This window comes from Glossina fuscipes, unplaced genomic scaffold, assembly GCF_014805625.2.
Source record: "Glossina fuscipes isolate IAEA_lab_2018 unplaced genomic scaffold, Yale_Gfus_2 150, whole genome shotgun sequence".
Taxonomy (NCBI): Eukaryota; Metazoa; Arthropoda; class Insecta; order Diptera; family Glossinidae; genus Glossina; species Glossina fuscipes.
In genome coordinates this window covers 188060-249007 of record NW_023998493.1, presented here as the reverse complement: position 1 = coordinate 249007, position 60948 = coordinate 188060, and the positions used below count along the sequence as shown (strand labels likewise).

The 60948-nt window shown below is 33.6% G+C and overlaps 3 protein-coding genes across 3 annotated transcripts in view; 2 read left to right on the top strand and 1 right to left on the bottom strand.

Moving 5' to 3' along the window:
- Positions 1–303: 303 nt before the first annotated feature.
- On the top strand, positions 304–49179 carry LOC119641431 (organic cation transporter protein). Its single transcript, XM_038040120.1, has 8 exons — positions 304–927; positions 18107–18306; positions 43567–43969; positions 47502–47769; positions 47941–48304; positions 48384–48564; positions 48633–48778; positions 48841–49179. The coding sequence occupies exons 1-8, from the start codon at positions 552–554 to the stop codon at positions 48934–48936; spliced, it is 2034 nt and encodes a 677-aa protein (XP_037896048.1). The 5' UTR covers positions 304–551; the 3' UTR covers positions 48937–49179.
- LOC119641507 (protein DJ-1alpha-like) lies at positions 25569–26328 on the bottom strand. Its single transcript, XM_038040228.1, has 2 exons — positions 26046–26328; positions 25569–25985 (listed from the first exon to the last, which is right to left on the bottom strand). Exons 1-2 carry the CDS (start codon positions 26286–26288, stop codon positions 25665–25667), a joined length of 564 nt encoding a protein of 187 aa, XP_037896156.1. The 5' UTR covers positions 26289–26328; the 3' UTR covers positions 25569–25664.
- Positions 49180–58768: 9589 nt separating the features above from the next.
- LOC119641468 overlaps positions 58769–60948 on the top strand; it is a 20174-nt gene continuing 17994 nt past the window's right edge. The window contains exon 1 of the mRNA XM_038040175.1: positions 58769–58809. Within this exon, the coding sequence (XP_037896103.1) occupies positions 58789–58809 (21 nt within the window). The 5' untranslated portion in view covers positions 58769–58788. The remainder of the gene's footprint in view (positions 58810–60948) is intronic.

Genomic DNA, 60948 nt, shown 5'->3' with positions numbered 1-60948 from the left:
TGAACTTAATGGCAAACAATACCTTATTGAATGAAAAGCTTTTTCTAATGTTAGAAAAATCCACCAACTTTAAAAGCTTTAAATGAAAAAGCTTTCCTTATCTAGTGCAAGCGAAAAGTTAAAATATGTTGCCGTTGGTAACACCGCCCAGCGTAGCAAAGGCAGTTCCAGTAGATAGATAATCATTGTTTTACTTGCAGTTTCAATAAGTTGAAGCACTAACACACAAACAAATAAAAACATCTACACACACACAATATCGTACACAATAGCAACACATAATTCCTTTATAAATATAACAGTAAACGGAGTTAGTCCATAATAATCATACAAAACGTTATCTGAATTAGATCGTTGTTAGCCAAAGTGTAGTGAACATATAAAAACGAAAATCAAAATCAAATAAAAATAAAAAACAAATAAACACAAAAATATTTTTAAAGTGCGATAGAAGTTCACAAAAAAAAAAAAAAACCAAATAAAAAAATTGCCTTTTTTTTAAGCAAACGTTAAACTTAATTATTGTGAAACCTATATGATCTGCAAGCAAAATGAGCGGTGTTTTACGACGTGGATCTTTAAGTTTCGATGCCAATCTTAATGGTCGTTCGAAACGCGGTTGTAATGATTCAAATCTTTATGGCGGTTATCACGAACACAAACGAGTTCGCACTCCTGAAATTAGTGTTATTTCCTTCGATTTTCGCCGTCATTCGCAAGATTTGAAAAAAGACACCCTAACTTTATCAACTGCACCCGATTTAAGCGATGACATTGACAGCGATATTATTTCCAATTATGTGGGTCATTATGGTAAATGGAATTTTCTATGGACACTGCTGTTGAGTTTATTTCAAATAATGCCAACCTTTCAAATATTTATGTTTGTCTTTCAGGTAAGTGTTACACATATGCATTATATATGCATAAATTTATACATATAGTTAAGCAAATTTTTAATTGACATTGTTTACGCCAACAAACAATGGTTTGTTGTGATCTTTATCGTGGTAACAATAAAATAATTTAATTTTTTGTTTTGTATATTATATAAATAACAATAAGCACCACCTGCGCTCTATAAACCATATTTTCTTAATGTTTATCTTAGCACCAAATAAAAAATATATTATAACAATAATAATAAGAAAAACAAAAATAAAATTTATGTATATATATATATATGTATTTTATTTTAAGGTGTTGTTTATATGTTATTTTTTTTATTAATTCTACTAGCATTCCAAAACTCAGAAACACATAACCAATGAATGCATAATAATAAGATTGCTGCCTACATACATTGTGGCCTACATCCTCAGAACATGTAAGCCTAGCTATAACTTATGAATGAAAGGATAAGGCATCTTAATTTTTAAGCCAAATACAAAACAAAACAAATATAAAAGACTATCGTAGCTAAATACTCCGCGCCATTCTACAGTTATTCATATAACGACTTTTTAAAAGTAAGGCTTTACATAAGAAGTGGCCGAAAAACGGGAAGGTTATCATAATACGAGAGGGACAGACGGGCATTACTTCCTGACTCGCAGGAGGACCTCAGATAGAGTCAGCTTTTATCATAGCGAAGGCGAGCAGACAGACAGACAAGCTTAGATAAATTTAGAAAATGATTCTGAATCGATCGATATAATAAAAGCTAGGTTTTCCTTGAGCCCTTCTGAGTGTTACATATGCACCCTTACACTGAATATGTCCTTACATTATAATTGGTGTGTGGCATAACAAATCAATGTTTTGCATTCGATCGGAGCTAATTTTTATATTCAAGCAAGCATTCTTTATTTATGTTTATTGAAACGTGCACACCTTCCTTCGCTTTAGGGAAAATTTTTGCTTGAAACTTATGGTTAATGAATACAACGCCTATTAGTGCAATTAAACAACCGTTATAAATTAAACTGTTTACAATAACTGTGTTCAAAAGTGGAAGCATTTCTGTGTTTTTTTATTTATTTATTTTTTTTTTTTTTGTAATAAGAAGGAAGTAATCTATTTCATTTTAACGCGTTTAAAGAAAACAGGTTACTCTCACATATTAAGGCAAACGAGTGATAGCAAATATATTGAGATATCGACAAGAAAACACTTTTTTCATGCAAACTGATTCCATTGAATTCTTCATCAATCAGAACATTTTTATAAATGATTTTTGCGTTTAACTAAGTCGGCACCTATACCGCGTGTACATCCAAAGTATATAAGTGGATATAAAATATCTTTTATAAAACATTGAGATAGAGAAATTTGTAAGCAAAAATAGTTTTCGCAATTGAAAGGGAAAACACCATAAATGGTTTAATACGCCAGGTTAGCAGATATCTGTGCCAAAACAAGCTGCTCAATTAAGCGAAAGGAGTTTGAGCTCAACCCAAACAGTATTTTCACTTAAATAAACAGATGACGCACTTAAATGGAAATCGCGCGTGTATCGTGTGAAAATATCTGAGGAAAATAATTGCATTTTATAAGCAGATGGTGAAGCAAAAACAAAGGACTAAATATAGACAAAACGGTTTAATCTATATGAGAAAAAGCTTGTAACCCAGTTAAGCCGTCAATTTGATGGATTTTTGATTTAAAAAATTCTGCACAAGTACGTAGATGTCTTCAAATGTTACCCATTGATTTTAAACGATGTAATATAGAATATATATATATGTATAATATTTTTTTTCTTTAACGCGCTCACTTTGCTACACGTTGTATATTGCTATAACGGATATATTTTGCCAATCGCCACAGTCGCAAAAATGAAGATAGTAAGGTAATGTTTGGCGCAAACATTCTTTGATCGATGAAGAATAGGAGTTTAACAAGCACGCCTGTTGACACAAGCCAGAAAATATTAAAGAAATCCCAAAAAACGCAAATAATTTTTTCAAACTTTCAATTGCTTACAAGAACCACGTCCTTGTTGAACGCAAAAATTATTCCAATCGTCAATAGTTAACGACAAACTTTTAATTCTAAATTATTCTCGAGTTATTTTCCATTTATTCGAACGCTTTTTGCATTGAGTTTTAACCTTAATTGTGGATGTGTTAGCAAACCGATTGAAATTATTTTTGGATTGAACATGAAAGTGATCGTAATGACTGTGACAATTCACAAAATGTAACCTTCAAATTGATGGGCTTGCGAAAATCTAGGACTAAAGGCAAATATGAAACCATATTTTATCCAAATAATGGTTAGTTTTAAGTAAGCGCATGAATAACGAACTTAATCCAGGAAGCTATCTTTACACTAAGTGAGCAGACGTGCCGGGAAAAGCAGAGAACCTAATTAGAAGTATATCGTCTACATTTCGCGTAAACTATTTATTCAATTAAATAAACCTGAATATAAGAGAAAGTTAGCGGCTCACTTAAGTAAAGAAAATGTTTGCATTTTATACAAACAGTGTTTTCCTTTAAGAAAACATGCATAAGAAAAAATTGGTCGTTGACTTGAAATGAAATACTTCAGAGCAATATTCTGATTTGATTTTAATAGCTTCAACAATTAGTTAAAGGAGGATATCACAAAAACGTCTTATTTAACTATAATGAAGGGAGAGCCGTATTCTTATTCCCTTCAAACGGATTTTACACTTACGTGCAAGTAATGCAATTTTTGCATCTAACAATGACACTTACTTTTATATGAAGTAAACGCCATCTTCAGCGAAAAGAAATTTCTTTCTTTTTATTGCATGTATAAAAATTCAACCAACTGAGAGAATACGTTTGTTTACAATTCTCGATAAGTTTGCATGTATTGTACCACTTTAGAGAATAAGCGTATAAAATTCAACAATCCTTCGATGACACACAGTTGAGAGAAAAGCTCATTCAAAATCCCAATAAACTGCGACTCCTATAGGTGCCTTTCCATGTAATGAACTAGCAGACCTCGCAACTAAAGGAGCCTGTAATTCCGCACCTTTGCCAAATACTCATTCAATACTACAAAATAATTATTCCTTTGGATAGTAAAACGATCTTTCCAGAACACAGAAGCATAAAAGATTTGAAGCCTTTCTTAAAACTTTCATTACTAAACACACTCACACTCATCTATTACGTAACTTCACCTTTGCAACTCTAAACAATCTACTAAGTGACTAGATGCAGTATGCTAACCTCAAAAACAAGGCGCACTTTGGGCATGAATCCGTTAAATCATCAAGGAAAATTCTAACATCTATGTGTTCCCACACAATTAATCCACAATAATTCTTATAATATATACACTTTATTAAAACATATTTATGTTTTTATTAGGTAGTCCCGAAATTTGCCGCGGATTTTCACCACGAAATTACATAATTTTTTTTTTATATAAGGAATGAGTTTTTTAGGTTATATGTTTGGCATTTTGTTCAATAGCAAGTAGCCACTTTTGAAGCAAGTTCATTGTCCCCTCATCATTTAATCTTTTGCAAAAACCGTCCTCTGACTTGACAGTTTTGTTAGATAAAAAGTTTTGCAGAGAACAAAAAAGATGGTTCAATATCAAGACTCTGCGGCGGATGTGGAAATACTTCCCAGCCAAGTTCAATAATTTTTGAAGAAAGAAATATGAATTCTCGTCATGATGAAAAACAATATTTTCCAGTTGATCAATCCTGGACGTTAGTGTTGCAACGTTTCCTTTAATTTTACAGCATACTTCAGAATTAATTGTTTTGTTACGCGACAGAAGCTTGTAATATAATATTCCTTTATGATCTCACCATATGCAAAAACTAAATCTATTGTTCGCGGATAGCGGGTTTTGGTGTTGTTTGAGATGGTTCGCCGTGTTTTGACTACGGTCTCTTGCGTTGCCTACTTTGGTATAGAATGCTTTTTCCATCACAAGTTAAAATTCTTTTCAGAAATGGATCGTTTTGGTTTCGCTCCGATAGCATATCGCGCTGTGTTAAATAAAATCCTTTTACAAGATTTGGCTCCCAAATATCCAGTTTTTTTACCGGTCCCATTCCACTAACATTTGTTTCGGATAAATTAAGTTTCTGTCTAATCTCGCTCACTCACTCGCTCACTCACTCACATCAGTTTACATCACAACCTTGCATTTAACCTACCACAACGGTGTAAAGCTTTTATTGAAAAATTTCCATAAAGAAATTTCGCAAACCAATTTTGGCAAGCCCGTTCAGCTACATCGTTAGTTCCATACGCGTCTCATATTTCTGTATACGCTTCTGCAGCGCTTTTAACCTTTTTTTAAACAAAAAAAGTAAAATGTGTCTTAAAAATTACCGCTCGCTACCATAACATAATCGATCACTTTGAAAGTCTTTACAAAGTGAACATAAACCTGCTCTACATAAAAATATATACCTTCAACCGCAATTATATGTCTAGCTACGTGAAAAAAGTTATTTTAATCCGGTGTCGGAAAAAACCGCCAGAAAATTCCGGTCTACCTAATACATATGTTATTATAAAACACATAAGTTTTACTTTCAGCGAAGCGATAGTCTTCGCTGTTGTGCTCCTCTTCGTGAGTTGCATAAAAGTTAATGTTTTGCGCAATTTTATTAAATTAAATAACTCCAAGGAAACACAAAATGCTTAATTAAAGCAAAAGTCTGTATATTTTGCATAAAATATTTACACAATTCAAGAAACATATCTGCAAGAAAAACTGACTCACTCTAGTAAATAAAAAGAATTCATATTTGTTACGGCTCAACTCAGACAAAAATGTTTATATTTTCTTTTGCGCTTGGAGTAAATCAGCAGATATACTACTAAGTCTGGTTAAGTGAAACGTATCTATATTTTGTGCAATTCATTTATTCGGTTAAGTAAATAAATATTTATGAAAAAGCTTACACATTGAATAAGAAAAGTCTCTGCTGCATTTTGTCTAAATATTTCGTTCGGTTAATTAAAAAAATATGGATGTAAAAATGCAAAGCACTACATTAAACTTAAGTAAGCAGGTGGTAGGTAAAAAAAAAAATTACTGGCTTACTTAAGAAAAAACTGTTTGGACTCTTAGCTAAGTAAACATGAGTCATTTATCTGCTTTAAAACTATCTAATAAACATGTGAATATTTTCGATTAAAGAAGGAATTCGCGAAAAAACTGCTTACACGAAGCAGCAGAAATGTGATGAGCTCAATTTATCGAATATCGACGTACCTCCCTTTGTGAATAGTTTGCGTAATGCTCTGAGATAACGTGGACGTAAGTTGCGAGCTTGATGTTTTGAGAAACCTCTCTACGATTTGCTCTATGTAAACCTTTCCAATTTTCTTGAGCGGAAGAGCGCATATGCTCAAGGCATAAATCCAAGCAATCGCAACATACTTGATTCCCATATCATGTCGAGGGAATTAATGAAATCATTCTCATCAGTCATGCAATGACTTTATTAGCAAGCAAGCTACCAAAGCGAGTCCTTTCTATGGAATGCATTTACACTCCTTAGATGGTCATGCCCAAAAATACCCATCAGAGTCATATAAAGTGTAAACATACTGGATCACCATAAGACTATCAGTTGATTTACCTTTGTCCGTCTGTCCATCCGTTTATTACCATTTGCGAGAACAGTCATAATCGCAAGACAATCAATTTCTTAATTAAGGACCTTTTCGTCAAACGTTTTCGAACTTCATTGAAATGCTCGCCTACAACCACCGTCACGTCAAAATGCTGTAACTGATTACCTCCGAGAAATACGCATATGAATTGAAAAAATACAACACAAAAATAAATTTAAAATTTTTTACTTTTACTTTTAGATTATACAGGGGCGTCCAAAAAAACACTTATTTGATGGCAGATTGCAAAACAGTCAGAAGATGTAGATTAGGGCAGTTAGATTTACATAATTTAACTACAAGATGCTCAAGTAATTGTACGACACAAAAATTAAAAAAATGCAAAAAGTTGCCGTTCTTAAGAAGAAACGCATTTTCTACTAATTCCAAGAAATTGGGAAAAGTATATTGATTCCTTGATTGACCCAGGTGTTTTATGTGACCAAGGGCTACGTTTGAATCTAAACATAAAATTTTTCTTAAATTAGGCTACGCCACGAGTAGTCTCCATGAATTGGTGGACGAGAGTCTTCCTATTACTATCAGTTCAGGAGCAATTCTTATCTTCACCGTTAAAAATTTTGAAAAGAATCTATTACTATCTTTTTTCAACTTATGAAAACAGCTTACTACTGTTAGCCCATTCTTCATAACAAAACCTTAGTTATCTCCTCCTTATTTAAGTTAGTAAGCGATGTTATTGATTCTTCGTAAATTTCAATGCTCCAATCGTTCTTTAACCAATGTGGACATAACTATGAGCTTTTCAACCTGTTTATTGTTCTTTGCGAAAACCTCAATTATATCCATAATATGCTTCAATTTGGGACTCCATTAATACTATGAAAACATTTAATATTAATATGTGTGTCTTACATGTGTCGCATCTAAGCAATCTTTCTTCGTACGATTGGAGGAGATACATGTTTACAGGTTCACTCTCAGCTTCGAATTATACCGGATACGAATCCGGTCTTCTATGTTAAAGGTGTATCGGCCTTATTTTTTTCCTTTGTTTTGTTCTTTTTAGTTTTTCTATATTTTTCGAACTTTAAAAATTAAATCCTAACGTTAAGTGACAGATTTATTTTTAAGAGTTTACTTAAGTAGAAAGGCAACTGCAACAGTTTTGGAAAAAGGGGGTTTCCACGCTATTAAAAAAACGAAAGAACGAAAGATAAGAAGAAAGGTGATAGAAAAATAATAATTGGCGAAATCGTTAGGCATATTATTATTATTTTTATTCTAATTAGTTTAGCCAGAGAAATAGATTCAAAGATTCATCTATTAAAGCACTAGTGTCTGAGATTATCAGCTTCATTGAAAATTCTACCGCACTCGAGATATGAACCCACGATTATTGAGTTTTTAGTCGGGATCCTAAGCCTACTCGGCCACTCACGCGTATTGTTAGAAATATATTGAAGTATCAAACAAAAAAGCAAAACTTATTTCCGAAAGGTGTTAAGAAGTGGCAACATTGAAGCCGTTTTCGCAAGACACTGCCAATTTACGAGGCTTTGTGGTACACAATGCAACTGATCAAAATTTGAACAACAACCCAGGCTATCAAAAGAAATGATCCAAATATAGGAAACATAATTTATGTCCGAAAAATGTTATTATTTTGCATTTTACGTCATAAAAAACTACAAATTAGATTTTTGCTATGTAAAAGGGCTTGCTTTTCATGATAAACCCTATTAGTGTTGGGATCTAAAAAATAGATATATGTGATCCAAATTCTGTATTATTATTTTCTTTTGCTCAATTTCCATTATGGACTAATTTTCATCGTAATAGATTAAAAATTTAACCTATTACTTATTATTCATAGGAAATCGTATATAGAGTGGTGTCCAAGAAGTAGACCTACTTGGTCAAATTACTGTCATGAGCAAATTTTCAATGTGAAACATTAACAAATAGGCCTTGTTGGCATATAAGGATTTACATTTTGTAAGAATCCTTATAAGTGCTATAACGGACCAACTTCACCATTAAATATTGAAAATTAGACCTTTTTTCCATATAAAGTTTCAGTTTTCGTTGAAACGGTTACATGAGAGAGGGTTGAAAAAGTTGTCGTAACCGAATGAAATTTTCGTACCGATTTAGAACAACGAAATGCTATAATCCAGCAAATTTTTTTCATTATATGAGGAGTGGTTGAAAAAGTGGACCGATCCGAGCCATTTTTAATAGAATTCTTCCTTGGACCAAAGCACGTCAGTGTACTAAATTGGAAATTAATAACTACAGAATGAGCACAAATTTACATGGACAGACATCGGCCGGACAGAAGGACAAAAAGACAGGCAGGCTTAGATTGGCATAATAAAACGTGCCTCTGAGTGTTAGATACGTCCGAACAGACTTAATATACCCTGCGCCACAAGTGTATGGAAATGACAATTGGTTGAGTTACATTTCGTGCCGTTTTCAAAATTCGTTTACAGTTCAAGTGCTCGTTTACTGCCATATGATTATATTCAAAATATCAATTTTTTTGAGCATTTAAAATGTTACCATGCCCACAATTCTCTTTTGGTATCATTCTTGAGTGTTAGAAGAGATAATTTAAGCGAATGAAAAAAAATTGACTTTTAGAGAAGCTTCCTGTGGCTCTATCACTTAATTCGCTTGTTATATTGTACCTGAGCCTCACATGTGACTAAATAAACAAATTTCAAAAATGTATTAAAGAAGATCACAAAACAATATTCGTAGCTGCTCAATATAGCGTAGTTATCTGTAGATCTATATACTCATAACATATTACGGATGAAAATAGAAAGCAAAGCAATTACTGATATAGCCGGTGTGTGCCATGAGGGTCAAGTATCGATTGCTTATTTGCCGTAATTGATCGACAAATATTACTATTATAGAGTTAGTCATAGAAATCGTATGCGGCATTAATTTTATAATGACGATAACGAAAGCCTAAGTCTTATAATTCGTTTTCATATCAAGGGTACTGCAGTAATTAGCAGAGGGAGACCTATTTTTATATAATCAATTTTTCTTTTCTTTGTTTATTTATTTAATTTTATTTAAAACAAATACATAATACATGAATAAGTATTTACGTTCCGTCCATAACCTTAGAACATTTATCAAATTACAAACAAAATAATAGACAAAAATGCTTTGCGAGTCAATAAGTGGGCTGATGAAACCGCAATAATTCAGCTATTACTTGACATTAATAAAAATTTATTGAAAATAATATGTTATGAACGACTATGCAGTGAATAAATAACAATCAAAGGCACGCACTTAACTTTTGTAAGAAAAAAAAAAAAAAAACAAAAAAACAAAAGAGTTATAAACTAATGTACACGATAATAAGTTTTAAAGTTGAACAATATGAATGAAATAAGTGTTTTAATAATAAATCAACTTAAGGATATTAAAAACAAATCAAATGCAAAAAACAATATAGAATTATTGCAAACCATGATTAGAAAGAATTTTTTATGCTTGAATAGTAATGAACTAAAAGTTTACTCACGACTCAAATGTCTCCACCTTCCATTTATATAAACGACTTGTTGTCATTTACTATCAATAAGATTTCTTAAATTATTATGTCAGAAAAATTATCTTAAATTTATCGGTTAGTTTGCAAACGTTTGAAATTCCCTTCAGCAACCTTAGGCTGCAGTTTATTTGCTTCACATGTCAAGCGGAAGTAACTTAATCGTACAACAAGAATATCTTGTTATATCTAAGATAACAGAAATTGCTGAAGAAATCAATTTTCTTTTTATTGTTAATATAACTGGTCAGGCAGAAGAGGTGCCCCATACTAGTAACTCAGTAAGGGTTAAAAAGAAATAAGCAAAGAGAAAGGGAAAGAGGGTGGCCATGGCCTAATGGGTTTACCGAACGAGCATTCACATTAGCATGCTCCACGTCATTGAACCAGATTTGACCTTGACTTGACCCAGGCACTATTCTGGAGAAGAGTTTTTATGACTGTTGGTTTTCGGTTTTTCCTTCAGCTCAACAATACCGTTCAAGTAAAGTTACGGCTTCTTTTTTTTGTGATTTTTGCGAAAGCAAGCTTTCTAACAAGAAACAGCATACACATAGACGAACGGGCTTGCACACTTCGCAGGTTTAATTCATTCAATATCTTACTTCATAGGGTCTTTGAAGCGTGCCACTTTGATTTACAAAAGAAACCATAAAGTTAGTATGCAGTACAATGTCATCGTTCGTTTTTGAGTAAAGAGAAATTATTCCCGAAATCAGTCTTAACTCAAAGTTAAGCTCTACAGCCCGAACACTTTCTTTCTTTGGGACTTGGAATAAGATCTTGCCAGGTTTTGAATGAAAGCCAATTGAGCCCCATAGGACGTAGTAAAGCTGCGATTTCTCCATTTGAGAGTAATATCTACAAGCTTTGCGTAACAGTATAATTAATTCTACAGTGGTAAAAAAAGGAGACAAAAGAGGCATTTGCATCAAACATGACAAGCGATAAAACTCTTATGACATTTAAAACTCGAGTGACTATGATGAATATCATTGGCGCCTAAACTTGAGGTCTATTGGAGGTTGCTTCTATCAACTGCAACCGCTACGAAGAATACCTCCAAAGAGTCCAAAAACAGGCCCAATATGCCAAAAGCGATTGTCTCGTAGTTTTTTAGTATAATGACGTTGAGCGTATACAATGAAATATGCAGTGTTTAGCGTTAGACAGTACTTCGAGCAAAAATCATTGTTTAATTCTTTTTTAACTTGGAATTTTATTTTAAAAGGATTCTCACTCTTTACAAGATTTATAAGAAGAAATGCACAAGAGAGAAAATATAGAGTCAAAAGAGAATTTCATAAAAAAATATTATGCAATAAGAGCCCGATGTGTCCAACCAACAAGACATATTTATTTTTGATAACCCATCGTTTTCTTAGGTGATGGGTGTCAAAGAATCGTGTGCGAACCTCTAGGATTTTTTCTACATTTTATAGTTTAATAAAACTTATACTAATCTTACTATTGTTTTCAGTTAGCTTTCTAGTCATGAAAGCACGTTTTTGTTTACAACATCGATATCTTTACACTTCTTAGCTAAGGGTTGTGTACATCACGGGAAATATATTAAATTTTGCCAATGTTCCCAAAAAAAAAAATGCGATAGCAATTGCATAAAATTATTTCGCAAAGAATGAATTTCATTTGTTATTGTAGGTCTCTCTGTTAGTCTTTCTACGCAATTCGTAATGTGATATGTGATTTTTGTCTTTTAAACTGGTTCGAACAAATTCATAAAGAAAAAAAAAATACTATTCTTAAATTTGCCCACAATTAAGATGTAAGCATCACCTGCACCCTTAGTGTTCTTTATGTAAGAAATCAGACGCTTTGCATTAAGTATTTAGATATGTTGCGTTATGAGTAGCAATAGGTTACAGAACAGCCGTAAGATGTTTGCTGCTACATAGAGGTCCAAAAGGACCAAGGTCAGATCCGCTATTAAGCAAATAAAGCCAATAATCGATTGAAAGGCATCGAGCGATTCGGTCTAAGCTAAAAACAATTTCTTTTTCTTTTTGGTTTTTTTTTTCTGCTTTTGTTACAGCACCATTTGCGGTACAGGGTATATTAAGTTTGTACGGACATATGTAAGATCCAGAAAGGCTTAGAATAGATTCGCCTTTTATTACATCTCTTATTATACTAAGCTTATCTGTCCTTTTGATATCTGTCCATATATATCTGTGTTCAAGCTACAAGTAGCAATTTTTGAGATATTTTGGTGAAATTCGGTGCACTGACATGTTTTGCTCCAAGGTCGAACGCTATTGAGAATGCCCTAGGTAGGTAAACTTTTCCCCCACTTCTCATACAACAACTTTTCAAAATTTCAATTTTGAAAACTTCTCGTTGTAAATCGCTGAGGAATAGTATCTCGACATTCTAAATTGGAGTGAAACTTTGCCTCGGCTGGGGCAATTTTTTGTATCCTCGCTAATAGGACCGTTTCTACGAAAACTGAATCTTTAAATGGTACAAATGTCTGATTTTCAATATTGACAAAGAAGTCAACCTTACTAAGTTTGGACCAAGCAGATCCATTTTTTTGTTTGTAATTTTTGTTTTAATTGTAAACCCAAAGAGATCTAATTGTTAATGTCTTATGATGAAAATTTCTTCATGATAATAATTTGGCATAAAAATTAATAGACCTAATTTGAAACACATGGGTCTATTGCTTGGACTTCTCTCCTTATGAGATTTCTAAATAGTATGCCCTTCAGAAAAAAGTATCGTTTTTAATATATTATAATGAAAATTAGTGCACAGTAAAGATTGAGGATAAAAATTTACGGTACCGAAAGTGGATCACATAGGTCCATTTTTTTGACTTCACATATATAGTAGAAAATCTAATTTCAATTATTTTATGATGGAAACGGAAAAATAATAAAAATTTTAGGAAATAAATGCTACATTTGGATCACGCCATACGATATTTTGGCCATCCTCCAATATGCGGACTTTGATGAAAATCATGCCCTTGCTTAAATAATGTATACTTCCTAGTGTATTGTTACTAAAACGAGCGAATAACTGGACTATGCAATGTGGCGTAAGGTATCTAACGGTTGGCTTTATTTGACCACAGCTTTCTTGCTTTTTTTTTGCAATAGTTTCAACATAACGCAATAAAAAATACTTCACATTCAACCGACCAGATTAACGTTGTTAATGTAGTTGTCAACACAATCCATACGGGGTTAATGGCTTTTCATAAAGAGAAAACAAACAGAGAGACTGTTTTAATGCGTTAATAAGGTGCGCTCTCTTAGAAAAGTTGTTTAATCTATATCAGGCAGTGTTCCATTACGAAAACGGAAATGATTTATTCTGTAACCAATTAAAACTGAATATATCTTTAGGATAATTTTTTTACATGTTCTGGAAAATTTTATTTGAAAGTTTAATTTGCTTTTATTGACTATAGTTTCACGCAAAAAGTTTTTGAAAACGTTTAAAAAAAACATCAATAGAACATTATTACGTAGTTCTTGCAGCCATTAAATATGGGTCAAGTCAGTCAAAATACCTGAAGTATAACGTGAACTGAGAATAGCCAATAAATAATATTTATTAGATAAAAGATTCGATTGCGAGTTCATTTTGTGAAATCCTTTCACCTTGAGTCAATGTCAAGCAACAGGTAGTCGTTGTCCTATTTAGTATCATTTCGGTCTAGAACACGCTTTAGTTTACCAACTCTTGCATTTAAGAGTAGTGTACTCACTTTTTCGCTAGAGTGCAGCTTCAGCGACCCGACGAAGTAAAAACGCTTTTGATCAGATTAAATTTTTTACATGACGTAAGTACGTCTATCTATTAGACTCCATTGGACTACCATTGATAAAAATATTAAAAATAGGGTTATTTTTAAAAGAATAAAAATGAAAAAAGGTAAACAATAAAAGGTAATCAAAACAAGTAGAAAATTCCATTCAGCTATGACCAAATCTTTTATACCCACAACCATTATCGTAAAAAAGACTAAGAAAAAGAAAAAACTAGCAGAAAGCATCAGAGACCGTACAAAGTTATATACTCTTAATCAACATCAAACTCTGAATCGATTTAGGGGTGTCCATCTATCCGACTGTGCAATACCAGTCGTACACATTCTCCTAGTCGCAAAAACGAAGTAATCGACTTCAAATTTGCAAAAACATTGGAAGCTCTCGCGCGGACTTTGGTCTTGACAACAGGTCAAATCGGTCGAACGACACCAAGTGCTTTTGGTTATAAAAATGATCAATTTAAGCAAAAAACGGAAGTGCTTAAGCAAATCGTTACAAATTATCCTTTTTTTCCCCGACAAAATGTGTTCACCAAAGCGTCTATGCAACATTCTAAACGTTTTTGCACAAGAAATGTCATTTCGCAAACAAAATTTAATGGAACTTCTTCGCGTAAGCGAGCACGGCTGAAACACTAATGACGTTTATAATGTCAAATGTGATACAGATGTCTGCCACAATGCTATCAATTTAGAAAAAATAAAAGTTAAAAGCTAAAATAGTCCCTAAGCTTCTTAATTCAAACAAATCCATTCTCGGTGATGACGTAAGAAAGATTATTATTGCGAAGAAAATTCCAAAGTCACCATCTGCAATTGACCATTTTTTGTGCATCGCAAAGGAATTGAACATTCCCTTAAAACTTTCCCGCTCTTTTGGTGTTAAACCTCCCTGGATTTTGAAAGACTGCTCTTTTGACATCTCACTGTCTAGGCACAAGAAAGAAGATACTCCAAATTACGTCTTCAGGAATCTAATAGCTGAGAAAACCCAAGTATTGGACAATACTGGTTGGAATCTTTTGTACACAGACGGCTCAAAATCTCCTGGTCTGCCTCCTGCTTGCGCGGTGGTAGATGCGCACGGGTTCTTCTCAACCACATATTTCACGAAAGCACTTCAACTTTCATAACCGAAGCCAGAGCTATCCTTCACGCTGCCAACCTTGCCCATAAAAACAAACTCAAAACCGTCATTGCTACTGACAGTTTGTCTGTATTACTAGCTACCCGGAACCCTTCGACTTCGAGATGGAGCACCATCAACAAATTAAGGAATATAATTACTACACCCGACGGAAAAATTAAAATGTTATGGGTACCAAGTCACATCGGTTTACTGGGAAATGAGCAGGCTGATCGAGCGGCAAAGTATGCTGCTTCTGCTCTTCTAATTATGGATGATGTCATGCAAAAGTTGGATCTTCAAAGATACATTGGAAGAAAAGTTAAAGAGAAAATTGCAGAAGGAAATTTACAATACCATCATCAACACTACTCTTGCATTAACCCTCAATTAACTCCACCTCTATATCCAACAAATGTTGAGAAAACCAAGATCCAAACATTTTCGAGAATTCGCCTTGGTCATACAATTGCAATTCACCAATGGATCCTGAAGAAGTCTTCTCCCCCAATCTGCTGTTGTGGACAAACTCTTATTATAAAGCACATTCTCTGCGACTGCCTCAACTTTTCCTTGGCTAGAAGTATTGCATTTGGAACGATTAACCCTTTGAACATTCTACAATCAACTTCAGAACAAAATATCAATTCAATATTTTACTTTATTAATACTACTAAGCTTATTATCTAATATCCATTTATTTAAATTAGAGCCGATAGCCTGTGTTGCTAGTGCTCAATGTCTCTTTTTTTAGTCTAAAAATTCAATTCATTAGTCTAAAATTAAAATAATAATAATAATAATAATAATAGAAAAAATATTTCCAATATTCGACATTCGCACAATTTAATTTGAGTATTGGTGTTACTTTGAAAATTTCTGTGCTTAAGAGGAAGTAATCCAGATAACGCATGGCTATGTGTGCATGTGCAAGAATCAAATCTTCTTTTGTATTCGCGTGTCGCTTATGCTAGGTAGCAGGTAGTTGACACAGAAAGGCTCACAAAGCCATATGTACAATTGTTTCTACCATTACTGGTACATTACAATAACACGAGATATTTGTTTGACTTTTAAACGATCACGGTGACCTGAGTATATTGAAATTGCTCAGCAAATGTCAATTAAACATCAATTTAAGGTCAAGAACCTGTCATCTTACCTGCCTTTTAATTAAATAAATAAATAGATTTTTTTTTAATGAGTCAGTTCAAACGAAACTTCTATTGAAAGCGAATGCAAATTGCGTTTGAAATTCAACTAAATGCTGCGTTATGGGAATTTTACAATTAATTAAGAAAAAAAAAAAAAATGCTAACAAACGCAAAACGTGCTGCAGTTAATATAACTACACTCTTGGCATGCTAATGCTCTATTTTATAAGACGCAACGAGCAAATACCATTTTGAGTGCTTTCTAATTGAGATAAAAAATAATATAATGTTAACATCAACTCAAATGGTAGTGAAGGAAACAAGTTAATTTTTTTTTCTTTTTAAAATTATTATCATTCATTAACGTTCGCTTAATTTGTTTCACTTTCGGAAAGTAAAGTAAAACCTATCTGCAATTTAGATGATCGCTAATGAGTAATCATTGAGTTAGATGTGCACGAAAATTTTGCCGTTTGTCCATTCGGCTATGGATTTTGCGGGGTAGAAACAACAATCATACGAAGGTTAGGTAACGAATAATTGCGCTCTATATTTAAGTCAAAGAATTCTTGTAACCTTTCTTGCTAAGTCGAATATAATCGTAATATAGATTTTATCTGTTGGTTACATATGGCATTCGTATCAAATTGGTTGAGAAAGATGGAAAATGAATATAATTGAATTGAGTTATGAAATTATTTTAAACGCTCTTGATATCTTTTAGTTCCATTTTTTGCCATTTTTTATACCCTACACCATTTGTGGTACAGGATATATTAAATTTGAGCGGTCGTATGTAACACGTAGTAGCGCTTAAGATCAACCCATGTTTTATTATACTGATCTAAGCATCCGTCCGTCTGTCCGTCTGATGGTTGTCCTTGTAAATTAGTGTTCAATCGTAATTTTTGAGATATTTTGATAAAATTTGGTGCATTAAAGAGTCTTGGCTTAAGGACCAGTGCTATTGAGTATTTTTCGCCACTTCAAAAAAAAAAAAAAAACTAAATACTGAATAAGCATTATGGGTAGTAAGTACCGAATGGTCGTAGAAAGGTTCAAACCACTGAATCGGGTTTACAACCACAGCAACGATTGCAAAAGCTCATGAATTTTATTTTGTCGAAAATAAAGTTGTGTCCCTTTTTCAAGCACCTTACTTATTGATCACACCCCAAATTACGGATCAGCCCATTGGCAATTTTTTTTAAATTTGACTTGATCATATTAGAGAAATTTTTAAGCTCATAGTACACATATGTTACACAACTCGCGTTTTTATAAATAACGTATTTACATTTTATAGGGTTTCCGGCATGCTTTCTTGGCCTACAAGCTTCTAATAGGTCTAATGTAAGCCATGTTGACGGCATGAAAATAAAACAGAAATCTTTCGGAAAGCATCTTCTCTCAAACCCAATAAAGAATTGACCACCATCTACCTCGCCTAACGTAAGAAGCTAACAGATTAAAAATAAACAACTGTTGTCATTGCATCGCGTTAAGTTGCACTCGAGAACGCTCAGTCTTACGTGATTTTAAATCTCATTAATAATTATTCTGCTAAATATTAATTCATTAATTCATTTCATTATATGCCGTAAAATGATGTGAGATTTTTTTTTTACCTTTATTTCTTATTTGTATATAATTAATGTTGTTGTTATTTTATTTTTAGTTGTTCATACTAATGTTAAATATCACACACAGCAGCTGCTGTTGCTGTTGTAACAGTTAAAACCTTGACTGTAGCGTATATTTGCTGCTGTTACATTATAATATTTTCTTCTCGCTGGATTGTGACGATGGTTTCATTTATTTCGTAAGTGCTTACTGGCATCAGTTGTAATTAAATCTAACTAAGTTATACAAGTCGATCATACTTGGTCTTCAAAATGTCTTTCGAAGAAAATGAAGTCTTTCTAAATACCAATAATATTAACAATAATGATATTATCGCTTACGATGACGACGAAGTAGAATTATTACAATCGCAACGTTTATATAAAATTTTGGGTTATACCGGTCGATGGCAGAAAATTTGGTGTTTTTTATTATCGTGTTTTCAAAGCGCTTCCACTTTTCATATTTTTTCATTTGTATTTCATGTAAGTGCCAAAGTGGCTTAGTGTAACGGAAATTGAACGTGTGTGCGTATGTGTGTATGTGTTCATATGTGCCCATGTAAAACTTGGTAACTAATAATGATTCAAGCTGTCTCAGGCATCGCAGAGTAAATTCATCATCATTATGCTTGCATTTTCAGTTGAAGGGGCTTTTTGTGGATTTTTTTTTTGGTTTTTTTTTTTTTTCTTTAATTTATTAGAATTTTGCAATAAATATATTCGCATGAGTTGTTATTCTTTCGGTTAATTTTGTTGTTGCTCTTAAGACTATTACTTGATTGGACTATACTAGCAGACATTGGTTTTATTAACGATAACCATTTTACTTACCAACATAACGACTGTCGTAATTTACCACTAACTAGCTAGAGAAAAATACATTCAAAAACGATCTTCAAGGCGTTTATTGTGCATTAGGGTGATTCAGCATTCAGGAGATAATTCTTTCCATGCGTTTCAGCAGCACAGGTTTTGAGGATTCATAAACCAAGTGTCATGATAATTTTCTTTAAACAATCAAATCGTCGTCATCCAAGCACTTAAAACAAAACCACGTAAACATGTGAAAGTTTCTAATACCCACTCTCTGTTTCTCATTTGTGCAACTTTTAGCTGTAGCTATCCAACCTCAGAATGTGAGATAAACTTCAGGTTTCTATTTCGCAGCTCAAGTAAAACAACACACCATGACTGAATGGAAGGGCAGAGGAATACGTCAAAATCAGAATACGCAAATTGATCACTAGTGTATACTCATACGGATTGTTGTATTTTTTTTCTGGGTGTTTGAATTAAAAATAGTATGTATATACGTACCATCACACAGTAGATGTAATAAGAAAATAGTATAATGTGACGAGTTATGAATCCAAGACAGCGTTTGCGGATTCAAATCTCCTGATCGATAGCGTCCGCTTTGTCAGTTGATAAAGTGCTCACTAATCTGCGGCCACCACTTTCCTATGATTTTCTTTCTGAACGTCACGGTGTCCTACAAATAACAGATATCCCCTAAGTGATTGAAGTGAAAAAAAGCTAAACAAGAAGCCCGTTCGTTTTTCTTGATTACTTTTATATTTATATCCTGATAGATCCAATCCTATTTTCTCTCAACCGTTTAATTTTCAACCAAAGCACATTAATATGTGTAAATAATTATACAATCTTATACGAGTAAATTTCCCTGGCCATAATTGTTTTATATATATGTATAAAGCTTCCCAACTTAAATTATATAATAGAAAGCAGCCATTCTAGAAAAAAATTTTCGTAACTACACGTCTTCAAGTTGTGACTCTAAGACACAGTGAAAGTTTCAACTTACATAAAGCGGCACAGTCGAGAATCTCCTTAAAAAAATCCTATTGTCTACAAGTTATTTTTGATTTATGGACCTTGAACAATGTGAAAAGTTTATAAGCAGCCTGATAGCTAAATAGCGGCTGAATCAGCGCCGCATATCTGTTACGCAAAGTGAAAAATTTTTGCTACGAATAAAGCTACGAATCTCCATCCATTACCGGTTGCTTTAAAAACCACCATCAACACCCGTTTTTTGCATCTCCAATGGTTTTTTGATGAACACGCTGCGATGCCTAAAACTCTCTACCAGTGCGATGAATGTTTAAAGTCCATGTTTGAACACATCTTTACAATTTATGCTAGGTTGACTTAGCACAATGTAGTTCTAGATAGTAGGAGCTCTGCTCAGAGCGCTGCTCAGAGTTGAAGACTCCGTACGATTCCAATACAATAAAACACTGTTTATACCGATAAGCCCTTAATAGGCTTTCTAAGATATGATTTTCACTTTGTCGGCGAGCATTTGTTAAGACGGGATATAAATTGCGCAAACAACTCTACCTACCATAACCGGGAAACATTGTTTTTTTGTTCAACTAAAAAACAAGCGCCGTTCAATTCCGACAGTTCCATATTTCAGCAAGATAACGCTCGGTTTCATATGCCAAAAAGCATCTGCTGCATTGGACTGGAATGTGCCACCAGAATGTCACCAGAGATTACTCCATCTTATGCAATGTTTGTTCCAAACGGTGACTTAGCACATATTTAAACTAATCTTCTGTTCTAATGATCGTACTCCAAAAATAGGTGCATGCGTCGATAATGCCAATAAACCAAATGTACTTTCGATAATTAATTTACGTTTAATCAGACTGATAGGAGAACTAAAACTCTAAAGTGAAACGCGGTCCGCCATTAAGTGGCCTACACCACTTCGTCTAGCACACCTATTAATATAAGAACTTTTCAAAATAAGACTATGTATGGGGAGTGGTTGAAAAGGTGGCATAATCTGAAGCGTTTTCAATAGCTTTTGTCCTTTGGCAAAAGCACGTCAGTGTATCAAATATCATCAAAATATCTCCAGAAATTGCAGCTTGTCGGCTGAACAAAAGAAAACAAAACAGACGGATGGACAGACAAGCTTAAATCGATTCAGAAAGTGTTTCTGAATCATTCGGTATAATGAAAGGTGTATCTAGGTTTATCGGTGTATTGTGAATATCCGCAACAACCTTGGTATACCGTTGTACAAGAAGCGGAGTAGTTTACAATAAGATAATTTAAGCGTTCGGCCTTACGTCCCAAAATCCAGTGTATAAAATAGACTTGAAGAACCTTATATTCATTCAGTCGGCTTATCTTTGCTAAATAATATATTAAAGAACAATTGCCCCATACCTATGCCGGACTGTAATACATTGATTCGAAGCATCAACACAACTACTGCAGAACGCTGCAATACTCTCCTTATTCCTTGTATTCTTTAATCTTACGGGGATATAGGAGCTCTTTGTTTCTGAAAAATTTTAAAACTCGGTTAATCTAGTCCCCGGTATATATCTCTCGATGAAAGTTTTGTTAGAATTAAGTTAAAGTCGCAGATGTAATCTCCACATAACTATCATTAAAGGAACGATTTGCCATCAATAATTCTATAAGTGATTTGTACTTTAACCGAATTTCATGCCCTAACTCAATTCAATTTCGATCAGCTTACTTTAGCACGAGTTTCATAAGTGTTTGTTTTACTATTCGGAAAAATCAACACGTTAAACTCATCCAAGATATACTACGGCATTTGTGTAACATTATGAGAAACCATTGCCTATTATTTGATTGTATACATTTATGAAGGTTAGATAGTTTTCAGTGCTTCTATTTGATTTGAAAAGTTGTGTGTTTTAAGGCAACAACCTCGAGTTGTGCTTAAGTCTACACGATTGAAAATAAATATCAGCAACAACTATAGGCAGTGACTAATATGAAGTTTGCTTCTTTTCTGTTTTTACCAAAAGCAAATATTGATGATGATGATGATGATGATGATGATGATGATGATACTTTGAAGATAATAACATGCATTTAATTAATAGAAATATACGTATGAACGACAATAAATATTGAAAGAGCAGTAACTGAAAAAACCAGAAACACAAATAAATTAAATGTGAATGGAATTTATTCGATTTTAATTAAATTTTTTTTTTCATTATTTCCTAGTTTCACATATCAACTAAAAATGCATCCAATTTAATAATTTTTCAAATTTACTAATAAATCAAAGAAACAAATGGCTTTAAAACAATAGTTGCGGCAGATATGGCATTATATACAGTAAAAGCTCCTTACTCGCCCTTCCTTCATTCGCGGTTTCACTATTCGCGGATTAAAAAAATGCGACCAATTCCTATATTCGCGGCTACAAATTTCTTTATTCGCAGATTAATCCAGACCTTTAAGCTATATTACATTAGACGAACCTTCAAAACCATATTGGATAGTATGGGATCCAATCATGATATGAATGTTATGGAATGCAGGTAGAAATTTGACATAGCAAAATGCATCGTAAACATAAAAGAATCATTGGAAGAACTGAAGCCGCACACACCGAAGTCATGCTGAAAAAAATTATGGCTTGCTCTGACTGCGGAAACTGATGAAGTGCAAGTTCAAACTTTGACTGCAAACATAGCCGAAATCGCGAATGGAATAGGACGAGATGCGTTCGAACAGATAGAATCAAGTAACATTCAGGAATTGCTTGAATCGCAAGACGAAGATTCGACTGAAACCGACTTGGAGGAAATATTAAATTCACAGCCCATTGAAGAAGAGGCTTCAACAAGCACTGGAAACGTGACATTTAATTTGAAAAATCTTAGTGGAGAATGTTAAGAATGGCAAATAACCTTGGCGATTTCTTCATGAACATTGATCCGTCTATTGAACGAAATCTTATTTTTAAGATGCAAATTGCTAATGCGACTGCTGCGTATCAGTCTGAATTGAAGGAGCTTTTAAAAACTGCCAAGCAAAAGAAAATTACAAACTTCTTCAAACCATTGCCTAAGCCTTAAGATAATTAATCAAAATGTTCAAAAACTTCAAGTAAATTGATTTTTTTATATTTTTTATTTTTTTTTATTTTGTCACCTAGCAACGTATCCCCTACAATCCCATATAAATTACCATTCCGTATTCACGGTTTCTGTATTCGCGGCATATTTATGCAACATATGCCCTGCGAATAAAGAGCGTTTACTGTATCAAAATATTTTCAGTTAACGTTATCAAAAGTAGTTTTAAGCTCTGTGCATGAAGTTAAACTTAGTAAAACTATCACGAAACAAAAAATTGTTTAATTACATCAGCTATTATTTATAAACAAATTAAGCCTTTTCAAGGTAATGCTTGCAAAATCATAAACTCTAATCTTAATGAGGTTACAAACAACTTATGTGAAGAGTCAAGGGATTTGATATGTTAAGTTAAACTTAATACAACAGCATGTAGTTATGCTGTCACTCGTTTTTCAACCAAATGCTATACAAAAAAAGTAAGAACATTAGAGTTGTACTAGGCCGCTATTATGTACCCCATACAACTTCGCTGAGTATAGTTACTTCACTTATTTTTGTGCTAAGAAAAGTTAGACATTATTTTTATGCAAAGGCATATCTTGGAATCTGGAAAATAAACCTACATGTTCCACAGTCGGTAAGGCTGATTTCTATGTCAATTTACCGTGAAATATGGGAAATTAGATTCAGTTTTCGTAAGATCAGTTATATGCTTTAGCCGAACCAAATTTTTCATACCAATATCCAAATGTGCAAACACTATTATAAAGCGGGAATTTGTTGGGAAATTTTGAAAATTGCAATATTTTTCCGCATAGCGATTTTCTTAATAGAACGCCGAAAGAGTAGACAGCTGGAAATCATTTTCATTAGCGTTCGTTCTTGTCTCAGAAATGGTGGCCTGTAGTTTAAACACAAGTTTACGGGGACGGACAGACGGATGGAGTGGATCCGAATCAGTCGGTATAATAAAATTCAAGTCTACCCTAATTTCTTCTGCGTGTTACATCCAACCGTACAAACTTCTACCACAAGTGGTGTAGAGTGCAAAACCTTTAGTTGTTATGTACTCCATTTCACGATTGCACTCAATTTAACACTATTTCCCCTTACGAATTAAGCTTATCGCCGTAGCTTTTTCGATATGATGTTTACTTTCAATTCTTTATATCAATTATTTCGTGCGGCAAACTTGCATCTTAATTCATATGCAATTCACAGAATCAGATAATTTTTTGTTATGTACTGCTAACTTGTATAGGAGATTAATTTCACTCTCCACATCAATCGCTTCACTTCTATATACGGTGATAAGACCCCAATTCCAACCCAAAATAATATTCGCATTAAATTCAAAAATTTTTTTAAAGAAACGCTTCGCATACGAAACTTAAATGAAATCTTTAAAATCTTAAGGCCACAATTTAGGGAAAACATTAAACTGTTATTAGGGCCGATTGTAAAAGGGCCGATTTGTTGTTCTCAATGTCTCGAATAAGCTCGATCGTACTCGGCAGACATTAAAAAACTTTCGTTCGCTAGTAAGAAGCGGTGGAGTGATAGTAGTACAATGAATTAGCCATAGAATTTTTTCTTTTGTGAAGCACGATTATCAAGAATAACAGGAAAAGCTTTAAAGCAGAATTTATTCTTACAAAAGACTCCCTGAAAGGGAATCTACCAGGCAGGGATGCTAATCAGCGTGCTACCGTGAGATTTCTAGTTTGACATCCATTGTTGACTCGTTGAATACCTCTTAAAAAGAAGAAGATGAACTTTGCTATCACAAATTCATGTTAATTAAAAATGTGTATATTCTAAGAAGAATCAAATAAACAACACTTGACCAACCTGACGTCAGCCCTCGGCGAATACGAAAATGCGACTCTCTTCGAGACATACGTTGACACTATTGCAGTACCGTAAATCTATTCCGTTTTCTTTTTTTCATGAAGTCTCGTTAATCATTTTGATTATAATGAAGTCGCTCAAATCGAAAAAATATCCAGCCAGCTTTACACTTGCATAAATAAGATTTCCAACACTACGTGAACTTCTCTTGATTTTTCTCGCGGACTGTTGGCTCATTAATGAAACTAAATGAATTTTGAATACTAACGATATGCTATTTTATTGCAATAAATACCGTAAATGGGTTAGAAAATATCTTTTACCTTTTGTAAGTGTAACAGGACAGGCCTTCAGAATGTTCTTAAGATACATAAAAGAAAAATACAAATCAGAGATTCGACAAAGTACACAATTAGCATGCCTACTAGAAAAAGTTGAGTCTCAAAATTTCATCCAGAATAGCCCACTCGTTACTTCCTATACTTATTTTCCCAAATCATGTAAGTGAAAACACATCAACAGTTTGCATATGTCATTGCCTAATAAGTGCTGCCCACATGCCCTATTTCAGGAATTTTGGAAGTCAGCGATATTGTACGTTACTTTTTTTAGAAGTACATGGGCATAATTTTGTCCTGCAATCAAATGTTGCCTATATTTTGATTCTTGATTTTTTCAGGACTTTTCCGATTTTTTATTCACTTAAATGGTTTCATACGTCATAGATTATTTGACTAAGTCGAAAATTTCAAAGTACGCTTATGCGAAAAAAACTAGAATTCAAGGAAGTTATGATATTTTCAAGGGATTAGTAAATTTATTTCAAATTTATTTGCCCGTTCCATTTACGCATTATTGTTGCTATAGATTTTCTGTTCCTAACAATAATTGTCGACTAAAAGTAATTTCGCGATTTCTTTGGCTTCTTGTTTATCTTTTAAGAGTTCAACCAGTTTCAATGCAAAGAGCAAAGCTGTACCCGGACCTTGACTAGTTACTAGCTTACCATCCACAACTACTTTTTCATCATCGACATACCTAAAAATATTGATTATTTTAAGTGAACGATTGGTTTAGTTGAAAAGAGGCGGGACATGTTTACTTATAAATTGACTCCAAATCTGGCTTAATTTTGGGATAAGAAGTTACACGTTTTCCTTTGCCAATGCAATGGGCGGCTAAGGCTAAAGGCCCAGAACAAATGGCGGCTATGTAACTTTCTTCTTCTTTCTTTTTAAGATATTCGCCAAATTTATCGCTTTCAGCCATTGCTAGGTTATTTTCCAGACCACCTGGCAGGACAATTGCATCAAATTTTCGATTTTCCACATCTTTCATAGCACAGTCTGGAACTATGACTAAACCTTGATTGCATTTCACCGGTTTGTTATCACATAAACCGGCTAAAATCACGTCGACCTAAAATCAGCGGAAAATAAATAAGTAGTGAGGGACAAACAAATTATTTTGTTATACCACCTTAGCTCTGCGCAACACATCAGCTGGTATAACAACTTCCATTTCTTCGGCACCGTTTGCAAATATAATCACAGCACTTTTAGGTTCCTTTCCATTCAATGCCTTTTTCTCACTGTAAAATCGAGAAAGCTCAGCATTAGCAAGCAATTTTCGAGCCCATGATCTTGTTTTATAATTGTTTATTTGCTGCAAGGACGAAGAGCAGTAGCGGATTGCAAGGGAAAACACAGGCTTAATAATCATCGTCAATTTTGAGGGCTTTTAGAGGGGTTGTTGAGAGTTTTTTTTTTTTGAACAAACAGCAAATTTTGCCAGTAAAGAAGAAAAATAAATGAAAAAAAATTATATTGAAAAGAAAAATTATTTGGCTTATGTGACTTGACAGAAAAGTTTTAAGAAAAAGTGACATACAGCAATATTTGATATAAACTACCACGACGACTCATGGAAATCTATTAAATATTGTAATTGTGTTTCTACACAGGCACAAGACAACTTTTCAAATATTTATACGCATAAATATATGAATAGTAACTCCTACATTGCACGCCTATGCCTGTGTATTGATCACCGCGACTAACAAGAGAATTGATTTAATAATACGCAAGACTAGAATTGTTGCCGTCTATTATGTACTCACAGGATATCACGTTTATGATCTTGAAATTTCGTGTAGAAAAGTCGCGTCAACCTTAATATACTTAGCTTAGATTACATACTCAATTAAGGCGTTCTAAAAGAGGAAAATTGTAATCACCTATTATACTCTACATCACTTATGATGCACAAAGTATCAGACGTAGCCGTCGTATGTAACACGTAGTACCCATCTTCTATTATACCGATCGAGAGACATTTTCTGAAACGATTTAGGCCTTTCTGTCCATCTGTCTGCCTGTCCTTCTGATGTGTATCCAGGTTAAGTATCCATGAAAATGATTTGGATCGGACAGATGTTTTCGACCACTTCTCATATAATGCCTTATTTTGAAAAATCGTTATATGGAAAACATTGCATTTTTTAAAATTTCTCCATAAAAATGGTTAAGTAATAGTATTTCGACATTCCATATTGATATGAGAATTTTGGTTCGGATGGGGCAATTTTTTGAACCCTCTCTCATATAACCACTCCTACAATAACGAAATCTTTATATAGTAAAAAGGTAAAATTTTCCATATTTCGAAGAAAATGAGTTCATGAGGCGTTTTTGGAATTTGGACCACGTAAGTCTATTTTTTGGATATCACCGCATATAACGATTCCTCCAACATACAAGCTTTCATAGAAAGTTTGCCTAATGTGTGACCTTTAGCGTATTAGACAAAGTGACGTAGAGTATCTAATGTTCGGCCTTGCCCGATTATAACATTCCTATCTGTTTTTTTGCTAAACAGAAAAGAGTAGATTCCACTACAGGTTCAAGTTTATTTAAATTCAATTTCGGTGACCGTCGCCCTTTACCTGTTGCCACAGTAGTGTTCAAGAAGTATTGTTGTTAGAAGGAGCTAAACTGATTTATTTGTTAGCCGCTGCCATCTAAATAATGTCAGTATAGGTAATTATTGCATTTGTTATAAAAATAGTTCAGAAACTTTACTTTAAATAATACCTAGGTAAAAGTTTTATAACTGAATGGATGGCTTTTTCAAGAAACTACCAAAATTTCTCCGACCCTCTTTGTAATCATCCACTAGAAGAATATCGGCTACTTCTTGGGCTTTTTTTGTATTTCGCAAAAGTTCAACTATTTTCAAAGCGAAAAGGAAAGCTGCAGCCGGGCCTTCACAAGTTATTAAGTTACCATCCACAACTATTTTTTCATCTACGTATCTGTAACAAGTAACTTGCAAATTGAAGAATCTTTGTATAGACAGAATAATATGTTAAAAATATTTACTTATAAAATGACCGCAAAAAATAAATGTTCGGACAAGTGGTTATGCACTTGCCCTTACCGATGCAATGTTTTGCCAACGCTATGGGTCCATGACAGAAAGTGGCAATGTAGCTTTCGGTCTCTTTCTCTCTAAGAAATTCACCAAATTCCTCACTTCTGGCCATTGTTTGGACATTATCCCAACCACCTGGCAGTATGATTGCATCAAATTTTTCTTTCTTTACATCTTCGAGATCTGCGTCTGGTATTATCACTAAATTGTTGTTGCACTTTATCGGTTCTTTACCACATAAACCGGCTATAGTCACGTCGATCTGAAAGCAATAAATGCTAGAAGCAAATTGAGATAAATCAATTCTTTTGTCCTACGTCGGATCTACGTAAGACATCAGCTGATATAACAACTTCCATTTCTTCTGCACCTTTTGCAAATATAATTAGAGCGCTCTTGTCTCCTTTTCTTGTCCTGCTTGCTTTCTCACTATAAAAGCGAGAATGCTCTGTACAGACGTGCAGTCTTGCCATCCGTACAGTTGGTGTGTAAATGTTTGGTCGTTGTATAGACCAATTGCAAAAGCGGGATACTCGAGAGAATATATGCCTAAAAATCATTGTTTGTTTGTTTGTGGAATTCTTTTGAAAACAGAAAATTTAGAAGAAAAATTTTTATTAGGTTTATTTCATTTGAGGCGAAGAAAAAGGAAGAAAAAGTTATGTAAAGAATTTTTATTTATAAAATTCATCTCTTCGTTGACAATGTATAACACCTTTGATTTGTACAAGGTAGTGACATTTGTTAAAAAACATCTGATAAACAATCGTAATTGTAGATATGCGATTGCAAACGCGCGTAATGTGATCGGATTTTTTCCCTGAAGTATGGCGTATTGACGTATGCCTTACTCTTTAGCATAATTCAATTAAAGAAATCCGGCAATGCCAAGGGTGTACACAAAATGATTTTAATTCTGTATCACCCATAATATAAATTGGTGACCATGATTAAACAAAATCAACTTAAAATATCGAAGGATCACCGACAACCTATCCATCGACTCGACCCCTATTAACATTATCTTCTCTGCCGTCTCATCAATTAACTGTGTGACCTCTGTACACTGTTCAAAGACCTGTTCTGACCATATATCAGAGCCATATTTGTGACCAATCGAAAGCGATAAAAGTAGGTGAAAGCATAATAGGCGGATATGGCCGAACATTACCTGCTTTACGCGACTTCGTCTAGCACAATGCTTCATTAACTTTCGTGATAACGAAAATTTATACCTTGTTTCCATGTAAACGCATTATTTCCACAAGTGCTTTCATATAAGAACGGATCCAAAAAATACCTAGATGATCTTTATTGGCTACAGGCCACTTTTCATCATGAAATATTAAAAATTTGATCTTTTTTCTTTCGTTGAAAGTGGTATATGACAAGGGCTCGAAAAAAATAGGTCATCCGATCCGAAATTTGTATTTATTTTATATGCCAAAGTGCTATTATCTACCGAATTCTGTCGCGAAATTTTGATAAATGCATTTTTTTTTTCGTTTTCACCTTTTTCTCAATAAGTCTTGATCCTTAGAGCAAAACAGGTCAAAAGCGTTAGAACACGTGCACAATCTTTAGAGGAACGGGCACACAAGCTTAAATCGATTTTCGAAAATAATTCCGTACTAAGTCTTTGTAGCTGTTAAATATATTCGACTCAGTACATCTCGCAATACAAGGGATTTATGTGATCTCTTAAAGGCTTTCGCGAAAAGCTACTGTCCAAATCAAAACGTCAATTATTCGCTTGTCTTTTTAAACAAAAGTGATTTTTCTTTAAACGTCTTCTTACATTTTCTTAAACGTAAAATATAAGAAGTCACAGATTTTATAAAATATAGACATCATCTTCACAGTTTTATCGCTAGCTGCAGTCAAATTAACAAAAGCTAAAAGAAACAAGTGAGAAAATTATGAATGGTCGGGACCGAATCTTTTGTATCCTTCGTGCTATTGAAAACAAAAGACACAAAAAAGTGAAGAAACTAAATTTTAATGTTCTATAATACCGAGTGGGCGGGTCTGATTTTTTCTATTTTCAGAATAAAAGCATAGTAGTGTGGGTCTGGTAAACGTATCTTTTGAACAATTTAGGTCACTTCCAGGATATTTGTAGGCGACGTCTTCATTTTCGCTACCGGGAAAATGTTTACCACAGATACTACGTAATTAGACAGACGGACAGATGAACAGACGGCCATCGATAGTTGATACTGGCGAGGAATATATTTACTTTATAGGGATTTTGAAGCTTTGTTCTGCGCGTTATAAACATGTTGATGAGAAATCAAATTTTGATACACTATAATATTGGGTAGGCGTATTAATTTTTACTTTTTTCGAAGCATATAAATACATTGTGGGGTCCCATTCTTCTTTCTTCTAGGTGTTGCAAACATTTTGACAAAATGAATGTACTCCCCTTTCTTCGTCGGACCAGGTTAATTTGTCCTCCCAATACCACAAACTATACATAGAAAATAGTAATAATGGGGTTTACATAAAGGATGCTACCCCTTACATTTAAAAATGTTCTCCAATCTTTAGCTCATATTGCATATCAATATTTTTAGGAACAAACACGATCGTCGCTTAATTCTGCACTTACAAGTTCCGCGCATGCTAGTTATCTATAATTGTGAAACATATTGTACTTATCACTTGAACAATTTAACAAACTTCACTTTTAGATCATTTTTATGGAAAGATTTGTAATTCACAAAAGATTTTAGGAAAAAATTTTGTGCTTGACTTAGAATCTGTCGTCATGGTTTTCTACTGGCAATGGTCATCCAGCAAAAGTATTTTAGCTATTTCTTCGGCTTTTTTTTTATCTCGTAAAAGTTCGACTATTTTCAAAGCAAATTGAAAAGTTGTAGCCGGACCTCTACTAGTTATTATGTTCCCATCTACAACTACGTCGTCATATTCGTATCTAGAAAATACGATATTCAAATCCTTTCAACTAGTAAGATGTAAAAGATATTTACTTATAAGTTTTATAAAGGTCTAGTTCGAGCGCTGGATTAGACGTTATACGCTTGCCTTTACCGATATTATGAGCTGCTAAGACTAAAGGTCCAGAACAAATAGCCGCAATATAACATTCGTTCTCTTTCTCTTTAAGATATTCACCGAAGTAAAGATTTTTAGCCATGATTTGATTGCTCTCCATACCACCTGGCAATACGATAGCACTAAATTTTCGATTTATCACATTTTCTAGGCCGACGTCCGGTACTATGAGTAGCTCTTTGACACATTCAACAGGCTTATCGTCACATAAACCGGCTAACACGACATCGATCTGAAAGCAACCGATATTTGTGTAGTCATAGATAGGCAAATGATTGGCTCGTCATACTTCGGCCCTTCGTAAGACATCAGCTGTTATAACAACTTCCATTTCTTCTGCACCTTTTGTAAATATAATCAAAGCACTTTTATGTTCTTTTGGCTCTTTTTCCCTTTGCTCGCTGTAAAACCGAGAATGTTCAGCGTTACAAAGAAACTGTGGATGTGTTAACCTTGCTTTACAACTGTTTAATTGTTGTAGAGGCCAGTTACTAAAGCGGAAAGCACAGGAAAAAACGTGTCTAATAGTCATCGTTAATTTTGAAAAAAAGTTTCTTGAATATCTTCAAAAACATAAAACTTTTTGTTAGATTTATTTTGCTAGAAAGAAATGTAAGAGATAAATAATTACATTAAAAAAAAAAAGAAAAATAGTCCAAATTGTGCTGCCACTTCAATTTTTGTTTTTATTTCAATTCTTGACAATAGATAATGTCTGTAATTTGTTAAAGAGCGTCGATGAAAGGATAACAAATTTCAATAAGGAAAAAATTCATTTGATTGGATTGTCGCCAATAAATTGTGTAATTCATTGTCTTTGAACTTTTTCGGTCGCCCAGGCCGTTCTTTGTTACTGACTTCAAAATCATCACTTTTACACCACTGAAACCAAAAACGACAGTTGGGATATGATGGACCAGCGTCACTTTCTAAAAGAGTTTGATGGGCTTCGGCAGCATGATAAGCCTAATAATAACACATGAAAAAACTGTCATTCTATGTAGAGAAAGGTCAAAATCATCGAATTTGGCCTCTGTGTATAAAAAACACTTCGCGTTACTTTATCATTTTCATCAATAGATGTCGCTGATCAATATACCTACTAGCACCTATTAGGTTTGTATAATGCAAAGTGTGCGTGGTTTTTAATGTGCGAAAACGGAGGAGAGAGAAAGAAAAATTATCGATTATCTGGATGAACCCCTACACTGATCTTCAAACTTACACTAAGTAAAATACTTTTTTATACTGCCGACCGATAGACAGATGAATATGACAAAATCGATTTCTGCCAGCAAGAATAGCTGAGCTTCATATATTCACAGATGTTTGTACAAAAAATAAGAAAGAATAAAAAAAGCAAGCAAAACATTATTGTCAAGATTGTCCATTAAATATTCTATACCGCTTCATCTAATATAATTTTTCATATAATAATTTTCGTGGTAAAATAACGAAAAATTACGCTTTGTTTCCCTACAAACACACACTTTTCATGAGGTCTCTTATCTTAAACCGTGAACTGGCATCTTGCAAATTTAGCATATTTAAGTGTCTTATTAAAGATCTTATTCGACACCTATTTGTATCATAGTGTGCTATAAACTACACCTTTGGGAAAATAAAACCCGAATTTTCATAGAGACCTTCATACTGTGTCGGCTCCAAAAAATATAGCTATGTTTTGCAAATTCGCAAGAGTTAAATTTTACATCAAATGACTATTGTGGACGAATTTGCCCCATTAGTTGTTTAAAATTCGAATTTTCAACGTATGAAAAGTTTACTTTTCATAAGAATCTCTACGCGGAAAAAGACTCTATGTGGTCTACATTTATGGCAGTTTTATATTCAACTCGCACCATAAAATATTAAAGATTAGCCCTCTTCCCCTTTATCTTCCATAGGAAGCGTTAAGTTATTTAAAACATTGGTCTATCGAATTAAAAATTTTCACATCTATTTAGTTTACCAAACTAGTAGCTTTCCCCGTTTTTTTTTCAGAAATTTTGAAATCGCAATTTTTCTTTTTCGTATGATGATTTCTTGAAAATGAGAAATTATGCCAAGACTCGACGTAACATTTTCAATTCATTCCAATACTAATATTATAATATTAACCTAAAAAATTACGACCTTCAAGTTGAACCTAAATAAAGAAAGAAGCATTAGACAGATGGACACACAAACGATTTGGAAAATGACCATTATAATAAAAGCTGCGTTCACCATAACTCCCTATAGGCATTACTTACTGATTATAATATACCTTGCAACAGAAGTGAGGTAAGGTATAACAATGATGTAATGAATATCAAATTATTCTTTATTATTATTAAATTATTATTATTATTATAAACTGAACATTATGTCTCTTCTATATCCTACACGACTTGTGGGTTAAGGGTACATACAGGTTTGTGCGGATGCAACACCCAAAAGGACTTGAGATAGGGGCAACTTTTATTATACTGAAAGATTCCCAATCACTTTCTGCACCGATGTAAGCTTATCTGTCCGTCTGTCCATTTTTTTTTTTTTTTGTTCAATCTGTGATCCGCAATATTCGGGATATTTTTAGGAAATTTAGAATGCTGTTAAAGATGGTTCACATCAGACCACTTCTTCGGCGACTTCACACGTTAAACCTTGTTTTGAAAAGTCGTTATATGAACAATTGCATTAAGCAAATTAGAGTAGAGTATTTAATTGTGAGTCGTGTCCCAGTATAGTTTTTTTATTTTTGGTTCTGTTTCCCATTTATTTAACACGACAATAAACAATAGAAAAGTGAAAACTTTACCTAAGAAGTAAATAAATTATGGCATAAGACAAACATTTAAAAACAATAAATTTATTAACACATTATATATGTCATCATTTTCTGACACATTTCCTGAATCATTTTAATTACTTTTAGTCGTTTTATTTAAAGCTCACTTTATATAAATAACTTGATGCCAGAAATATATGAGGCTCAACTCATACGCAAATTAATAACTTCAGTTCAACGTAGGAAACAGATATTACTTAACGTGACGTTAAAGATCGGCGGAAAACAATTGCGAATTTCAACGCCAATTAATAAACGTAATTAATTAATAACTTTCGTTTGTTATTTAAACGATTTTATACGAAATGCAAATTGAAATAATGGAAGAAGAAAATCAAGTTATGTTAAACGATTACAGTGAATCGGATGCTAGCAAACGTATTGAGCGATTAGAATATTTACGCAATGAAATACTGAAACGATGCTCGGGGGAAATTGGTGAATGGCAAATGAAATATTGCAGCATGTTAGCGTTGGTGCAAGTAGTCACAACACTTCATGTGTACGCCTTCGTATTTCAAGTAAGACTGAAAGTTTAACTTGACTTTTCCTTTAATTTTTTTTTTATTAATTCAAAGTGCATACCCCCTTAGTTGTACAACTTACCTAATTAGCCTAATATTCTAAAAGAAAAAAAAAATCATTCTGTTGTTAAAGCATCTTAGATTGAAAATAAAATTCTTTCGCTTTCATACTCACTTGGTGTGGGATAAGAGCATATTAAGTTTGTATAGATGTACACAATTCCCAAGAAGACTTGAGATAGATCCACCTTTTACCATGCCAATTAATTCAAAGTTACTTTCTAAATGGATCTAACCTCCTCTATTCCATCCGGCCATCTGTAGGTCTTGTTGTTTTGTGCTCGCAATTTTTAAGATATTGTGATGAAATTTGGTAAACTAAAGTGTTTAAACCCAAAGGGAGAACCCTATTGAAAATGATTTGGATCGGCCCACTTTTTCCACTACTCCTTATTTGAAAAATCGTTATATGGAATTTTCAAAATTTCTCGACAAAAGTAGCCCTTGCAATAATTTTTCGACATACTACATTCCGGCTATAACGTTCCTACCCGTTTTTAGTTATTTTTAAAATTTAAACTACAAATGAAATAAGAAAATTAGTAAGCTCTTCCCACGGAAATTGTTATTAAAATCGTAAAAAAATTATTTAAGTTTTTTCTATGCCTTGTGGGTAATTTGACGACCAAATAATGGAAAAATTCATTAACTCTGCCTGCCATTTGTCACATTTATAATTTGTGTTCCTTAAACGTATCTATTATAACAAACACTAAAGTAACTGAATGTAAATCATTTCGTTATAGGCATAACAGTCTTAAATGGAGAGTTGTAGGTTGTTCAGTGGTGAACCGTGTTACCCAATATTGGTTTAACTTTTTTATTTCTAAGAAACAGTTCTTCAAAGCCTCAAGTCATTTCTTTTGCTACACATTTCAGTTCATTTCATGCCTCATGTCTCTTTTGCTCACGATTTCCGCGAATCCTTAACACAATCTGAACAGCATGTTACTAATTGATCTTCATTACAACTCTTCAATAAATTCTTACACAACTAAAAGAGATTCAATGTGAATGGGGTAGCAAACAGAGTCTCTCCTTATCAAGCCATACCACTCATTATTATGAAAAAATTACAATTTTCAACATTGTAAAATTTTTATTTTAGATATTTAAGACATTAAAAGTTAAGGATTTCCTTAATATATTTCCCACCACATTAAAAATCTCTCAAGGGAATGAATAGAATCTTTTCTATACATTAATGATCTTCCATTCGCTATTAGATCGTTCCATATCCGCACGTACTCTAATGATGTCAAACTATTTAGTTTATTTCACTGAGAACCTTATCGGTGTCATCTCTAATCTGATTTGAATAAATCAGTTAAACAGTTATGCTCATTCAATTCTACGACGGTAATTTAAGAGAGATGTAAGAAAATTTCCTTAACAGATTCACATAAGTTGAAGAATGTGGACTCCTTCCTTAATCTACTTGTTCTATTTGGCGAAAAACTGGACTTCAATTAAAATTCATTGAAAGTCACTAAATGATGTTAGATCGGTGCTAGGCTTTATCAAAGGTTGATCGAGATAACGTATTTATCCGCACATAACCAAAAGATTATATGTGAAATTATGACTGTGTTTGTTGGAATAGACCGTTGTTCTATGGTTCGAATGGAATGCAATGTGACTCTGTTGTATGATCCCATTCTTGCAATGTTGACTCAATTGAATCTTCAGAGAACCATTCTTGTTCTTCGCGCTAAAGAGTTGAAGTCCATGCCATTGTCTCCGTATACAAAAAAAGGTCATTACTGGAGAAACGTAGATTTGTCCTAAGCATATCCTTAGCCAATGCAAATCCAATTATCCCATCCAATTCTTTTAATCACCTCAGGAATCTTTATTAGAATTTAAAGAATACTACTAATTGATATACGCAAAGACGGTTTCTTATTGCTTTTAAAAATTCGACATAATCTTATAAAGTCAAATACGACTAAAGTCGTCCTGGCAATTCGTACATCTAAATATTTTGTTTTATTGCTAAACCTTTAGGGGACACTGGAGCATCTTGATTCTTCAACCTGAATACCAAAAATTGATTGATCATCGGCTACAGCAACATCGATCAAAATTCATATATACATGACAGCAAGAGCAAATTTATCCGATATCTTATAAGTATCTACACAATGATTCATTTCAGATCTACTTCCTTTCACTCACAAAATTTTTTTGTAGATGTCAACCTTTTACTCAAGCCGATCTCAAGCTACAGTTTTAAGAAATTACATTCACGGATTAAAACAAAAGTCATTCCGATCTATGTTAGAAATGGATTATCTTTAATAGAAGCTTCTCGCACCTATTTGCAGCACGTATCGTCTTTCATTAATATGTCTTTAGCCACTTCAAGTGCTTTCTTGTTACCGACTAAAATTTCAGATATTTTCAATGCAAATTTCATGGCTGTACCAGGTCCTCGACTGGTTAACAGTTTTCCATCCTCTACAATTATTTCATCGTCCACATATCTATTAAAAATCGATTCACAAAATAAGAGATATTGTGACTCAATGAGAAAGATATCACTTACTTATAAATTTTCTCCAACTCTGGCTTGCGTGCGGGATAAGAGGTTAAACGACATCCCGCCGCGATATTATTGGCCGCTAAAACTAAAGGTCCGCAACAAATGGCCGCCAATAAGCGCCCTTCTTTATAATGCTGTTTTAGATATTTTCCCAAAGTTACATTTCTAGCCATTGTCTTCGCACCTTCCAAGCCACCTGGTATTACGACCACATCGAATTTGTATTTGTGCGCCCGATATATAGAAGTTTCAGGTTTTATGACAACGCCCTTACTACATTTTGTTGGTTCGCTATCACATAAGCCGCAAACCGAGACTTCGATCTGAAAGCGATAGAGTGCATCATATAAATAGTTGAATATTGAAAAGTATAAAAGATTTCTCTCTTACTCCCGCTCTACGTAAGATATCACTTATTACGGCTACTAATATTTCACCTGAACCGTCTGTAAATACAAGCAATGCCGTTTTTTCCGATTTAACGGTTTCGCATTTCTCGCTGAAATTTCGACTGAGTTCGCCATTAACTAAAAATCTAGGTATAGCTCTAACAGAACAGTTACACTGTCGGTGAAAACGTGAGAAAACGCGATATATATTCATTTTTAATTTTGATTATTTTCCTGAATTTTTTTTATAAAAAAAAATTTATAAATTATTTCAATAGAGAAAAAAGGAAAGAAATAAAAAGTTATTTAATTATTTATGGCCCAAAAATATTTGACATTATGGTTTGGTTTGTTTTTTTTTCAATACCCATTACCGAAGAATGAGTGGTATATTGATTTCGTCGAAACGTTTGCAAAACCCAAAGGGAAGCTTCAGAGACACTACTCGGCCCGTCTATCCAACTAGCTGCCTGTCCGTTTGTCCGTCTAATAAATATCCATGTAAATTTGTGCTCATGCTACAGGTAGCAATTTTTAAGATATTGTGAAGGAATTTGGTACACTGAAGTGCTTTGATCCAAGGGCGAGCCCTATTGAAAATGGTTTGAATCGGTCCACTTTTCCCACCACTCCACATACCCAATTTCAAAAGGACGTTATATGGGAGAGAAATTGCAAATTTAAAAACTTCCCGACAAAAGTCGTCCTGTAAGAGCATTTTGACACTCGGCATTCCGACTATAATTTCTTTTGGTGAATTCCTAAGCTTGAGTTACAAATGCAGTAATAAAATTAATATACTTTTCCTATAGAAAATGTGAATAGAATTCTACAAAAACTAGTCAAGTTTCTTCTATACACATTGTATTTAATTTTACGACAAAATAACGGAAAAATTCGTTAACTGTGTATTCCATTTTCAAATGTATATGTTGTATTACTTAACCGTAGCTGTTATAGGAGATAATAAAGTAACTGAGTGTAAATCATTTCTGTTACAAAAGGTTACATAAAAACTTTCTATTTTTTTAAAAATTGAATAAATGTTGATGAACTCTATGAAATTGCTAATTAGTGATACACGTGTGTTGTTCGCTAATTCATATAATTTAGATAAAAACAAAAAACGCGCTATTAAACAGTCTAAATGAACGCATCTTTTGATATAGAATTTTCGATTAGTGTAGAAATGGTTTTTGTTTTTGCCTTACATTCACATCTGAACTGTAACGGCGTCTTCGAGCATGAATCTTTTTATACATATGTAGAAAAATGAAAAAATTGGTTACAGACCCGATATATTCGACATAACATTTGCAAGTAATGCAATCTACTCTTGCTATCGCTGCTAACAAATATACAACAATGACAAAAAATTTTTAATTTTGATGATTGATCATAGGTGCGCCAGTAGGGTATACTTTTCAAGATTATTGAATTTTTGAAAAACCCTAACAAGTGAACTTCCTTTGAGCTTCGACTTTCTGTGTCAATTTTGTGGGACGTATAATAAAATTTCTAAACTACTTAAAGAGCCAAAGGCCTCTTCTCATGTATCGCATAAGCAATCTCTTCAACCGTTTCGACTACGTGAAAAAAATCTAATATTTTTAATTGAAACCAATTTATGAATATGAGAAGCGATTTTGACCAACAGATGGCGCACTAATGCAATGTGTAGTATAAGGACATGACATATGTTCGTTTTGCAGCGCATGTGCCATAAGAACACACAATAAGTCCTAAGGGCCCGAGGGGAAGGAAGAAGTTCACGCTCGCACGCGAATCTCTGATGCATGATTCACGATATTACAAGCGAAATTACATGCGAGGTAGATCGGTATACACCTGCTTGCTTCTTTCGCTAATATTATATTCAACAAATTTGTTATTCATGTAAACACAGACGGGTCAAGTAAAATAATTGCCTCTATCAGAATTTTGGAATCGTGCAAAGATTTTGCTTTATTCTTCTATAAACGATTCGAAGAGAGTTGTATTTTCAAGAAATATTAATGGATTTATATTGGTTTTCCTATGAAGACCGAAATCAAATTTGCCTATAGCAAATTTTCATCTTGCAAAGCGGATAAGCAGTTATACATTTGGTCAGAGCGATGCCACCAGCCGCTAAAACTATAGGCCCACAATCAACAGCCGCCAAAAATCGTCCTTCTTTTTCATGCTGTTTAAGGTATTGAACTAAAGATACGCTTTGACACATCACGCGAGAACATATCAAACCAGCCGGCAATATGACGGCATCTTATTTCTTTTTCTTTGCTTCTTCTAGGGAAGTGTCAGATTTTATGAGTACATCCCGACTACATCTTATCGTCTCATCGTCGCATAAACTGACCAGAGTAAATTTTACCCAAAAGTAATAGCTGTACTACATAGATACTTAAATATTCATAAATTGTTAAACTGTTTTTCTTCCTTACTCCGCGTAAGTTACTATGGCTATTAATATTTCCTCTGCATCGTCGGCAAATACAAGTCAAGCTGGTTTTTCCTCATTTTTCTCAGGTACATGGTTTTTGATATCACACAATTCCGTCACAAGTCCTTAGCGTTCAGTTCTTAGAAAGTTTTTTTTAATATATAACGAATTGGTTTTAAAAATTTACGTTAACGAGGGAAATATGAGAAAAATGGAAAATGATTGAAAAGAAGTTAACTCGAATGAAAAGTTAACATTTCATTTATATTTTATATTCCCCTTTCAGATAATAAATTATTGGTGATTTATTTAATCTTCAACGAAGACTCGAGAGAAGGTAGTGAAAAAAAGGTGGCAAGTCTAACTTGCACTGGCTTCACATAAAAGTTATTAGCTTTAGCATCTCGGTGTGGTAGACCATACTGCTGGTATAGTGGTTTATATGGCAAGCATATCTATATGTGCTTTCCGACCCTTCCGTGTGAATTGTGGCTCATAAGTGTCTAAAAATTTCTATATTCACAAGAGAAAGACTCTAAGAGGTATTGCTTTTAGCAAGTTTTTCTTTTACTCCTTAAGGTTTTTTTCTATTTGAATCGAACAGGTTCGATACGATCCTTAAAGTTTTCCATTTGCTGGTATAGTGGTTTGAAATGGAAATATATATTTACCGGGTGGTAATACCAACATTTGAGTTCCACCACTTTGTCCGTAGACATACCGTTCGTTAATGTAGTATATTTCAGAGGCGGAATAAGTTTCAATAGTCTTTTGACGTTCCCCATGAGTATCTTGCTTCGTAATATGCTCAGTCCAACGCACTTCAGCAAAACCGCTTACTGTTATAATAATACCTATGAGACATAAAGCACGGATTAAATTCTATTATTTCTATTCTATCAAAATTATTTTTGGCCAACGGCTTTATTAGAGCATACGATTTAGTTGAATAATTATAGATAAGTCTCTTTACGAAAGATCATGTCTCTATTCAAGCACATAGTTTAGTCAATATCTATGTTCGCTTGTTAATACTTTTAACCTAAAATTATTGTATACTGTTCATTGTAAGGTCATAGCCTTAAGACTTACACTTAGGTTACCGTGTTTAGCACTTAAGGCTTAAAAAATATTGTATAAAAGCTGTGTTTACTTTGAACTAAAACTGTTGACTTGGAACTCTTCAATTTCAGCTTAGCTGTGCCTCCGTTCGGTTATCTCCTCTGTAAGGTAAAACATACACCGCCCACATTCAACTGTCGTTGTTGGTAAACAAATTCAAGTATTTCCACAGAACAGGGAGCAAGAAATAAACTCAACTGTAGAAACGATTTCAATGTAAAGCGTGCAAATTCATTATACGATACAATGTAAAATAAAGAAAAGTTATTTGAAATTAAAATCTCATAAGAAATTTTGCTGTTTTTTAAGTACAGTTTTCGTCTAGTAGCTGTTAGATCATTTGACTTTTTCCAAGGCTTATTCGAGTCGCAAGCGCTACAAACCCTCAACTAGCTATGTTTGTCTGGCAATTGCACCCACAGTAACGACTTAAACTTTGGCGAGAAGAAATCATTGGATTTAAAATATATTTTATTTCCTCTTACAAGGTTAACTCCAACAATGAGCTGAATTCAATCTAATGCAAGCTCTTTCTTGCGACAGGAAGTTAAGCCAAACTCTATGTATGTGTTATGTACCTTTGGCGATTTTAAGAATTGCGAAAACCTGGCAGAAAAACGTAGAGACGAATTTAGATAGATCTAACTGTAGTGTGCATCTCTACCATGCTAACTCCTCCAACATCGAATGCACACTCATCTTCAGCGTTAACTGAATAGTAAATTATAAAATTTATTGCGCCATAAAATTCTATTTTTTTTTTTTGCTAAGTAAAATTCATTGAGGAATTTTATGCCCTTAAACCGTTAATCTTTTTTATTAGCGTGGTTTCAGATTTGATGATTTGATGCAAAGAAAAAAACAACAGTAAGCATGTAAGAAAATTATTTTCAGTTGAGACCGATTTTTTTATACCCATCAGCATGGCTGATTTTTGATATTCTTGTACAATAATTTTGTGGAAATTTTTGTCGCCGGCAAAACACACCGCAAAACTGGTAGAACGGACTAACAGACGGGCAGGTGGACAGAAGGATATGCTTCGGCGTGTTCCAAATTTGAAACTGGCCAAAAATTTATATACTTTACGGAATTTTTGAAGCTTGTTTCTGCGCGTTAAAAAGATATTGAAAAAAAAATTCAATTTTAGTACACTACAATACCCCGCAGACGTAGTCAATTTTACCAATTTTTGTGCAGCATCAGCCATAGAACGTACTGTTATGAAATTCGCTTTTCTAAGATACAGTTCGTATCACTGGACCGTGGATATTTCGTTCAAGATAAATACACTTCAAAGTTCTTTTATTTACAATTATATTCCTTAACAGTAGGATCATTTATTTACGATTATGTTCCTTAAATGTAGGATTATTCACAATTTATCTTGACCGTATTCTCAACTTCTATGGTCTTGACCGACTAACTGTCCCTTCCACAAATATTCTAATTATGCACATTAGTACAAGCGCGTTACTATACCCAAATTCATAGTTTTTATACTTAATCCCTGTCTGTTTTTCCCGTTAATCGTTTTCATCGGTCTGCAGCTGCATGACGCGCCTGCGAATTTGCATTTGGTTTTTACTTCTTTAGGGAATTTATGATCAGGAAAAATTACTTAGCTGATATTTAACTGGATTTGGGATTTTCGTAACAATATGTTAAGGTTTTTGAAGATTTATTTGCTGTAGCTGATCAGCAATAAGCAAAAAAACAATTTTTTATTCCTTTTGAAAAACAGAGGTGTTCTCATTGGCCCATTTTTGACACCAACTTTTGTCCAAAAACTTCCAACATTTCTGCGAAATGTGCAGTCGGTAAGTTCATTTTCGCGGCCAGGAGAATGCTTATAACTGGCACTACGAAAACGGACGCACAGCCGGACGGACATGCTTAAATATATTCAAAATTTGATGCTGGTCAAGAATATACTATGCAATACGCACTGTCGAGATGTAAACCACAACAACTTACAAAACGTCAACTATTATCCCATTTTACTTACGTACCGTATTATATTTTGAAAAACTTGAAGATTATCCAAGGCGAACTATTTTTTACACATATATATAAATAAAATTATTCTAGTTTATCGGAAGCGGTGTTCGTCCTATATGCAAATCCCTGAAAAATGATTTAATATGCCTATTTTACTTGACACCGCTGATATAAATTTATTCATTACCTTAGAGTTTGACGACAGTATGAATCGGAAAAATGTTGTTTAATTTTTAATGATTCATTTTTATTGTTTAAAAACCCATTGGTGAACTCATTTCCTCTGGCGATTCTAAGGAAGTTAACTTCTTCTCAGGAAGCGAATTCAAAGTTCTAATTAAAAGTATACCTTTACAGGAAGTTAAGACGTACTTTTTGGCTTTTTATCGCGACAATAAATGAAGAATTTTGTTAATCGATTTGTGCAGTATACGTAATGATCGGCCTTGCCAGACTATAAATGTTTTTATGGTTTGTTTGAGGGGAATGCCTCTCAGATTTACTTCAAATAGTACTTGAAGTTTTGACTTGCTACCTTCAGATAATTGAAATCATTTATTTTATTTACAGACGGCTGATAGGGATTTTTGGTGTGCGCGCCCTCCTCATCTGCATAATATTGACGTTACCTTCTGGCGTAATTTGACGCAACCTAAGGATGTTTGTTCTATATTGGATGCCGATTATAGTACAATACGGAATTTAGATAATCTCGTAGACTATGTTAAGTCCGTTGGATTGTCGGCTAATTATACGCAATGCTTGGAATTTGAATTTTCTCGAGAGAATGGAGAGGGAAAGACTCTGGTTGAGGAATTCGGTTTAGTATGCAAGCATCGCGAATTGTTAAGTGTCGTGGAAATGTGCTTTCTAGCCGGAGCAGCGATTGGAAGCGTTTTAAGTGGTTACATTTCGGATCGCTACGGACGTAAACATACTTTGTTAAGCTTTGCTTTCGTTCAAACAGTTTTCGGTAAGTTTCCATTTGTACGTCGGTCCGTTTTTCTATTGTTGGTTTTTTAAAACACTACTATCTTGAGATAGAAAATGGAAAATAAGGCTTCGTCACTCTTTTATATCAAGTTGGCCCCGAATATAATAATATTTTATTCATAGATGGATGACCTTGATATAATATTTGAGAAAATTAGTCACAATTGCATTCAAATTGGATGTAGAAACGCCCAGAACAACACAGATATACTGGGCTTTTATTGTGTTAGGGAATTTAAAATCATTTCATGAATTAATTTAGGTCTGCGTGTGTGTCCGATGGTTTCAATGGATTTTTATATCCGTCCCATATGCTGCAACGCTGCTGAAAATGGTTTACTTCGGGCGATTTTTGTGACATCTCGCCACACAACACCTTATTTCTAAAGGATAGTGTTGTGTATGGTACTTAATGAGCGGCCTCGCTCAACTATTTCGTTTTAACTTATTTTCCAATAGATTAGTTTAGCAGCAGTCATAAATTAGCAGAAGTAGATCTACTTTAAATATTTTAATTTGTTAATGATTATTAAACATTTTATTATTAATATTAATAATAAGGTATTATAAGTTCGCGATAATTGTTTATAATAGAATACACTGTTGTAAGAAATTATTGAATTAAATTAATGTATGCATACCTTCTTAATCATTACAACCTTATGCAGTTTTGCGGCTAATGCAAAAAGTTTAACTAATTACATAATATAAAGGTACGAACACAGTCACACGCTAAAGCGTTTGTGCTCAGGATGTATTCTATTTATCTCTCTTTTGAACAAGTTTTGATATGGAAAAAGTTTGTCATCTTTTTCATTTCTCGACACAAATCGGTGGGAAATACTATTTTGACGCACTAAGTAAATGTGAAATGTTTGGAAGATATAGAACTGTCTCTTGAATAACCTGGTTTATAGATATTCTTACAAAAAAAATCTTCATACGGCAATAATTGTTTATCTTTCAATATTTTATAGCGGATATAGATACAGGATCATATTAGGCGATGGCTCATAAGGTACAGTTGAACTTTTCCCTTGTAAAGTTTTAACTCTTTTCATATGTGTGATGTGTTTTGAGTTGAAACATATCAAAAAGTCTGAGACATTAAGACTTTGATTAATTATATGTCTCCCAAACCAAAACATAAGTGAACCCGTTCAATGAAAGAAACCTTATTAATACCTAAGTAATTACTTTGAAAAAACGTGTTTTCAACTGAACTTAGCTCAGAATATACCCACATCTGTTAAATCATTGACAGTCTTTGATTTGATTTTTCTGACCTGTTCGGCCCCTAAACTTTTTCCATTTCAAAGAAAGTGTATTTTACTTACCCTTGGAAAGAACGTGGGCCGATTCATGGGGTTCGACGTCGAGCTAACTCGATCGTAGCTCTTAGGTAGTAGTTCTTGTAGTGAGCAGCGAGTTCGCTATAGTCGAAAAATTATATAGTTTTCTGACAATCAAATGAAAAATTTCTCAATCATAAAATCGCTTTCGAGTAACATATTCAAAAAGGGAATAAAGTATTGTTATGAAAGGCACATATTTGATACAACTAATAGATATTAGGACTACCCTATTCTAGTTAATGAGCGAAATTCCAAAATATGGGGAAAAGAGTGTTATTGTTATCAGAGTAATTTGAAAAAGAAACTAAAAAAAATGTTGGACAAATTAAAAGAAGGATTGAAGTGTTATTTAAAACTATCTATTAATGTTGAAACAAAACCAAACATTTTTTCAAACATGTAAGTATTTATAGCAAAACGAAAAAACATTACCAGGGGCAACGGCCCGCCATTGAATTCCCTACACCACTTCGCTTAGTATAGCTATTCATATACCGGCTTTCCAAGACAAGGCATTATATGGAAAGTGGGTGAAAAATCGATCAGATCCAAACCAATATCAATAGCTCCCTTGCTTAGGACAAAACACGTCTCAAAAATTACTATCCGCACGTTAGTCAAAAGAATACAAGATGGAGAGACAAGCGCAGGTGGAATCAGGAAGTAATTCTAAATCCATCAGCACAATATAACGTCGGCCTATTTCAAGTCGCTCTTTAAATACAAATTGTCCAGGTCAACGGGAATTTTATTTTACAATGAAATCTTATACAAACTTTAGCATTCGTGATGATAAGGAAAGTCGTTTTTGGGTCTTTTTTGGCTCTTCACACAATTTCGCCTGAATTAAGAAAAATTGGTCGAGTTCACCGGTACGCGAAATTATTTTGTTTATTTCCATCTTCCGATATCGCTTTACGGATTTTCTTCAATATTTCTGGCGACATCATCCTTCTGCTTCCAGTGCATCGCTTAATGTGTGACACTAAGTGTTTCATTCTTATAAGGGAAAGAGCAGGTTCCGCCACAATGGGATCCACTTCGATATCGATTGGACAGAGAACAAAGAATCGATTGAAAGAATAGATATTGGGTGACGACGACCAATTTTTCCATGTTTACAAATTAACTATTGCAATGTATTGAACTCGAGCTCAGACGAAGTAGCATCTTCAAGCTGAATTTTTATAAGGTTGGTAATGGCGAATAGAATCGCCACCATCCACTCATCGGATCAGATATTTCTTTTGCCGTAAAATTTTACATCTTATTTCGTCAACGATAATTTTAGATGATTAATTATGCAAAGTAATGTCCAAATAAGGAATCGAAGCCAAAGCGCCTATTTAAGTGCTTCGCTAATTGCTTTAAATATTAAGTATTCGTGAATCGTTTCAAACATAAGTTATTTTGAAAGAGTTTATTTAAAGCTTGCCGATTAGTTAATCGGTTCTTTACCATAGTTTGCTTTGACCAAAGAAATAAATTCTAGACCTGAACAGTAGAATGAGCATTAACAATCAAGACTTTTTTCTTTTAAAAAACTGACTTTAACAAAGTCAAACATTTGACTGATATGAAGCTGTGCAAGAGAATCCGACTGGAGAAGTAACCGTCTTAAGGAAGGTTTTGATTTTGGTTTTCTCAATGTCAATTGGATACAGCGGTAGAACGGAATTAGGACTTGCATAGGAGTGACTTGGCTGGTAGTGCTATCGATTTTTTCGTCAAACTTCTCTTTACTTCTCTTTCCGTGTCTTTTCTAAGACATTATTTGAAGGTCCAGCTTTTTCATTGTACGGTCCACAATTAATGGTGCCGGCGCCACGAATAGGTCGGCTCGCCAATATAACCAAAAAAATTATAATTTTGTCTCCGCAATTGGCAATAATATTCCTTACCTTGCTAATGATGCTCCAATTGAAAGTTAGAGGATTACGGATACTTTTTACGAGCGACCAACTATTTGTGATGATAACTATTTTAAGTGTACTTTTGCAAGCAATGTTAGGGGCTCGGGGAATACAGTCTTCGCTACATATTTCGACAGATTACAAATTAAATGAAAAATATTGAATACAAATGTAATTAATTTTTTTTTTTCTTCTTTTAATTATGTTTTTATTTTTCGATTTCGTTTATATACTTTTTTTTTAGGCACAATATTGGCCTTTTCAACGTCCTTGGCCATGTACATGGGACTACGTGTGATAATTGGTTTCGCTTCAATGACCGTGGCCGTTGTAAGTTTCGTGCTTGTGGTTGAATTGGTCTCCGGCAAATGGCGAACAATAATTGGAATTTTGAATATTTTACCGGTTGCTGCCACCTATGTGCTTAGCTCAGGCATAGCATATTACATACGCGACTGGCGTACGTTACAATTGACTATATCGTTGCCTTGGTTTGTCTTTCTGTCTATGTGGTAAGTTTTTACGTTCGTTTGTTCTTTTTTTCTTTTTTGCATTTTTTTTTTTTTATTATTTTTTTAAATTATTCTACACGCCATTGATTTTGCTACCTTCACTAAAACACAATTTACAATTGCTGTTTTTGATTTGAATAATGCCAATAATACTAATAACAATAACAATAGGTACTGCGTGCCAGAATCACCGCGATGGCTATTGGCTCGTGGTAAATTACAACAATTGTATAGCGTAGTGGAGAGGGCAGCACGTATGAATGGCATAACATTGCCAGCTAATTATCAAAAATCTTTGGAAGCCGTAGCGCCTCTCGTCAGCAAAGCACCATCCAGTATAGAAGATGCTGTAAATGAAAGAAATTTGAAAACAACTGAATCCGCTATTAAAGGCAATCCATTGACAGTGGTATTCGGTAAAACTTATTGGCGTACAACTTGCTTAACTTTAATATCTTGGCTGAGTCTAATCATAATATACTTTGGTTTGACTCTACATCTTAGCAATTTTGGCGGTGACATCTATGTGAATACAGTAAGTAACTGTCAGCATATATTTAAAAATACCTATAGCAGACACATTTGTAAATATGTACATATATATTCTTATTAAGGCTATTGCTGGTACAATTGAGACAATATCCATATGCTTGAGTATATTTGTTGTTTTAAAATTTGGTATAAAACGTAACTTGGTTGCTTACATGCTAATACCGGGTGTATGCTGTTTGGCGACAAACCTAGTGCCCAAAGGAGAAGAATATCTAATTTATGTCATTGCTTTGGCGATGATAGGTAAAATGGATTATAATATTATTAAAATCGTTTCTTAAATTGATTGTCTTTGTTTTTTTGGCCAACAGCGAAATGTGTAATTGGAGCTAGTAATGCAATTATTCCTATTTTTACGGCTATGCAGTATCCTACAATAGTGCGGAATTTCGGTGTAGGTATAGGTAATCTGGGAGCTGGCGTCGCTTTGATTTTGGTGCCTTATATGTGGCTTTTGGTAATTATTATTTTCTCTTTTGTCAAGAACGTGACATAAAAATGCTTTCAAACATTTTGCAGGAACACATTGAACCTTTACTACCCATGACCATTATGGGCATTTGCGGTTTAATTGGTTCGGTTGCTTTAATAATGATGAAGGACATCGAACAATGAACTAATCGCAATAGTTTATATCCGCTGTTTGCAATAAGTGATTAACAAAATTTACTCTACTGTGATACTTTGGTTTTTATATAAATTTTACTTTGGTTTATGTTGTAAACTATACTTTATTTTTATTTTTTTTTTTCTTAATTCCTAAGATAATGTTATAAGTTATGTTGAGAATCTGTTATGAAAGAAATAAAATTTAGAAATTTTTTTTTTTTTTAATTAAATAACTGTAAGGCTGTAAAAGATGCCTTTTACTGAATGAGTTTTTGATTACTGTAGATAAGGCTCACTCTCAAAAAAGCTGACTGCAAATAAATAGCGTTGGCATAGACAATGGTAGTGATTGAAAAAGACAAAAGGTCAATGCAGGCAAAAAGGCGTACGGCAACCCGACAGGTAATTGTGTGGTTGGAAAATAATGGTTATAGAGCAGTGAGCTAAGCACATATTCGACCAAGAAAAGAAGTAGCCCCCAGTTGAGCGAAGCTGACGCGACTAATAACAAGCTAATAACCAAAGAAACTACAGGAGTAGGTAAATGCAAGTCGAAGAGCGCTCTGCTTTGGCAAGTGTTATCTGGACGGCTGCCAGGAATACTGATAATTTCGCATATTAGAAGTAATACTGTTGATTGCTTTATTAAGCACTATTTTTTTGTTTTTTGGGCCTAAACGAAAAGAATCACTCACTTGTCTACTATTCTATTCTCCTCTATGACCTTTACTGTCTTACGTACGATCAAACAATTTATTATAGTATTATTTTATACCACTTGAGTTATCTTTAAAGCGGGATTTTTAAACGCATCAATGGCTTCTTACGGGCGACGAAAATCGCCGTGCACACAGTTTATTCTTGACATCCGGTTACAAAAGGACGTCACTGGCCGATTGTAGCAAGAGATATTTAAGAACTCGCATTTGTGTGATTGAGAAGAAGTGCGCTTGCTTTCCCTATTCCGCCAAAGACTTCCGGCAAATAAATGGCCGCGTAACGCTCAGAATTGATCGTTGTGTTTTTTTCTAAAAGTAATGACACGGATACAGTTTTCTATGGAAAAACAAGCGACTATTTGCTTCAAAATGCTTCATGCCCGAACAAACTTTGTTGAAATTGTTTAACCTTGAACCAGTCGCAGAGTCGAATGCTGTTGGTTTTCCGGCTCATCCACAAACATCGATGATTCGTCATCTGTTAAGGTTATAATTTTGAGATTTTGTCAAATTATATGATATCCAAGGAGAAAACCCCTCTTGCACAAGTTAATGACCATCTAATATTTCATATAGTTTGGTGGAACTTGTAAATCTAAGAGCATATCACGTTTCGACATCGCATTATCAGCTTTTACATAGCATCAAGTTTTCCTGCACGATAGCTGGTTTTGGACAACCTTAAGGAATTTTCGTGGTGATTGAACGGCGGCTATGATTTAAGATTTTCGCCGTGGCAAGGGGTGGTGCGTCAAACATCGTTAAGCACCAAATTGATTCTAGCACTCTTGTCTTGACAGCCCACGATGAAAGCCGGAAAAAATCATCGCACGAAAATTTTCACCAAGTTAATGCCAGTAAACAACAAAAATCGCTCTGCCGAAAGTTGTAGTCGAAAATGTCAAATGGCACTTAACAACATTTAGTGTCGCCTTGTCTCAAATTATAAATAGTGGCTTAGATAAATTGGGAAAATAATGATCATCCAATAATTCACCAAATCAGCTGATAAATAACGAAGGCCAGACATGATTGCAGCTGCAGAACATACAATTTTGCTTACCATTGCTCATAGCTATCATGTGCATGTTGTAATTAAAAAGCAAGGTAAGAGTCAAATTATTTCTTGTCCGAATCGAAGCTGTATGAGATAATTAATAATTTGTGGAGGGAATCGAAAAAGCATATCGCATCCAGAAAACTTCTAAAAAAAAACGTTTATATGACTTCTTCTTCTATACGTAAGTACATCCGATATGTCTTTGTTATATGTATTTCTGTGCTTACAAAGTTTTCTTTTTTGTAGACAAATCGCGTCTTTTGTTATTTCTGAATACCGATAAAAACTGTTTGTTGCCTTTCAGTTTCCATACCCTATATTAGTTGCGGTACGAGGCTATATATGGGTTTGTGCGGATTTTATGCAACATCCAGAAGAACTTGGAAAAGATTCACCTTTTATTGTACCGATCTTTCTGAACCGATTTAAGCTTGTCTGTCCATCTGCCCGTTTTTTTTTCTTGCATTTAATGCTTTTGAAAATGGTCGGACCACTTTCCGGTCACTCTGCCTGTTTAAAAATCGTTTCATAAATACCTGTACGATAGTGTAGGATATTTTATGGTAGACCGTGGCTCACTGCTGTGCTTTCACTTGTTTTCTTTAGTTTTCATAACTTTCAAATCAATAACAAATATTTTTGCAATTTAACAGAGAACAGAACCGAACAGAACGTTTGATGTCATAGTGCTGTAGTATATACAAACAACCCAAAGGGGCAAATATTGCAATTTAAGTTTACAATTGTAAGATCCAAATATAAATAGGTTTTAAAATTAATTTCTAATTAGGGGGATAAAAGGGCTACAAAGAGTTTCTTTCAAGCAACTAAATAGCTTTAAAGTTTCTTTATGCACTACATATGTATTTTGATTTAACCACCGTTTATAGAAAAGCTATCTGAAATCTGTTATAAAAAACTTTTCTGTACATCATAAAAGTTTTATGTAAAACAATTTTCTGTTATTTATAATTACATAGATGTGTTATTTAATGTTAAATTTAAGCACACTTTTAAGATGACAACTAAAAGCATAAGCGCATTAAATTATATTTTAATGAATATTTTTTTCTTTACATTTAAACGAAAAAACACTAAAAAAATTTACGACCACAACCTTTATTATTTTATATGTGCCAAATATATATACATTTTCAAATAAATGTAGCTTTATTTTGGATTTCAACTTTTCTTATTTATTATAATAATATAATGATAGTACTTTCATTTATTATCTGTTTAACTGTTTTACTGTGGCATCAGAAACGTCGGATAGACGCAGCGTTGCTTTTGCATTATATTGAATGTGTTAAGATGAGATGCTTTGAACTGTCTAGAATGTAAGAAAAGAGTCCATTACGTGAAAGAATTTTGCTTTATTATTTCCAAGTTTTCATTGATTTCCAATAATATTACCCGCGCGGAAAAATTTTTGCTATGTTATTCCGGCTTAATGTTTTGTCTGTTAATTTGAAGTTTCTCTAACTGCTAAGATGCCTCTGAAAAGTGCTTGAGTTAATTTAAAAGCATTTTTGAACAAAAACCAGTTAGTGCAGTTTAATCGAAAAGACTATTAAATGGATAATGGACTGTGAGCGAATGGCACTTGGATGTCAATGCTTCTGCCAAGAAATTAAAAGTGTTTGATGAAGATTTTAATGTTAATTATAAAATTGGCTATAGAATTACAAGTATTCTCGCATTTTTCTTTGCCATTTCGCCTCACTCATAGATATTCTAGGGGAGGAAATGAGAAAGAATAAAATAGGGCAGTTCTGTGATGTCGGACCAGCAGACCAATAGTAACAAACAAGATATACACGATTGAGTCGTCTATACCCATCAACATTGTTCTAAAAAAGACTCAAAAAAAGTGAGAACCGTCTAATTTTGGAATGAGCGTAGCAGCTTTTTTCTGATTTTGTAAAATAAAAGCCGAAATATATATCGTGTCTCTGAAGCAGATATCTTAATTTCTGCGATCATGAGTACGTTTGCCACAGCAATTAACAAAGAGATGGATAGACTGGCTGATAAACATGGCTTGAACAGTTTATATTTTATAGTAATCAGTAGTATGTCAACTTTAAAAGGCGCTCTGAGCAAAAGAATGAAAAGAATGAAATCATAATATTCTATAAGATTGAGTAAGCATGCACGATTTTTCGAATTTGTTTACATGTGAATGAACATTCTTATCATTGCATCTGTTGCGGTTGATAAGTAACGAGCAAGCAATAAAGTTTTTTTTTATTTTTGAAAATAGAGTTGATCTCAACTTAATTTATATTGTGGACTTACCTCTTAACCGATTCAGGAATGGTTACCACAGACATTACATAGACAGACGGACAATCAAGATAACTGCACTGCTATAGAAATACTTGCAAGTTCAACATTCCTCCTTCACCCAGGCTTATTTCAGTTGCCCGAAAAGTTAAAGAAGAAACGACAGCTTTTAAAAGACCAAATAGCGAATTCAAAAGAAACTATATGAAATTGTTTACATATCAAAGGTCGGCGCAAAGGTCGGCACAAAGTAGCGGATTCAAAAGAAAACATATGAAATTGTTTACAAATCAAAGGTCGGCACAATGATGGCGGTAATTTCCCTCATCCATGAGGCATTTTGTGTCATTTTAGTAACCGTTCTTGTGGGAAGTACGTAACCCTTTCAATTTTTTCTCTTTATTGAACAAAAATCAGATCAAAGTGCGCCCTTCTAAATATCTTTGATTATAACTGCATTTGCTACAGATTTTTGATGAAGCTTGCTTGCCCAAGCGTAACGATGGTCGTATGCGGAATTGGCGAACTTCGATGAAAATTATTAATTATTTACAAACATTGTGGAAACATACACTATTTCATAAACAAGCGGTAGCCTTTGAGAAGTTGAAACCAATATCGCGAAGGGACGAAAATGGTATTTCTTCAAAATTTAAAAAAAAAACGACATTAACTTATTAGGTAGCGGAACCATTTTAAAACAATCGACTACGGAGGCAACTGAATATTGCGCATCAGATCATAAAATTATATTGTGTGCACTGCATGGAAAAGCCACAAAAATTTATGTTAACTACACATTTATGCTAAAAAAACAAAGAAGAAATTTATATTCTTTGTTGACTTATCCATTAATAAATTTATCTTTCACCTTTCACTAAAACGTATTGCTAAAAAAAATTAATTTACCACATCGTAGTGTCCACAATACTTATTTTAGACTTGGCGCATTTTTAGGCGGATAATATATCTTTATTTGAAGAACGCATGAAATAGTTTTAAACATTCTATCTTGGTTACCTTATGATAAATAAACATAGAACCGTAGAAATTAAAAAAAAGAAAACTTAATCAGTTGTAACTATGCGAAGGAATGGCTGATATTTTCCATTTTTGCAGATATTGCATAATTTGACCCAATTTCAATACCAACCTGGGTACAAAGACTTCCAATGTTTTTACCAAATTTGAAGGCGATATTTTCATTTTTGCGACCAGGAGTGTGTCGACAACATACACCACGCAGACTGAGAGATACATAGACGATCATTGTGTACCGTTAACGTGCACAACTATCCTCTTAGTGCCAGCAAAAATTCTTTTAGTTTATAGAAGAGCAATTCATCCCATGTCTGCTAAATAACCTTCGATGCATTTATTTGATTGCCATATGCGGTCTCGTTTCCCTCTAATCGTACCTTATAATGACACTGAAGATATTGTAACGAAACAATTTACACCATATAAAAGGACGTGTCATATCGTTATTTAAATAAAAATCTGTGGCAACTAGGAATAGATAATTGAAGACGCGGGTGAGTTATACTACCAAGTCAACCTTGGACGATGGACGTAGTTGAGAGTGGCAGGTTGAGAAATGTTGGAAAATAACACCCGAATCTAATTGGTATAGCAGCATATTGGGAAGTGGAAAATAGGCCTTCCATTTCGTTCACTCAAAACACTACGCTGACTTTGTCAAGCAAAGCAGCGTTCTTACCCCATGAAGACGATGACACAATAAATAGTTCGTCAATTGAGATGCCAACAAGTAATGCGAAAAGCCAAAGGAAGAGCACGCGTTATCCAGTGAGCAAACGAACATCGGCACATCACCAAATGCGGAATTAACGTATTATAATGTAAAAACTATTCTTCTAGAACGTCTAGGAAGACGTAGTACAGCAGCATGTAGTATAAATAAAATAAGAAAGAAAAAGAAGAAAAAATGGACTACAGCTCAGTGCAGTGGATAGACCCAAATGGGTGATCGTGGGGTTGAAACTTTGTGCGGCAGACCATACCTTATAAGTAATTATATAACATAGACTTTTGTTTGCCTTTAATGTTGTAATGCCTATAAATGTTGTATAATGTTTATTAGCTTTTCTGATTGATATGCTTTGATATATAATATAATGTGATACTTTTAACACTTCGACTTAAGTTGACTTTACCTAACAATATACTGCTTTGAAACTGAAAACTTTTAACTTTACTATGCCTTGATGATAATAATGTAATTTAAACACTTTAGTTTCAGGAGAGTTGTTTAACACGGCTGAGTCTGTAGTTGTAGAGGAATAAATAAATAAATAAATGCATGAAGAAAAAGAACTGTCAAAACATTGTACCAAATTAGAAAAGCGCCTCGTTATAAACCATAGATTAGCTCGGTCATATTAATTGAGTGTGACATAACACCAAGTAATATTGAGAAATATGTATAAATACATCAGACGGAATATGTTTCCTTTGCTCATGTTACGTTATTTGACACGAGAAGCACATTGAGATTATTGTAAAAAAGGCTCTAGGGCTCAATATTAAACTTTTGATATCGGCGTCTGGAGGCTACTAATGGTAGTTGTCGCGTATGGCACATTTTCTATTGTTGTATAAAAATGATATGAAAATAAACCGAAAAACTTCGCGAAAAATGAATCCGGTTTGAGGATTTAACTTCTTAATCTCCCGTAATTTTTTTCGCCAACGGCGCCGATGTTGTGTGATGTCCCCTTTTTACGTCCATCACCGCGTGATGAGAATTGTTAAAACTTTTGCAGCGCTCGGAAGAAAGCATATATGTTTTTGATTAACATTAAATTCTGAATCCGTATACCCATGTCCGTCTCTCCGTCTGCGTAATATCTGTTGTAAACAACCTTCTGACCGCAAAAACGAAGCTATCGCCTTAAAATTTGCAAAAACTTTGAAAGTTCTTGCACGCAAATTGGTATGGAAAGTATTCCAAATCGATCGAAGGACACATAAACTGACAACACTTCTGTTTTTCAAAAGGAATAAGACATTTTCTTTTGTTCAATACTCATCAAATACAGCGGGTAAATGTATAAAAATTTTAATCCATATTTTATAAGAGAGGCTATAGCACCTATACAAAAATGGGAAAACTGACCACGCCTGCTCAATATTATAGTGTATCAAAATTTAATTTTTGTTTCAAATTCGGAATTTGACATACGACATGTTTGTATGTCCATCTGTCCATATATCCGTCCTCCAAACTGTTTAGTATCTGTGACACATATTCTCCCGTTCGCAAAGAAGATGATATCATCTAGAAATTTGCAAAAGAGTTTTGAAAATGGCACAAACAATACGCATACAACGCCCACATATCAATATGACCAAAACTGAGAGCTCGTTTGTTCGCCGTGTCTACAGATATTTTCTACATATAATTATTCAACAGGGTTATTAAACATCAGCCACGCCTACTCAATGTTGTAGAATATGGAAATTTATACTTCGATCTTTTATAGGATAACGATTCGTTCACCATCGAATATAATTTTTTTACTTCTTTTAATTTTGAGAATGTTTACGTACGTACGCACAATGCTAAGTAATTTTGTTATTCGCGAGTACTGTAATATCCAGTTGTTGTCTTTTCTAAGCGCTCTAGTATTTATTTTTCAAAATTTTTGTACGACATTTTTAGCACATAAACGAAAAAACATTATTTCTTATCCGAATGTTGTCCCAATTACTTTGAAAAAATTTTATTAAAAATGTCAAATTCTAACGGTATGTAAAATTTTTTGCTTCTAATAATTTTTGAGAACGCACCGCAAACGCGGCGCGAGTTCCCTTGACAACGTGCCACAATGACTTCATCCTGCAACAACTGTAGGATATCGTACATTGGCACACGATATGAGCACATGAGCGAGCATGATCGTAGTCCAGATATCTTAAATCGTAAATTCGAGAATAGAGAAAATATCTGGGAAAATTTGTGAGCATAACAGATCGAATATTTCCACAACGGCGAACGGAGGCGCGAATGAGTTCTGCAACAATTATTCGCAAAATGTGTTCAATATTGTTTTCGCCTTTGGGGAACTAAACTACCGGTTACATACAGAAATATACTGAAATGTATATATAAAAGATGCCTGCTCTATAGTTCATAGGACAGAGTCAAAATCAAGTATATACTTTCTCAGTCTTTGTTTGAAGAGAATTAATTACGTTTCTCGTAGCCGCATCAATCTTCAGTTTGCAAGTTTCTCGCTTATAAAAATCTCCATCTCTGTTAGGCGAATTTCGGTTTACTGTTGATATTGGTGATACGGATTGCTAAAGATGTCGCTTGTCGATGTGTGAGATACCATTTTCCAATTTAGGTCTTTCAACGGTCTACCTCCTAGACACAATGCCTTGCACTTGCATAGCGATAATGCATGGCTGTGCTACTCTTAGAACCTTAACCACTTCTAGGTAAACTACGGACGTCTATTTCTAATGATAGTCAAGAGCTCTTATATTTATATATATAAAATAAAGAAATTATAAAATATAAAATTTTTAAATTTGGTAAATAGTTTTCTAGAGATCAGCATTTTTTTGCAAAATTCTTTATTCGTTAAACACTTTTTTTTCAATTAGTCTAACAGATAGTTAAAAAGAAGACCCTTTGAATGACTCCACCCTAAGACGGGATGAGAATTGAAAAGAGTTTGCAACTGTACCAAAAGAATGTGGAGTATGTTTGGCTTGTTAAATGGTTGCTCGGTAGAAAGCTGAGGGTGGATAAACGAATATTTAGCTAATAGTTAACCCGTTAAAATCGCGACTAAGACGTCTAATCCTTGACTAGAAGAATAAGTTTGATTGCAAAGCTCTCTTTGCTTCTTTCAGTTTAAGTTCAAAAGAGAAATTAAGGGAAATACTTTCCCACAATACCTAAAGTATTAGATATAAGCAACTCTGGGTATATAAGGTGCTGCCAAGTTATTCAATGTCTTAAATTTACTCGATACATGCTGTGTTTGGCTAAAACACAAGATGCCTGTTGAGTGAGCGTAATCTTCGCGCTTATATCTTGCAATTAAACATCGAATAAAGAGAACAGGTGGTTATTAAAAACTAGTTTGTTGACTCCGGTTAATTTTCTTGTCTTAATTTATTTTAATTTTATACAAAAATGTATTTTTTATTGTATACTCAGCGAGTCAAGATCGAATGATTCGCCGCCTTATAAAAAATTTATTTGAAAACTAAAAGATTTTCTTTATAAAAATTTATTTCCGCCGGATATTAACGAGAAACCGAAGTCACTAACACATTTGCAAAAGCATTTAGTAAAGTTCTTCGTATGCAGATACTTTATATGCTATTCATTTGGAAACTTGAAAAGCTTCAAATTGTGTTAGTGTAAAACTTTTGATTTTGTTTTCGTTTCAATTTATTATGGTTATGTTGGTATAAAACTGCAAAGCTGTGTAGAAAATAAAACATTTCATTGGTGGCATTGACTTGCTAACGGTCAACGTAAAGAAAAATAAATAAGGAATCGCTTGAAATCGTTTAATTATAGAAATTAGTGCTAATCACAAGTAAAGAGAATTTTCAGAAAAGTTTAGTGAGTGCTCAGTGGTTTATTTTTTTTTTTGCTTAGAAAGAGAAAAAGTAACAATTAACTTAATAAATTTACATTGAACCGAACTAAATGAAAGTGTAATAAAAATTATAAATTAATTAAGTAATAAATAATTACAACATATATTATTTGAAAATAATAGTAACAACAACAAAAAAAAAATGAAATTTCAATGTTTTATGGTAAGTTTTTAAATTTACTATTATATCATTGTGTTGTTGTTTACGAACGAATGTACCAAATGGAGAACATTTGCGAGTTTTATATATATATATATATATATATATATATTAGGGCGTACGATTGGATAATGCTCTAATAGCTTAGGAATGTGGCTTAACTGGCTTATGTCTCATGTTTTAGAAACCAATCATATATTGTAACGGTTACTGTTACTGAAGCGAATGCTTCTTTCAAAAACTATTCCGTGTTCTCATTTTTTCCTGCTCGTTAACTCATAATAATACCCCGAGGCATATTTATCTCATTGATTGTGATTTGTAGAATTAAGAAATCAATTAAACTTATTTTTTGTGTTGTGTTTGATCTAAAGCAAAGATTTGAAATAAAATCAAATCACATAATTAATGATTGCCGGGTTTTATTTATTTATATATGTATATGTATTTTTTTTAAGGAAAGCAATAATCTTGGCATCAAGGCCGTCATTGATAATTATGTCGATGCATTTATAATAATACTTGACATGGATTTACGCTCCAAATGAATTAAAAATGAAATGTACGAGTATTGCACATTAAACCAGAGATTAAAGTTTCAAATTACTATTCAAAGACACCTTTTTTTTGCTTTGTTTTCGTTTTTATGTTATTTGTATTTTTATTTTTACTTTTGTTTTTCCAAAAGGTGGAGCTTTATTAAGGTAATAAAAAATACATCTTTTTTTTTTTGTTTCACGTTTGAAACATTAGGTAATTTTGGCGTTTGTTCAGAAAAAAAATTATCTTCAAATCTTTTACAAATTTACTTGTAGCGCAATACAAGAGATCAATCTTTGTCATGTGCCATCACAATAAAACAATTTCTGCTTATTAAACTTTGTAGAAATCGTACAAAAGCTATTTGTAGTATTTGCACAAAAAAAAAAAAAAAAAAAAAAAATACGTTATAAGTGCTTGTTTGAGTAGGTATAGATGAAATTACACTCTTCGGAGTTGAAGTCTAACACCCACTCTGAAGACAAATTCCTAACATAACAGCCAGTTCAACAAACTCTGTATAGCTCACTCTATCAGTTGATTGTTATGCTTCGAATATTGAAAGCTTCAAACATCAAACATCAACAATAGCTTAAGATAAGCAAAAAAAAAAAAAAAAAAGAAACAGATAAAGACAAAACATAAAAAAAAATACTAATAGAAAAGTTAAGGCATTTACGAAAATGCTAAACGCCTCAAGAAGACAAATCTTTGATATCCAACATCTTAAACGAATACAAAAAGTTTTTCATAAAGGGCGTTCATCACTGAACATTGTTTTCAATAGCCCGACTTTTTCCGCCGATCTCTAATCAAAACCAAATATTCAAGACAGTTCTTGGTGGCGCAGGAACTTGTCTTGTTTAACGGTAACTTAGAATGCAATACAATCCAATAGCCGATCGCCATGACCTAATATAATTCGCTGTTAATCCCTTAATCTTAATCTTGTTTAGTAACATCGACGACAACTGATCATTGCATGAAGTTTAAGACCAAGTTTGTTTATTAAGGTTATACTCAAACCAAACGATTATTTCATCGCTGAGAATCATCTTTCGTCAAAGGTGGTCGTGCGGTCACATTCCTTCTTGAGTGAGCACGAATTAAAATTTAGATTTTTTGATAAAATGCGTCCTATCAATCTTTACAGATACGATCCGCCCTGATCGGATAATTATTTAATTTGAATCATCGCTAAGCCTTCCGCCTCCGTTCGTTATACTATCTTTTGCCTGAAAAGAAAACTCGAAGCGAGTATCTCGAAAATGACAAGTGAAGCGAATCAGCAATGCATGAAAAGAGACTAGAACAACCGTCGCGCCATAATCTCGAAAGAAAGCAGGGTTTGAATCAAACCATTCAGCTTAAGGTGATTTTAAGAGATCTTTACACCAACTTTCAAGGGGTTTTAAGCTGTCACCTCTTCTCACCGCTACGCATATATAGGATCTTAAAAAAAATGTAGCGAATTTTTCATTTTTTTAGATTATTTTAGTTCATCTAACGGATTACAAAAATTCCTAAGTATGATCTTTGGAACTGAATATAGACATAAACTAATTTTTTTTTTCCTGGAAAGCTTCAATCTTACCTTCAGCA

Excerpts from the sequence above, each read along its gene's own strand:
- LOC119641431 (XM_038040120.1), top strand. The coding sequence starts at position 552 with ATGAGCGGTGTTTTACGACGTGGATCTTTAAGTTTCGATGCCAATCTT. Across the intron at positions 47,770-47,940 it reads TTTGTCTTTCTGTCTATGTG|GTACTGCGTGCCAGAATCAC; the intron begins GTAAGTTTTTAC and ends CAATAACAATAG. Across the intron at positions 48,779-48,840 it reads TGCCTTATATGTGGCTTTTG|GAACACATTGAACCTTTACT; the intron begins GTAATTATTATT and ends AACATTTTGCAG.
- LOC119641507 (XM_038040228.1), bottom strand. The coding sequence starts at position 26,288 with ATGATTATTAAGCCTGTGTTTTCCCTTGCAATCCGCTACTGCTCTTCG. Across the intron at positions 25,986-26,045 it reads ATGTGTTGCGCAGAGCTAAG|GTCGACGTGATTTTAGCCGG; the intron begins GTGGTATAACAA and ends CGCTGATTTTAG.